This window comes from Clarias gariepinus, chromosome 23, assembly GCF_024256425.1.
Source record: "Clarias gariepinus isolate MV-2021 ecotype Netherlands chromosome 23, CGAR_prim_01v2, whole genome shotgun sequence".
In the NCBI taxonomy this organism is placed as follows: Eukaryota; Metazoa; Chordata; class Actinopteri; order Siluriformes; family Clariidae; genus Clarias; species Clarias gariepinus.
In genome coordinates this window covers 23996740-24068828 of record NC_071122.1, presented here as the reverse complement: position 1 = coordinate 24068828, position 72089 = coordinate 23996740, and the positions used below count along the sequence as shown (strand labels likewise).

Genomic DNA, 72089 nt, shown 5'->3' with positions numbered 1-72089 from the left:
CAGTTTAGTTGAAAAGTAGCTCCATGCTTCATGTTTAATTTACACTTCTGTCCAGATCGTCTCGGGTTACTTTGCTGTAACCCTGTTCCCTGAAAAAGCGGGAACGAGATGCTGCGTGAAAACACTATGGGAACATCTTTCTGTGTTGCCGTTGTGTATTTAACACGCCAAATCTTGGCATATATAACCTCAGTCAGGTGACGTCATCTAATGAAGCGCACCTGGAGGTTATAAATAGGAGTAAACCAGAACATTCCTCAGATCAATTTTGTCTGGAAGCAGTGCGGCATTGGAGCGCAGCATCTCGTTTCCACTTTTTCTGGCAACAGGGTTACAGCAAAGTAACCCGAGACGTTCCCTTTCAAAAGCTACACTCGATGCTGCGTGAAAACGCTATGGGAACGAGAATACCACGCATCAAGAATGTGACCATGTGCCTCGTAGGCTAGGGCAATAGCATCTCCCACCCGATGTGGCAGCGTTTGGCATAAAAAAGGCTGCTCTGACTTATGCCACTGGCTAGTGCGGTGTACGTAAATCTGAAGAGTGCGTACTGAAGACAGTAAGTGAAACCTTTTTGCTCCGGATCTGTAAAGGTAGAGGACAGAGGCTTTGAGGAAGACTGGGTGCATGGTCAAGAATGAAAATAGTTCGGGTAAGAATGCAGAATAGCTCTGACTAGCCTAGGGGCAAAGTCTAGGCAGGACTGGAGGCCTGCAGATCTCCAGTTCTCTTGAAAGAAGTAACTATAAAAAAAGTCATCTTAAGAAGCCAGACAGGCACTGACTCTAGCGGTTTGGAAGGGGTGTCAACCAGTCCCCATCAGTCAGAACATGAAAAGCCGAAATAGCGGCTACATACATTTTGAGGGTACTAGAGCATAAGCCCGAAGACAACTTTTCTTGCAGTTTCCTTCCAAAAGCTACACTCGATGCTCGAATCTGGCGGAGGCGCACAGTATTTTCCTTTTCTCTCGCTCTCCGCCGAATCATTAGTCTTTTACCTTCCACTTCTCCAGCGCACTTCGGCGCTTCTTGTAAAGGGGGAAGAACCCTAACCCTATGCTAGTGCTCTAGCCTATGAGGCGCGTGGCATACTTCGCCTCTAGTGATTAGGGCCGTTCGACCAGAAAGCTTGCCTCATCTATTGCTCCGGCAAGAGGGGCTTCCAAGCATGGCATGCGGCAGGCTGCCTTCCTGCAAGACATCGGTCAGGCTTCATGGTTAGATGCCAGGCTCGCTGGTCCTCGAGTCAGCATCCCAGGATTATGTCTAGGACTCCTTGGGACTACTGTGCGCACACGACACAACCCTGGGGGTCCAGACACTTGCAGTGCGGCGGAGTGGGTATTCTCGTTCCCATAGCGCTTTCGCGCAGCATTGAGTGTAGCTTTTGAAAGGGAACGGTTTGGGTTACTTGCTGTAACCCTGTTCCCTGAAAAAGCGGGAACAAGATGCTGCGCTCCAATTCCGCACTGCATGCGTGACTGGACATCCTTCAGAAAAAATTTACCTGAGGGTGTTTCCGGTTCATACCTATTTCTAACCTCCAGGTGCACCTCATCGGTTGACGTCACCTGCCTGAGGTTATACATGGCAAAATATTTGCCGTGTTTGACACACACGTGCTTCACAACCGGTCACGAGGAATCGTTTCCCATAGCGCTTTCGCGCAGCATCTCGTTCCCGCTTTTTCAGGGAACAGGGTCACAGCAAAGTAACCCGAGACAAACTCCAGCACTGAAACAATTTGGCAGTGGACTGGGTCTACATGTTTCACCATGCAAAACTTTTAAATACCCTCACCTTGAGGGCATAAGTTCCTCTAGTGCGTGAAGGTTCCAGGGCTCCCAACCACATATGCCCTGGAATGTAAATCGCCTTGAGGAACAGGAACTCTTCCTCTGCCCAAAGCAGAATCTGGTGTGCTAGCTTATTCAAGCGGCGCGAGCACAGTCCGCTTCAGCGATTAAACACGAGACTACCATAGTGTTGTCCACCCGCATTAGGACATGGTAACCTCATGGTAAACTGCTGGAGGAGGTGTTTCAGGGCCCTTGGGCTGGACAGCCATCTAAGACCGCACCCCTATGAAGGTAAAACAGTAGCAAAACCCGAGAGCTTGCAAATTCGAATGTGGGAACTTGTAAAATGAATATTTGTATTTGTAAGTTGAAATTTGTACTCACAGCTCTGATGTGAAAAGCTGCATCTATCGATTTGCACACCTGTGTTTTGAATTCGAAGTTGCAGATTAACAGGCACAATTGTGTACTACACATTTATCTTTGCGCTTTACTTCAGTTTCGCTGTACAACCACAAGTCGGCGCTCACAACCTCTCAGATCTGGCAGTACAACCTCAAATCCCGGCGCTCTGACTTTTGCTACTCATTTTGCGATATTCCTGTAGCAAAACTGACTTGTGCACTTGTAAACGCGTGGGCGGGGCTGGGGTGGAAATGAAGTCATTTTATTGGTCAATGGGTCAAAAAATCCCGCTTCCGCAACCAAATTTGATATTCGATCGCTCAATCGCATGCATTACTTACCTGCAGTAACTCCTCCATATCCGCGGAAGCGAGAGTATGTCTTTCCTATCCATTCACAAGAAGCGCCGATGCGCGCTTGAAAAGTGGATGGAAAACTTCCTGATCCGCCGAGGGCGCGAGAGAAAGGGGGATTACCATGCCAGATTACACTATTTAACCCGAGGAATGCGCCGCAACTCGGGATTCTCTTTAAGAATGCAAGCCGCACGCGAAGCACTCGAAACAAAGGTGTGGAGATCACGCTTTAAAGTGATCTATCACACGGAGGTACGGATCTAATAACTCTACCATATCGGGGAGTTAATACTTTTAAATTTGCTTGCACACATTACACACAATTACAATACGGTCCTGAAGACAAAAAGATGTGAGGAATGTTTCCGGTTCACTCCTATTTATACCGTAACCTGCAGGTGCGCTTCATCAGATGACGTCACCTGACCGAGGTTATATATGCCAAGATTTGGCGTCTTTGATACACACATGCTTCACAACCGGCAACACAGAAAGATGTTCCCATAGCGTTTTAGGTTGTTTAATGAATTAATGTTAAGATTATCAATAAAAAGAACGAGTTCTGGCCAATCTATAGACAAAACCTTGCTTATATTTGTATAAATACTTCTACAGCAGCTTTTACAGTTTTTCCCGCTGACTAGAGAATAACAGAAGACACAGGGACTTGTGAGCTTCTTTTCTTTAAATTTGTGTTTTATTTTTCACCTGTATATTGATTACCAGTTTGTGACCAAAACTTTATCCTATAAATTATTCTTATATAATGTTGTTGTTGGTCTTTCGACTGCTCCTGGCAAGGGGTCGCCACAGCGGAATACCCAGTCCGCACTACAACTTGGCACAGGTTTTTATGCCGGATGCTCTTCCTGACGCAACCCTCCCATTTTATCCGGGCTTGGGGCCGGCACTGCATCCAGTGGCTGGGGTTTGGGCACTGGCTGGAAATCGAACCCGGGCCTTTCGCATGGCAGGCAAAACACCTAACACTGAGCCATCAGCGCCCTTATTCTTATATAATGTAATGAGTGAAATTAGTATACAAAGAAATGATAAATAAATCTGAAATAAATCTTATGTTCACTTGTAATTTTCCAGCACAACATTTGAATTAATTCTTACACTGTAAAGAGATCCTACTTTAAATTTTACATGCAGTACCTGTTTTTTTTATGTGAATTTGATACTCATTCCAGCCTTTATTTTTTTCCCTTTTTCAATTTAATAAACCCAGAAAAAAACACAGCATGTCATTTTATCAAGAGGAAATCAATCCAAAATTCTCACCATGATGTTGTATAAGATTTCTAATCTGTAACCTTTGTAATCTGCCCTCTAATATCACTACTGTTTTCTCAGCCTGGGGAGTATTGATAGTGTAGTGATAGTGTTCCTGACTGTAATAGGAGCTTTGCTGATCGTCCTCTGTGAGTTCATCAATAAACATTCTTAAATTTTTTCATGGTAGTTGAACGTAAATGAGTTGTTTAGAATGACGACCTGCTCAGGGGTCCCCTCGTAGCACATGCTGTGCAAATATCATTTTTTAATCTCAGTTAAGTAATTGAAAAATAACAGCTTGAGCATACAAATAAAAAGTTAAAACAATGATTTTCTTTCTAAAAAAAATTAACTAATTTAAAAGATCCCAACAGGCTTTTGTATTATTACATTTTCAGGTTGTTGTTACAGAACTGTAAGGGGTCTGAGGCACTATCGAAAATTTATTGCTTTATATTTACAAACAATAAATGAACAGTTTGACAGCCAAACATGATAAATGCCATTTTCAAACTTTTATTCATTTGGGCAAATTATTATTCTCTAAAAAAAACTACACTCACCTAAAGGATTATTAGGAACACCTGTTCAATTTCTCATTAATGCAATTATCTAATCAACCAATCACATGGCAGTTGCTTCAATGCATTTAGGGGTGTGGTCCTGGTCAAGACAATCTCCTGAACTCCAAACTGAATGTCAGAATGGGAAAGAAAGGTGATTTAAGCAATTTTGAGCTTGGCATGGTTGTTGGTGCCAGACGGGCCGGTCTGAGTATTTCACAATCTGCTCACAACACGCCACAACACGCACAACCTTGAGGCGGATGGGCTACAACAGCAGAAGACCCCACCGGGTACCACTCATCTCCACTACAAATAGGAAAAAGAGGCTACAATTTGCACGAGCTCACCAAAATTGGACAGTTGAAGACTGGAAAAATGTTGCCTGGTACCATCAAATGGTAGAGTCAGAATTTGGCGTAAACAGAATGACAACATGGATACATCATGCCTTGTTACCACTGTGCAGGCTGATGGTGGTGGTGTATTGGTGTGCGGGATGTTTTCTTGGCACACTTTAGGCCCCTCAGTGCCAAATGGGCATCGTTTAAATGCCACGGGCTACCTGAGCATTGGAATTAAGGCAGTTTTGAAGGCGAAAGGGGGTCAAACACCGTATTAGTATAGTATTCCTAATAATCCTTTAGGTGAGTGTATATCATATTGTTTCATTTTAAAAACACTATATAACCTGAAAATCGTAAAACCACATTAAAAGCAATTACCAACACTGAGGGACCGCATTTTACAAGCAAAAGTTGATGCATCATGACCAGTAAATTGCATCACTTCTTTCTGTAATGTTCTTCCTGTAAATGTGTTTAGTGAATTTTGACGTAATGAAAAGAAAGTTAAATAGAGAGAATGTTGGATTTTGAAGAAATAGTTGAAGCCAAGAAGCGTATCAGTTACTGCCACTGCACTCCAGACAGGAAACAGACAGGAGTACTGTCACTCCAGCAGTAATAAATGACATGTACTGTACTGTATGCGTCTCTTTACGTCTGTGGATCGCGCTATGAAATTATAAATCATGTGATTAGAATGTTGTACAAACTCCATGGTATACAATTAACAGCACTATGTGGGACAGGGTAGTGTAAGAACTGTGGTGAAGTTAAGCTTATAGTGCAACCTTCTGTTTCTCTTCCCAATCAGTGTGTCTCTTTTTGCTTCCTGCTGCTGCAATAACACTAGCACTAAGTTTACTGCATTTATGCATTTATTACAATTATAGTAATATTTTAAAAAGAAAATTACCCAGATAGCAAACTGCTGAAGGGCCAACATTGAGCCAATGGCAGTGCATATGTTGGGCCAATATTGGTATTAATGGTTGGCTTAACGTCATTGGTGGGACAAAGATACAGTAGGTTGTTCCAGTGTTAGCATGATGTTGGTTTGGTAGATAATGGCAAAGTTGGAAATTAAATTAGACTCTTTTCATCATCACCAATAAAAAGAAAACACATTTAGATCCCCAGAAATGTATTTATTAATTTTATGTATAAAATTGTGATAAAATGAATACAAACTAAGAAAGTATATGTAACCATTACAATAATAAACCGCAAAATGGCTACCTAATACAACCCCTTTTTTCTCAGCAAGACGGAGAAAAATAAATGCATACAAACAAAGCACCCATTGTCTTTTATATCAGGTGGTTCTGCATCTTTCTCATTATTATTTACCTCCGTACGTTCACCATCAGCTTGGTCACTGTAGCTCCGTCATCATCATCTTCATCATTGACATTACAGCATCTAAGGCGAACTGTGACTCTAGTCTGTGTGAACACATCAATAATTTGAGCATTGTACATTAAAATGTACTTTAAATATGTTCTTCAAAATATTCATTTTCAACCAGCAAAATGAGAAGAAAACAAACATTTTCCACATTTGGAAATGAGTTCAACAGTTCCAGTATTACAGCACACATGTTTTTCTTCAGGTGAAACAAAGTATTTGAAAAAATTTAAAAGTAAATAACCTTAAATAATAGATTTTACATGCCGACTACCTAAGTATGTATATTCCACACAACCACATGAACATACAAAAATGCAAAACAACATGTACTGGATATTAGCCCTTTAACATTTCTGACGCTTACTATGGCAACGATCCCTGTGGTTCTAACCTCACTATGACTCCATACACTACTGCATTCACTGGCAACAGATCGATTAGCTTAGCATGACATATATACAGTGGAACTTCGGATAACGAGTAACCCGGTTTGCGAGTGTTCCGCCAGACGAGCAAAAATGTTAAATCGATTTTGACTTGATAACCGAGCGAGTCTTGATATATGCAAGTATTATCAAGTATCATGTATCACATATGCGCTTGTTGTTTCGATGCCAAGCGTCACATGATCACAACCGAGCCAATGGTTCTTGACTGTCGTGTGCTATGGAATTGTGGGTAATCGTCTCCACTGTCTCAATGTGGGTGCGTCACTCGTATAGTCAATGTCCGTGCACACGTGTACTGATACTGTAACACTGTGACCACGTGTGTGTGCATGTAAAGCATCTTTTATTTTGTGTTGTATTATATTACCAAATAGAGACTTACCCGCGCACTTGTGTGAGGGTGAGTCTCTTTTTGAATAAACTGGTGTGTGTGTGTGTGTGTGTGTGTGTGTGTGTGTGTGTGTGTGTGTGTGTGTGTAAACTGTTTTCCTGCAGATGGAGATGAGCAAATGATAGACAGAGGTGATGTACACATTCCTTTGAAGCTGATAGACATTAAACAGGACTCTCACACAACTCAGTTTCTAATTTTAACTAAATAAACTATCATTTGTTTAACAACACAGATTATTTCTATAAATATTTTCATTCTCATAAATGCTCTTTATTTGAAACAGAAAATCGTTAAAACAAATGTTAAAAGTGCTATACAAATTAAATTAAATTGAAAACGTACTCATATTCAGGCTGAGTGTGATGATTCCCTGTTAAAACTGCTGGGACTCTGGATGTTCTCCACGAATGACGTCAAATCAAGATGTTGGCCCAGAGCGCATGCGCTGAACAGAATGGCTCTTCTTACAGTACATATAAAAAAGGTATAGCAGGGGTCAGCAAATGAGTTTTGTCCACAAGAGGGCAGTATATGCTCTATGATTCAACAGTTTACATATAGTCTTCTTCATTCTCTAAACACAAGACCAGTTTTACCATTGACATTAACTTGGTGACCAGTTAAACCAGCATCAATACTTTAATTTACACTAATTTATTAATTCATCAATCCCAAGTCTCACTCTGTTCACTTTATAAGTTTGTTATCCAGACCACACCTAGTGAAGTGTGTGTGTGTGTGTGTGTGTGTGTGTGTGTGTGTGTGTGTCCCCACAGGACTTTTCCCATGGGAACATGGGCTTTTAGGATTTGATGCTAATTATAGAAAATAATAGTTTTCATTGTTGCTTTGTGCATACACAACATAAACACTGCTTGTTGGACATCAAACGGTCTTCCATCGTACCCATTACTCATCTACTGTATGTTTACACTGTGAGTAATGTTGCTGTGATTTTTTTCATTTTTAAATATCGCACTAATAATATTTCGTATTTAACGCTTGCGATGAACCATGTAAACACTGACATGATCACACACTGATTTGATTCTCTCAGTACGATGAGCTCTGAACATGTTGGTCTTATATCTGCTCGTAGAGAAGATGAAGCCATGTCACTTTAACCTTTTTTTTCCTCGCTACAAAAAGATGCAAGGTGGTAAGTTTTGCCCGTAGCCTGAATCTCTTTGGTTCCTTCATGTCCTCCATCAGCTCATTGCTCAGGAAGCTAAATGAAACTAAATCATGCTGTATAAGGTTTCTCTGGGTTCTTTAGGTTTCCCAACATGCTTAATTTCAAATCCGCTGTGCTAAATTACCCCATTGGTGAATATGTATGAGTACGGTTGTAGACAAGTTCCAGATCCATCGCTTTGACCAGTTACAACGTAAATCCGATTTGAAAAGCAGCATTAGCATGATGTCATGATTTTTTTTTGTGCTTAAAAAGGAACGCTTAAACGATAATGTGTCCTGTCCCTCTTTTTTTTCAGCTATAATCTCTGAAATGAAGATTAAACCTGTGTTCTATCTGCTTGCAGGATCGGTTATATAAGCTGCACAGAACGATCGAGGATAAACAAGGCGACTGATTCAACATTAATTCTGCTTCCTGGCAACTGTTTTTGTGCCATGACTAACAGAGGGAAAGAACCCTGGCTTCACGATGCGTTTCTGGATATAATATCGCTCGCATCTGATGAGCTGTGTATGAAATCTCTGTAGAGAGAACCAGCACGGGTTTTTATGTCGTCCTCGCCAACCTCTTATAATTTGAGTTGCTGCGTTAGTCATCCGCGCTCCTTCAGGGCTTTCTCTAAAATGTGACACTGCCGATTTGGCGTGATCATAAAGCCGATGAGTCAAACGTCGCTCAGAGCCGTGTGTGAGTCAGTCATGTTGTTGGAGCTTTAAATAAAGTGAGTAAAAACATCAAACACTTAGATTCATTAAACACAACAACAAGTGTCGAAAAAATCTCCATGTTTAATTATTATTATTTTTTTTTTTTGGAAGCTAAAGATCGTTTATAATCTAGTGTCTTTAGATACTTAAGGGTTCTACCTTTAGCTTCCTTAAAGGTCCCATTTTGGAAACCCTTTAAAGTGGACAAGGTTCTAAATAAAACATATGTGTGTGTCTGATGGAAAGGTTTCACCACATGCTCCACAGAACCTGAAAGCAATTAAAAACATACTGTAAAAAGTTGTAGGTTATTTCCAGATAGAACTTTTAAAGGACAAATAAAGATGCTTAAAGGTTTGTAAAACTCAACAAGAGTACAGGAGTAATCCTCTCTGTGTGGTGCTGTTACAGGAAAAACAATCAGTGACAGGATGGTGTGATGAAGTGGAGTTGCTATAACATCATGTCTTAGAGTGTACCCAGCAATTTGCCAAACATTCATTCATCTTCTGAGCCTTTTATCCTGTACAGGGTCGTAGGTGGCCTCGAGTCTGTCCCAGGAGAGGGTGCCAATCCATCGAAGGCTTGCACACACTCACATACAAAACGGGCAATTTGAGAACATCAATTAGCCGGATGTAGCTATCTGCATGTGAGAGGAAACCGGAGTGCCTCGGGGGGTAACAGTACTGTACCCACCAAGTTGCACCGGGAGAACTCCAAGCTTGCAACCTCCAGGAGGTGTGAGGCCACAGTGCCAAGATTTTTACATTTAACATGCCATATTTTTTAATCAATCTATAGTCACATACAATGCTATGCTATACTGACCCTCCCAAAAACAAATTAGTTCCAGTTGTCACTCGTTCCCTCACAAGCCTTCCTGTTATCTCTCCCTTAAAGTTAATAAGACAAAAATGCGCATCATTTCATGTTAGAGGAACTGCAAGGAGTAAACTGATTTGTCATGAAGAGCTCAAGTTACAGCTTTATCTTTTACGAAATGCTGACACTGGAGACTCCTTCTATCCATGTTACAAAAATGTGAAATTCATTTATTTATTAGTTTTCTATGGAATGGCAATCCTACCATCCTTGTAAAAATTTCACGTTACTATAGAAATAAAAAAATTATTAAAGCAACTTTCTGTTACTTAGAATATTAATTAATACCTTCTGACCAATCGGAATCCAGAACTCAACATAACCGCTGGCTGATATAGGATATAAAATCTCCAGGTTCACTCAGGTCATCCCGGTTCCACTGGACGTTCCACAAATAGACTCATCTGACCTGTATGAACTAAGCATAAACACTCAAATGAATTTGCTCTTGATTTAGCCGGGCTTTCGGAGCCTTTTGGAACATGGATGGTTTCAGTGGTTTCTCGGTTTCTCTCTAAATAAACCTTTGGTTGTTTGTTCTCGGCCTGCGTCACGTCTCTGACCTGTACGCTACATTCGGCTTGTTCAGACTCACAGGCTGAACTGTTTTTCCTCTCATGCATCCTAGAGTTTATCTAACAATCTTTTCAGAAATAAAATTACTAATAAAAAAATACAGGACACTGTAACAGGACACAATGTAAAGCTGAAAAGAGAAACGAACGTCTCAGAAAACATCGTCCTGGCTCTGTGAAGCTCTTGTTAGAGCACGCACCGAATATAATTTTCAGCTTGAAGTGTGACGTGCCAGACTGATGATGATGTGTGAAGCCCAGCAGCTTTCATTTGTCTTTTCAAAGTTGCTATTTTGGGAATTAACCTAAAAATACCTTGAGCCTTCCCGAGAACTGATGATTGCTTTGGGAAATGTTGTGCTTGTTACTTACAGAGATCTCACTGATACCAAACTAAACATTCCCATAGTGTGTGTGTGTGTGTGGGTGTGTGGGTGTGTGGGTGGGTGGGTAGGTGGGTGTTGTGTTAAAGACTGCTGTGTTAAAGACGCTGCAGTTAAGATCCAATATTAAACTTTTATTATTTCAGCTGGAAACTGATTTCCATATCAGCTTATACAATCAGACGAGGCTATGCTCATGAGATCCATCAGTTTGCCAGTTCTGATGTGTTTTATTTAAAACACTCATTTCTTTCCTCAGGCGATCAATGGAATTCCTGATATCATGTTATCTAGGATTTTTATTGGCTCACACGAGCAAAGCTTGAATTAAAGGTCAGTGTTCGCTCAGATAAAATCAACATGACTGGAAGCAAAAGTGTCAGAACCACGTGTCCTTCACTCTTCAGTCATCTCCAGCATCATTGTAGAAAGAAGTCAAAAATTATGATTCTTAAGTATAAGTTGACTTTAGAAGTTTTATTTGTCACATATAGAGAGCATCTCGAAAAATTAGAATATCAAGAAAAAGTTAATTTTCTTTCATAATTGCAATTAAAAAGTGTAACTCATATATTCTAGATTTATTACTGGTAAAATAAAATATTTCAAGCCCCCTTGTTTTAATTTTAGTGATTAGAACTTATTACTCATGAAAATAAAAAAAGTATCTAAAAAATTTAAATATAGTATAAATATAAGTATAAATATAGAATACATACCACATATCTCTTGGTCTAGATCACTACATGCATAGGGAAGAACGCGGACTTGACAGCTGTACAGATGACAATAATCGACACCGTCCACAAGGAGAGAAAGCCACTGAAGGTGCTGTATTGAAGCATGTCAATGAAAAGTTGACTGGAAGAAAAAAGTGTTAGGAAAAATTGCACAAGCCACAGGAATGTCCGCAGCCTTAGGAAGTTTGTCAAGCAAAGTTGATTTAAGAACTTGGGAGAGTTTCACAAGGAGCAGAATGAGGCTGGAGTCAGTGCATCAGGAGCCACCACGCACAGACATCTTCAAGAAATGGGCTACACCTGTTGAAATCTTCTTGTCAAGCCAACCCTGAATAAGAGACAACATCTTACCTGAGTTAAAGAGACAAAAAGACCATTGCTCAGTGGTCCAGAGTCCGCTTTTCAAAGGAAAGTAAATTTTGCACTTTATTTAAAAATAAAGTTTCCAGAGTCTAGAGGAAGAGCAGAGTGTCACAGAAGTCCAGTGTGAAGATTTCATAGTTGTTAAAGATTTGGAGTGCTGTGTCACCTGCTGAAGTTGGTCTACTGTGTTTTATCAAATCCAAATTCAACACTGACATCTACCAGGAGATTTCAGAACACGCTTCATGTTTCCATCTGCTGACAAGCTTTATGGAGATAAAGGTTATGGTTGATTTCCTTTTCCAGCAGGACTTAGCACCTGGCCACAGTGCCAAAACCAACACTAACTGCTTTGCTGACCGTGACGTTACTGTGTTTGACTGGCCAGTCAACTCACCTGACCTGAACCCCACAGAGAATCTCTGGGATATCGTCAAGAAAAAGATGAGAAACAGCTGAACCAACAATACAGATGATCTGAAGGCTGCTATCAAAGCTACCCAGTCTTCAATCATGTCTCAGCAGTGCCACAGGCTGATCGCTTCCATGCCGTGCCGTATTGATGCAATAACTCCTGCTAAGGAAGCCTAATTAAGTAGAAAGTGCATAAATGAAGATCATTTTTCTAATCTTAGGAAATATTCTTAAAATTGGGAGATTCTGGATTTTTTTATGTGAGCTGTAAGCCGTAAAAAAAAAAAAAAAAAGGTGGAAATATTGTACTTTACATGTCAGGGGTCAAGAATATGTTCATTATTGGTTCATTTATTTTTGTTATTGTTTTAACTTTTCACAGTACTGTATATTTTAGGATGCTTTGTACTTTAGATCATGGTGAACTTCTTCTCTTTGTATATCAGTGGTCAGAACACAGGGTCAGAATTGATTTTGCAGCCCTGGAGGAATGATGATTAATTGCCTTTTTCAAGGACCCAACAGTGACACCTGACGGTCCCGGGACTTAAACCCTATACCTTCTCATTATTAACGTAAAAGCCTTAACTGTACAGTATGAACCAGGGTTGCCCAAGCAAGTGATGTTTTTTTTTTATTTGTCTCTTGTGGATGTCTAGCAGACATTACCATTTACTGCCAGTGGGCGTGGCCTGTATATATGCCAGTTCCTCCAGAACTCTGTTCTTCACCACAGCTCTGAACTCTCTCAACTCTCCTCATGTCTATTCCGGGCCTTGTCAACATTCACAAGCCTCTCTAGAGCTTTTCTCTCTCTTTCCCTCTCTTTTAAACCTCACTACAGAACATCTTAAAGAATACGGGATGTTCTCGTCCACATTTATTTTGTTCACAGAGGCCCTGATGGGTCCTTTGAATTCAGGAGACATTATGCAAGTTGTTATATTCGATGTCTCCGGAGCCTCCGCGGCGGGGGTAATCCCAGACGATGGAGCACCTGGGCAGCTTGTGGAATTCCTCTCACAGGGTAGAACAATGCTCAGAGGCCCGAGGCTCAGGAAACACTGTGGAGCACCCCTGGGTGAGAGTTCGGAATTGGGCCAAAAAGTGTGCGAGTGTTCGGAAGAGAGACAGGGTAAAGAACATGTGTATATCGGCATGCGTGAGTGTGAGAGAATCAGAAAGAAATGTGTGTGTGTATGTATGTGTGTGTGTCACCCTGACACTTCCGGAGGGGTCTCTGAACCTCTCTGAACTCCTTCTGTGAAAGCTCTTTCTGGAACTGGATGTGCGGAGAAAAACAACAAACAGGAGCTTGTGTGCTATGACAGATGTCCCACGCCGATAAACCCATCAAAGATCTTCCTCACGTGCGATTATGTAATACTTACCCTGAGCGCACGTTCTCCTGCTGCTTCTACCCATTTCCCCACAGCGCTTACTCCACTCACACCACAGCTCTGTCGCGTTCTTCATTCCGATTGGTCGGATTTTCTACAGCAGCAGCTTTGACAGTAGTGCAGCTGCAGATCACAGGGCCTTGTATGGCAGACATTGCACATAATTAAACAAAAATACAAAACTGTGTATAATCTGTGATATGATCAAGTTTTTTGGAAGGAGTGTATTTAACATCATTTATGGAAGGAGTCTCCGGTGTCAGTGCTTTGTAACCAAAGTAAAGCTAGAGAAACATGGGAAAGAACATCTATTCATAGCTGCAATAACATATGTAAGAACTGGTTTTATGGATGTTCAAAAGTACTTAATAAATAAAATGTAATGGTTGGCAGGGTGTTGTGATATAAGAGGAACAAAACACATGAGGGTGTGCCGCTATTGGAAAGTAATCACTTTGGGCTATGATGCCGAATTATTCTTTATAATATGAAGCTGTTTTAAATGAAACATTCTCTTTTCTGATGAGAGAAAAATGGTGGTTTCTGAAGACCGTGCAGAGAAGCAGAGAGCACATAAATGCCCTCAATGAATAATATTTTTGTAGGAAACCGTCCATGTTTGTGCCATACAGTATTACGATCAGCTCGGTGCAGCACAATAGAGCCTCCGCAGACATTCGATCAGGCTTTCAGAAGGTTAACCGTAATCGGATTTGATCGTTAGATGCTACTACAGGAAGCAGCAGAACATGTTAAATGGAGTTAATTGTCTGTGAGGAGATGGCCTCTGTCTGCCGTTAATCATTAGTGGATCTGCGGGTAAAAAAAAATATTTTACGGAAGGAGAGACATTAGGGTCGATAATCACAGAGTGTTAAGCGGTCAAGACAGTGATTGTTTTTTTTTTTTTCATTGAAGGTCAACATTGTTTGCTAGCAGAAATATTTGTGCCTGAATTGAAGTGTTCTCAGGCTTCATAATAAAAAAAGAAAATGTAGTGAATGTGCACAGGAGTCATATTCAAATAAATTCTATCTACAGTTAGTAACATATAAAGCACAAGCTTGCGTATAGGAATCTGTGGTTTATACACTACCAGTCAAAAGTTTGAACACCCCATTTACAGTAACTCCATGGTTTTTCCTGATTTTTATTTCTTTCTACACTGTAAAACAATACTGAAGGCGTTCAAAATACACAATAGTCTCCTTTGAACAGTTATATAGGGCCAGGGGTAGCTCAGTGGTTAAGGCATTGGACTTAGGTTCTGAAGATCCCAACCCCACAACCACCAAGTTGCCACTGTTGGGCCCTTGAGCGCGGCCCTTAACCCTCAACTGCTCAGATGTGTAATGAGATAAAAATGTAAGTCGCTCTGGATAAGAGCGTCTGCCAAATGCCTAAATGTATATAGCTGACTATATTGAGCTGTATCTGCTCCTTTTTTTTTGTAAAGCCTCATAACGGCTCTAATCTGAGGTGCTGTTTAAGAGGTTAATTGGTGGTTTCTGAGGCTGGTGACTCTAAATAAACTTCTCCTCTGCAGCAGATATCAGTTTTGGTCTTGTTTTCCAGGGAAGGTCTTCATGAGAGACGGTTTCATTGTGGAGCTTGATAGGTTTTGCAAATGCACTCGACACAATACTGTTCTTGCAAGAACTGCTCCAGAACAGCTGACCTTCATGGCGGTACTATACATGCTATGGCTAATATTACTTCTGTTACAGAGACAATGCTAATAGCTAGTGTCTTTCAGTCAAATTAAATATTTTCTTTTAATCCTTTCAACATTCAAAGACAAAGCGTACAACAGAAACGAGCAATTTTGTCGTTTCTAACTATATTAGCTATCTCGCTACAGTACTTCCTCTCCATATGGACAGTAACTTATTTTCATGTCCTTTATTCCACTCTCATAAAAGTTTTCAGTGTGAAAGTTAGTAAAAAAGTCAGACCATCCCTACATGAATCTATGCTTTTTAAATAAATACTTTTTTATATTAAGCGCTGGAAACGCTGGTTTAACGGCTATCAACATTTGAAAAAAACAAGAAGAAACTGGCAGAATGAGGAGCAACAAGCTCATCCATCCAGCTGCTGTTCAGACCCCAGAGCAGCCCCGAGGTAAACTTTCCCCCAGTGACTGATGGGCGATGTGGCCTGCTGGGCTGGATGCAGCTGCAGAGAGACTCCCGTGGGCCCTCGGGCGGGAGACGGGGGCCTTCTTCTTTAAAAAACCGCAGACTCCTCATGTTTACGACGGCATGCGATATTTAAAACACGCTTTGAAGTCGGGTAGGTTGCGTGGGTCTTGTGTGTCGTGGTGCTCACACTTGCAGGAGGATGCTTTTTTATAGATTTTGTGTTTTATTAATTTTAAAAGCAAAATCTGAATCCTAGCGTGAGATGAGCAGGTGTGCTAGCGCAGGTGTTCAAACAGCAGAAATAATAAAGGAACAGAGCCGACAAAAGTTTGCTTCTAATATTTTACTTTCAACTTGCCTTATGCCTCATAGTCTTCTAGTTGGTACTGTGATTAGCAAGCTGCCCTAAACTCAAGCTTTTTTCTCAGTAAAAGTAATGCATTTCTTTGTTCTATTCTTGATTTGATGCTTTAAAACACATTTTTGTCACTGTACGTCGTGGCATGAACATAACTATGGCCTCTTTCTTTTTTTCCTCTTAAAGCAGAAGCATCATTTTGTTTTGGAAAATAACTGTAGGAAATGCAAGTGACATACTTGTGCAATGAGTTTCCATTAATAATGTCAAAGGGTTTTTATGATAATGGAACATTAATGAAAATAAATTCAACAACAATACAAGGTCTTGAACTTTGCTCTCTAAATGCTGGGACAAATATTTTCACCAAAGTCTAGTCTTTATGCTCCCTAACAAGTGGTTTTTTTATGGGGACACAACTGTTTAGTCCCAATCCTGTGGAAATGGAAATGGAAATGCTTTTCCTTTCACTATTAAACATAACTCAGGTTTCTGTCTGACATTTTTTACCATGCAACTTCACCAAGTGTTTAAGTGATCTCCATGTTTTTCAGACCACATTTCTTCCTCAGAGTTGATGGCTCAGCACTGTCCTTGCAGTTATTAATATTGTATTGGAGAGATCTTACCTCAATTCCCGTCATTTCAAATCTCCTGTGTTTCTTGTTTGCTTGATGCGGGCCAGTAATTGACCATTCTAAAAAGGAAATACCAAGACAAACATTTATTTGTGCTGGAATGCTTGTTTAGTTCGTTGGCAAGCACGGAAATTCCACTGGAAAATAATTCCTTTGTGGGGAGTCAGGTTTAACCCATAATGTGATCATTTATAGTAACTGTGGTCAAAAATCACAAATATCTGTCAATGTGAGAAGTTGTTGATTAAAATTAATATAGTTAAATAAAGTATAATAACTCGTATGGTGGCACAGTGGCGTAGTGGTTAGAACTGTCTGTAGGGTCCAGGGTCTGGGTTCGACCCTGTATTTAGGATAAAGAGGTATAGACGATGAGTGACTGAGTGAAAGCGATCACTCACATCATCGACAGGATGATGACAAATACACAGAACAGCTATGAGTAGAGTAACGAAGATGTTGAAACGTGATCCCATGTCTTGAACACGAAGTGTGTATTAAACGCACCTCAGAGTGTTAAATCAACACCTACAGTGTTTAATTCTGGAACAAACAAACCCTGGAAGATTTCGAGCCAGATATGTGTTACTGTCTGAGAGCAGAAAACACTATAACTGGTATTCATGCATCCTTGCACATACTGTACAGGATGGGAGCAGGTGAGCACCACATAAGAGAAATGACACCCTGAGGTGGTGTGACGTCACGCCTTGATTTCGTCACGAAAGGCGTCAAACGACCCAGAAACCAATGTTGCCAGATTCTTTTTTTCATTTGCTGTTCAATCTGTTCTCTCTCTCTCTTTCTCTCTCTCTGTCTTTTCTCATCGGAAGGTTGCCAGATTGGACAGTATAACATTCATAATAAAACATGTATACTGTATTAAACTATGACTATAATTTTAATATAAGGAATAAGAGAACATATATGTATGCACAATCTGGCAACAAAGACACGCGTCTAATTCAATTAAATCATAAAGCATTACTGTTGCCATTGCTTTCGACTCACTTCAAACACTATGCTTATTAATTACTGAAATGCAGGTGCAACTAATCAACGAAGTAATTTACAATGTTCATATTTATTAATACCACAGGTGATTCTGTGATTAATGCATTACTAATTTACTGAACTTTGCAACCCTGAGACAAGAGTTTTATAAACAAGCTCAAAATAAATGTCTGATAATTAACTGTTAAGCAGGCATGTTTTTTTTCTCCATCGGCGTGTGCGTCCCCGTGAGATGCACGAGCTTCACGGAGTGCCGGGTGACCGTAGCAGAGTGGGCGGAGGGAAAAAACGGGGTCTCGTTCCAGCCCAGTTTAAAACCCTCCGCCACTCTGTGATCGGACAGTCTGAGTGGGGAGGATTAGAGCGGCACGGAGCGTTTCATCACCGGCTGTGTTTATTACCCACCGACAGAGAGAGAGAGAGAGAGCGGCGCGTGAGGATCCTTCTCAGCTCGTCGGTGTAACGGATCGTGTGCTCGGTAAGAGTGAGATAAACACTTTATTCCGGTGGTGTGTTGTGTCATTGATGGCTCGGTCACATGTCTGACGTTTAGTTTGATCATCGTGGCTTCTGTGCGTGTATGTGACCGCGATTTTACTCAGCTAGATCTCCGTTATACCGAATTCCCGTTATAGAATACCTGTTTCCCGTTATACTGAATTATATAACGAATCCCGGCGCTCCCTGATCCCCCGCCGCTCTCCCTCACTCGGTGTACAGGACAGGAGGTTCAGCTTTAGATTTCCGATACATTGTTGCAAATTCTAACGACCACTTAAAAAAAATGACCAGCTCCCGTTACTCGGTATCCAGAGACCCCGGTTACAGCGCGCTGCCTCCCGGTACGGAGCACTGAGCCCTGATATAAAGTATTGGCCCCCAGTACAGTATACTGAGCCTTTCTATAAATTATTCATCCCCAGTACAGTGTACTGACCCTTGATATAAAGTATTCGCCCCCACTAAAATGTACTGACTCTTTCTGTAAAGTATTGGTCCCCGCTTACAGTGTACTCACACCTGATATAAAGTATTGGCCCCCGCTTACAGTGTACTGACCCTTTACAGTACATAAAATATTGGCCCCCGCTATAGTGTACTGACATGCATATTTAAAGTATTGGCCCCCTCCTACAGTGTACTCACCCTTGATATAAAGTATTAGCCCCCGTAACACTGTACAGACCCCTGATATAAAGTATTATATATTTATTCTATATTTATTATATATTTGCTCCGGCTTACAGTGCACTGACCCCCGATTTAAAGTATTGGCCCCCACTTACAGTGTACTGACACCTGATATAAAGCATTGGCCCATGCTACAGTGTGCTGACCCTTTACAGTATATAAAATATTGGCCCCCGCTATAGTGTACTGACATGCATATTTAAAGTATTGGCCCCCTCCTACAGTGTACTCACCCTTGATATAAAGTATTAGCCCCCGTAACACTGTACAGACCTCTCATATAAAGTATTAGCCCCCGCTACAGTGTACTGACCCCTGGTATAAAGTTTTGGCCCCCGATACAGAGTATTTACTCTTTATGTAAAGTATTGGCCCCCACTATTCAATTCAATTAAATTCAGTTATATTTTCTGTTAGGTATTCATCCCCGATACAGTGCACTGACGCTTTATATAAAGTATTGGCCCCTGCTTACAGTGTACTGACCCCCGATACAATCTATGTGCCCCCTTGTACAGTGTACTGACCGTTTATATAAAGTATTGGCCCTTGCTATACTGTACTGACCCCTGATTTAAAATATTGGCCCCCGATACAGTGTACTGACCCCTGGTATAAAGTATTGGCCCCCGTTAACCACTGTTCAAATTGTTGGCCTCCGCTACAGTATACTGACCCCTTTTACAAAGTATTGGTCCCTGCTACACTTTACCGACACCGATATAAAGTATTGGCTCTGGCCACAGTGTACTGACCGACGGTACAAAATATTGGCCCCCCCGTTACATCAAACTGGCCCATGTTACAGCACAGTGGCCCTTGTTACATTATACTGGCCCCTGTTACAGGGTACTCACATCTGTTGTACTTAACTGACCCTTGTTTTCAGTGTACTGTATATACACCTGGCACAGTGTACCGACGCTCGTTATAATGTACTGACCCCCTTACAGAATACAGACATGTGTTACATGGTATTGGACCTCTTCACAAGATAGTGACCTCCGTTATCGGGTTCTGACACTCACTTATAGTCTACTGACTCCCCGTTACAGGGTTTTAAAACCAAATATTCTGACACCCATTACAGGGTAGGCTACCGTGTTACAGTGAATAGAGTATCAACCCCTGCTACTGTCTACCCGAAATCAGTTCCAGGACTATAGGGATTATCTTCGTTTAAAACTAAAACAATACGAGATAAAAAAAAAATATTTATTATTTATATATTATATATTTCCTCTATTTAAACCCCTCAGGTCTTCAGGTTCATTAGTAAGCCTAATGCTGTCATAAGTAAACAATGTTTCTCATTAAGGATCTGTTTTATAATTCTTTTTGTAAATGTGTCCCAGCAAACAAACAAAAAGACAACAGAAATCATTATTTGTCTTGTTAGACACAAAGATCTGTACCTGTGAACTGTGGCTGTTTTTGCTCACCTGGGTCGCAGGTAAGAAACAGACACATGACCCGGTTAAACTAAATGATGATGATATAATATCATTAAAGTCATTGAGGTTTAGTTTAGCACATTCACTGACAATAACACCATCAGTTGTGTTTCATCTGTGACCATCTACTCTGTAGTTTTTATTCTTCCTGAATGATCCTGTGATACGATCATGATCTGAAATGAGTTATGAATTTCATTACAGTTCAGCCCGGGGGTGTCTCCCCCCTCTCAATCAAATTTACTGCCTTTAAACGGTTTGAGCTTCCTCGTTTCATTTTACTGAATTGAACTTCTAGACAGCATGTGAAAGTACATGTGGATTTATTGGGAGAAAGATTTCATGTATGTGTATTATATTTGTTGCATGAAAGTTATGGTTTGTATGACAATCAATGGCCTATGGCTTGTGTTTAGAATGATGGGAAGTGTGAAATAATGGTGGTGGTGTTCAGTGCAGTAGAGAAAAGTGTGTGTGGTTAGTTATTTTGGAGGAATATAATGTTGAGTGACACTGGGATTTGGGTCATCTTGGTTTTCTGATGTTTAAGATAAACAGGTATGTGTGGTGTCTTCCAGGGACATGGGATATCAGAATATCATCTTGATGGAAATTTTTATTATAAATGTGAAAATTACTGTAAAAATCACTGAACCAACCCATACATACAAGCATTTAAAAAACTCTTAACTGTCTCTCAGTTAAATATGTATTAGATAAGATTTCTAATTTAATTGTGTCAAATGTTAATTCAGACTGATGTGCATAAAAAAATGAAATGCATATCTTTTTAATCACAATATTCTGCAATTTATTATAGGTAATAAACATATAGTCAGGAAGTTATGTAGAGTTTGTCGATAATTTAAGTATTTGTTTCATTTTTTAAATATTTTGAGATGATAAATCAATATTGGCAAACATCCTCTTAATGAGATATTAAAGAGATATTAAATCCATTTAATTTGTCCAGTTATTAAAGATTAGCCTCAATAAATATGTTTAAATATAAAATGCTACACTGGTGGGTCTGCATCAAGGATCGGCTCCATCTAATCTCCATGGACTATGATGTTTGCAGATGACATTGTGCTTTATAGCGAGAGCAGGGAACAGGTGGAAGAAAATTTGGAGAGGTGGAGGTATGCTCTGGAAAACAGAGGAATGAAGGTTAGCCGCAGTAAGACGGAATACATGTGTGTGAATCAGCGAGTATCAGCGAGAATGAAAGGAAAGGTGTACAGGACAGTGGTGAGACCAGCGATGCTCTACGGCTTAGAGACAGTGGCGCTGAGGAAAAGACAGGAGGCAGAGTTGGAGGTAGCAGAGCTGAAGATGTTGAGGTTCTCTTTGGGAGTGACAAGGATGGATAGGATAAAGAATGAGTTCATTAGAGGGACAACCCACGTTAGATGTTTTGGAGATAAAGTCAGAGAGGCCAGATTGAGGTGGTTTGGACATGTTTAGAGGAGAGATGGTGAATATATCGGTAGAAGGATGCTGAGGTTGGAACTGCCAGGCAGGAGGTCTAGAGGAAGACCAAAGAGGAGATTTATGGATGCAGTGAGAGAGGACATGAAGTTAGTTGGTGTGAGAGAAGAGGATGCAGAGGATAGGGTTAGATGGAGGCAGATGATTCGCTGTGGCGACCCCTGAAAGGGAACAGCCGAAAGACAAAGAAGATAAAATGGTACACTAAGTAGGTGCATATCGCAGTTCAAATCAGAATCACAATACAGTATGTGTCAAAATACCGGTAGATTTTTTTGGTCAAATTTTAAAATTCCCATAGTCCAATTCCTGACTATGTGTATATGACCTATATGCAGCCTTTTGTGATAAAAAATGATTTTGTTTTGTTGTTTGTTTGTTTGTTTTTGTTTGTTTTTAATTGTTTTTCATGCACATCATGCTGAATTAACATTTGACACAATGCTAAGTTGGCACCAGTAGGAGAACATTGTGTTCATGCCACGAGACAGAACAGGACGTCCAGTATCCTGATATCATCACGCTTCATGTTTCATTTATCATAAGTTGTGTTAAACATTCATAGTCCAAACTCTCTGAGTGCACTGAGACCAAGTTAAAAAACAGAACTAAATAATACAGTACCAGCCAAAAGTTTGTACACCCCTTAGTCATTCCTGATTTATTCTACTCTGTAAAATAATCTCTTTGAACAGTTGATATTGAGATGTTTATCTGCTACTTCTGCTCTGTAAAGTTTTATAATGGCTCCAATCTGAGGTTCTGGTTGTTAATTGGTGATTTCTGAGGCTGGTAACTAAAAGTTTCATCATGTTGCTTAATGGGTTTTACAAACGCATGCGACATGATACTGTTTTGTAAGAACTGTTCAAGAACAGCTGACCTTAAAATGTCTTAAAATAACAACTGTCTGTTGTTGTTACTTAATTACTTAATGCTATTTGTGTTATTCCATAGTTTTGAAAAAAAAAAATCCAGTATTGTTCTAGAATGTAGAAAATAAATACAGACTACAGAAGTACAAATACAAAATACAGAAGTTCTGTGTGCAAAACTTTGACTGGTGCTGTAGATCTGAATATCATACTGTGTAATATTTGTAATAAACACTCGTAACCAAGTTATGTGTATTGGAGGTGCGGATGAGGAGATACAGATCTGCTTTTAAAAATAAAAAACAATTTGTTGAAAAATAGTAATGTCATTTGAAATTGCTGTTTTTTCTGCATGTTCAAACAAATCAATTATTTAACACATTTATAACTTACATTTAAAATCTGCTAAATTGTACATTCATTAAATCCTTTATTGTATTTCTATTTATTTTATTCATTTGTGCATTTAAAATTGGCTGAGCTTCTAAACCATTTTTCTGTACTGCATTTAAACCGTTTGTGTTTTGTTTTGTTTTAATAATTGGACACGTCATGAGTGTGTCTAAACGGTAGGTGTGTGTTCCCTCAGTCGTGTTACTCAGGGTCATGACGTGGGCAGTGTGTAATGCTTGCATGGAAGAAATGCCCACACGAGGATTTTTTGTCTTTCCGTTCACACACTACAAATAGTTCCTAGGTAGGAGTAGACAGTAAATAGATTCCTCCTATCAGTGAGGTCTACAGTTTTATTGTTTACATAAAAACCACACACGAATATAGGTCCTCCTTTAAATGCCACGGGTACACAGGGAAGCTGGAAGGAGTTTTTATTTGTATTTAAATAAATAAATAAATAAATAAATAAATACTGTAAATCGATGCTGAGATAGCAACCAATCACACGCTGTGACTGAACACGCGGAGATCTGATACTGTAAGAGCCGTATTTGTGGCCAAAGTCTGTTTTGGAATCAAGGCCATCACACTGGAAAGACCCACGAGTGGGTCACAAGTTAAGTCATTAGTGTATGCATGTGTGTGTGTGTGTGTGTGTGTGTGTGTGTTTGCATGTTCTTTTGCCTGGTGGTGGAAAATCTCATTGCGTTGCAGTCTTGTAAAAAAAGGAAGCAGGTGTGTGTGTGTGTGTGTGGGGGGGGGGGGGGGGGGGGGGTAGGTGCAGCTCACTGATTAAGATGTAAATATTTTAATTCTATTATTTGTAACCACAAATCAGGATTTGTTTGTGTTACATTAAATTAATGTACTTATTATATGAAATGCAGAGAATAGAGAAACCAAAAATTGTACTCAAGTAAGAGAAGCTGTGCTTCAAAACAATATTAATCAAGTAGAAGTAAAAAGTAGTCATCCAAAATATTACTCAAGTAAGAGTAAAAAAGTATTATAGAAACGTGAATAGGGTAGCTCAGTGGTTAAGGCATTAGACTACAGTTCGGAAGATCCCAGGTTCAAACCCCACAACCACCAAGTCGCCACTGTTGGGCCCTTGAGCGCGGCCCTTAACCCTCAACTGCTCAGATGTGTAATGAGATAAAAATGTAAGTCGCTCTGGATAAGAGCATCTGCCAAATGCTTAAATGAAAAGATACTCAAGTACTGAGTAACTGTTTCATCATAATGTCCGATTTATTTATTTTTTATTTTAGAAATGATGTAAGCAGCCAGACAAAATTATGAAATAATGAACACATTCTGGTGTCTCCAAATAATAAAATAAATTAGATAAAATAAATGAATAAAACTAAATATAAAATTCACAAAATAACAAATTAAGGAACAAGAAACACACATGTCCTAATCTCGCATTTTTCACAACATAAAGCTTTTGGATCAAATCCCTACTGTAGGTAACATGTACTCTATGTGTGAACAGTGTAAACTATTTCCAGTGTAAGATTTACTGTATATTCAGTCGCCAACGGCTCAGCAGATAGAAAATAACATTAGAACATACAGTATGTACAGTAGAAGAGTCTCACGTTACCATAAACTGTGTCCAGCAGAACAGATGTAAGAAAAATATATTGTTTAGCCTCTAGCTTATTTGCTAATTCTATATTTTAACATTGCAACATGAAATAAAACAGCTAAACTAACCGCGACATGTTTCCTTCACTTTCTACCGCGGCTGAAGATTTTTATTCCCGCTACGCAGCCAGTTTTTGTGTGGTCATGTGACTACATGTGGTCATTGTTATTGCAGCTGATTGGTCGAACACAGTCATGTGGTCTAACCACCGGCTGCATTTCTCTGGCAAAAATAAAGAATAGCAGTGGCAGTGTGTACCTCCATCCGTATCGTAACTACAGTGTGCATTAAAGAGGGATTAGTGTTCGGGATCCCTCCACCTGCTGCACTACACACTGGGCACAAAACCACGTCCTCTGTGGTTAAACATGAAGCGTTTCACTAAAGGAGGTGTGGCGTCTTGGAGTGTCAGTCTTAGAGATGTAGGTGTGGCCTATGTGCATGAAGGGGGTGTGGCGGAGGAAACCCACCAAGCACTGGGAGAACATGCAAACTCCGTTCACACAGACCCAATGCGGGAATCGAACCCAGGACCTGGAGGTGCAAGGCGACAGTGCTGTGTCAGTGTGTCAATACATTGCCATGAAAGAATTACAATACATAACTGAACTGTACGTTACTGTGAGAGCTTGAGTTCATTAGAGACACTTTAAACAGAGTTGCTCAGTTTGTTGATCAGCATTTCGAAACTCAAAGGAACTCAGAACTTCAGTTCGTCTGTCAAAGAAGAAGAGAACCTCTCTATCGCTCGTGCATTATGGTGTCTGTGAATGTTAATTGGTTAATCTCCGAGTCGCTGACTGCATCCTGGCCCGTGATTGGTTGAGCTCCGCACCATCCTGGTAACATTTCCATCTCTCTGCTGTATCGTTGCTGCCAGGATGCCCTGTGCCCTTTAGCCATGTGACATTGTATACACTCTGACAGAGGATGTGTGTGAGAGAGAGAGAGGGGTCATCTCTTTGTTCGGAACCCGTGATCGGGGTTGGACGGTCGTGGGAAGTGGCACGGGGTGGTGTCGGAGGCGTTCGTCAGGCTGGGGAGTTTACAAACTCTGCAATTGTTCTCGCCGAGCGTTCCAACATCTGTAGGCTTTTCCTCCTTCATCATCAGCACGACACCTGACCTGCCCTGCTCTCGACATCAATATCCCCCTTTATACTGGAACACAAGACACTTAAGCTCGCTAGAGTCACGACTCGGGTCTCCCCAAACACAGTGCTGATTTACACCAGCGTGTGAAGGCATGAGCATTTCCTAATGATGAAGCTGAGCATTCTGGGTGTATAAACAATCATTTATTATTGTTTGGATAAATCATTTGATTTAAGCTTGAACGTTTGTTTTTTGCTGGAAATACAGTACATAACAATGATTTTCGTATTGTAGACATTTTGGTGTGGGTGATGGTTTAGATTGTTGGGTTTAGTTGAAAACTGACCGTGGTTTCAGTCACCTCCAGCTGAACACTGCAAATTTAACATGTTGTGTTTTCATTTTCCAAAACGTCAAGTTGCTTTACTTTTACTGTATAAGTTTTGAATCCCTTCCTCACTGCAACTCCAGACTGTTTTGCACATTTCCCTTACAGGTTCATTAAAGCCTTTCTCCTTCTAATGTTAGAAATAAACAGCACTGCTGTAATCACTAGGATCCCGGGATGTCCATGTGAAGTTTATTACTGCACCACTGGGAGTTTTTGAAAGGTTTCGTTTTTGTTCTGAAACAAAAAACATCCAAAGAAAAACATGTTAAAGTCGAAGCATGCCTAAAAAAACAGTTCTCCCGAGTACACGATGCAAAATGATGTATGCAGACGTCTTCTGATCATTTCTTCATATTTTGCTTCCAGACATTGATGTAGTGTAGTCTTGAGGAACGGTTCTCCAGGCTTCCTGAAGGACTCTCAGCAGTGTTGTTTGTTTGTTACACCACACACACACTGAGATATGAATCATTCAAGCATCAAAACTATTAAACTCGAGGCATGAACAAGCGGGAAACAGGTGCAGACGATGACGCAATGGATGGATGCGGATGGGGGTCGAAGTAGCGAACGTCACACTCTGACATCAAACTCAGGAGACGCAGCGACGCGGTGCTCTCCCTCCCTGACAAACACAAAACGTCAGCTTTTAGTGACTGAAAACAGTTTTTATGTGAGAAGCCAAAAGTCAGAGAAAAACACTTTTAAAAATGCCTGTTTACATAAAAACAATGTGTTAAACTGGAGGACGTGAAGAATTTAGTGAAGTCTTGTTTACTGAAGGAGAAATCATAGGAAAGTGATGAACTTCACTGGCTACAGATGGTCATATTTGTGGGAACAGCTGGAACTCACACAGTGCACAGTTGTGGGTCATGTGACTCACAAACTAGTCAAAGTTCTATAATAATAATAATAATAATTATTATTATTACGATGATGATGATGCAGTAGAAGTTTCATTAAATTTAATCATAATATTCACTATTCTGTCGAATCATTATGACAAAGCAGTAGTGCACTTTTCCCCCCATGTCATATTTTAAAAATAGTATCTGTGCAATATGCTGACATGTACAGTATTTGTGTTTTATATGTATTGGCACCCTGAGTACTCGGCCCTGAGGATAGACCAGGTGCGTTGTTGTTGTTGTTGTTGTTGTTGTTGTTGTTAGCTGTAACTCAGAGCTTTACTGGCCATCATTCTTTTCTATTGACCTTGTGGTTTTAACCTGCAGAAGGCTGGGGATCAAAGCAGCTTGGGCTCTGTGTGTGTGTGTGTGTGTGTGTGTGAGTGTGTGTGTGCGCGTGATTCTTAATGCTGCTTCCTCTGATGCTCGGCAGAGGGTATTAGGAGCGGGATGCTATAAATAAATCCAGTAACCTGTGACTCATTGCACATCACACACTTTGTTATACGGTCGCGTGCAAAAGTATATGCACCCTTACTTCAAAATGTATGGGATGTTGCAGTACGTGATGGTGAGATGTAGCAGAACTTCTCCTACCACCTTGTAGTCGATTATCTTCCCACAGCAGTTGGTCTCGAAATGTTTTTATTTATTTTATACGACACCAGTTGCATTCTGTTTAGGAATGTGTTCAAGAGCGACACATTGTACAGCCTGATGACGTCACAGCTGGACACTAGAGACTCCTTCCGTGATGCTTACAGAAACGTCTTACCCATAACGTCATCAGCAGCCCTTTAAATATCTGATTATTGTTGGGATTCTACTAAATGGATTCTCATACGGAAGCTCGGGCATATCAGGATTTAAAGTGTAATTGTTGTTACTGTGACGTTATATCAGAATCCTGCATCCGTTCCAGGCATCAGTGCAGGTTCTCGTTTATTTTTATCTCTGCCAACCTGAAAAAGCTCTCGCCTAATCCCCAGTGTTCAGTGCTGCATTAGCGCCGCGGCTGCACCCTGCTCTGTCTTCTCTTCTGCTCTGCTTGGTTCAGCAGTTTCAGGTCGGACCGGCACACATCTGATCTCGAGATCTGTATCTGGGTTCCATCTTTTTTTCAGGTGCAGCACGAGGACAGATGGAGGCTCGCGGTGTCCTTGCAGTTTTTTTCCGGTACGTGATGTAGACTTTCGTCTCTACACGCGTCATCGTCACCTGACCGAGTCTCGTGAACCGGGGGCTATTTTTAGACGTGGGGAACGTGTTGGACATGCTGATGTGTGAATTGCTCTCTATCTCTCCTCCAAATCTCTCTTTCTCTCTCCTCTACTGTACATGTGTGTGTGTGTGTGTGTGTGTGTGTGTGTGATGGGGTAAATATGATCCCTTGGAAATGATCTCTTGGAAAGATATCGCTGCTTGTTCAGGGCTTTTTCTCAACAGAGGTCGAAAATGTTTAGTCGAATCGTCGAAATAATGTGAAACAAAGGAAAACGTGCGAAGGAGAGTTTGCACAAGAAATGTGTTTTGTAGCTTCAGTTAAAGGTTAATGAGTTAAACAAAGCGAAACAAATCTGTACCTTAAGGTATATATGATGAGCTGTTATGATTAGGACAAAAGTAATGGCGCCCTTAACGGAATGAGCTGTTAGTGTGTGTCTGAAAGCGCTGCGGTGGCTGAGCTGCGTTATTGGAGAATAAAGTGCATGCTGTGTTTATACGGTGCTCTTTCACTATTTATCCTCCATTTAGTTTTTTCTTCTTTCGCTTTGCCTTTCCTGGAGTTTTTGCATCTTCTGCTTCGTCTCGGCAAACCCACATCACCCATCATATGTTGTCGTCACACTGTTCTTCTATTCACCAACATCTTCTAAACCATTCATGGGATGTTGACCAAACCTCAGGGAGAGCTCAGTGGTTAAAGTGTTGGACTGCTGATCATAAGGTCCCAGGATTGAACCTCAGCACCACCAGAAGGCCCCCGTGGGGTTCTTGAGCAACCCCTTAACCCTCAGCTGTTCTGATGTATAATGTAAGTTGCTCTGGATAAAGTCATCTAGCAAGTTCCATAAATGCTAAGAGGAATAGTGGGCGTGCCGTACTGTGTAACAGCGTCATCATCACCTTTTATATCGTGCTGTGAGGTAATAATATATCTGCTGAAACGTTGGAGCAGCGTGAGGATCGACAGTGAGTTGACCGATGTAAAGTTCTCAGGTAATGGAAGCACATGGGCGGAGCCTTGGGTTAACCTCCAGTTTTTAAAAAATGTATTTCTTTCATCAGATACTGTACAATATACAATATTGAGATGGCACTTCCTCAAATGTGTTTATTTGCTACGATGCTGCACTCATTAGCTACCTTAGCTATCCTCCACAGTAGCGAGCGGTGCGGGGTGTGACTAGAGATTGGGGGGGGTGTTGGGGAGTGTATTGCTTTAGTTATGAACGCTTCTTTTGTGGAGTGATTCATGTTTCATTACATTTGTACATTTAGGCATTTGGCAGACGCTCTTATCCAGAGCGACTTACATTTTTATCTCATTACACATCTGAGCAGTTGAGGGTTAAGGGCCTTGCTCAAGGGCCCAACAGTGGCAACTTGGTGGTTGTGGGATTTGAACCTGGGATCTTCCGAACCATGGTCCAATGCCTTAACCACTAAGCTACCCCTCGCCGCACTGACTCCAACTTAAATTCATTCAATGGTAATTTTTTTTAATGTTTTAAATAAATCAGCCTCAGATATAAACGATTCTGTATCGAGCGCAGAAACTTTAAAAGTGGTAGAAACAGAAACAAAAACACATTGCTTTACTTTATCAAAGATTACGCGAGGTAAAAGCCTCAGATCTGTTAAACTCCGCACGCTGCACACACTTCCAAGTCCAAGTCCTGTTACGCCGGTCTCACAACACTGCGAGCGCTAATAAATAGACAATCGTGTGCATTCAAAGCTCCGTGAGCCAGCACTCACTGTCTATTTAGGTTTTAAGACTTTGGAGGTGTTTGAGGCGGTAAAACTGTTGTTTATTTATAATCCTCCAGGTGGCACACTCTGAACTATTTGGACATTTTTATCCCGTGCGGTAGGAGTGAATTATTAGCTAAAGTTGTTTGGAAATAATAATTATGGCAGAGGACAGAGATTCGCGCAGCTCAGTAACAATGTAGCTTTGTGTTTAATTTTGTTTGAAGTTGAAAGGTAAACTCTTGTATTTGAAGTTTGTAGTGTTTAAATGCTGCACTTGGCTTTTAAGTGAGAAAATTATTGTTATAAGGAAAAGGCTACATGTAATTACTTAATTTTATTTAAATTTTTAAATGTTTAAAATTGTAATAAAATCGGGGGTATCAAAAATCTTATAAAATCGTGATATTTATAGAATCGCATTGATTTGAATTCCCAGCCCTAGGTCTACACTTAATGAATAAGTAATGATTGTAGCGTTGAGAGGAACTGGCTCGTGCAGTCGATGTTTAATGCTGTAGACGTGCTCCAGTTGTTTCGTTGTGCCGCCTGAGTTTCATGAGGGACGAAAGTGCACCGGTGTCCAGTGAACGAACATCACTGTGAAAAAGCAGTGTGGCACAATCTTACTTGCGTAATCGTCTAACGCCAAACTTGTAATCGGATGATTAATCACACGGCCGTATCCAGCATCATTGTAGTCCATCGTCTGTCGGTGTCCCACTTCAACTCCTCCTAAGCCGTTTATGGGGATTTGACCAAACCTGAGCAATAGTTATTTCATTTTTAACAGTAACACATTCACTGTGCAGGCGACACATGACGTCCCTGGAAGACGTATACCATAGATCTTTCTTTTTTAATCATATTGCACACAGTTGCAAACCAATCGATACAGTCAGTGGCAGGGATAAAAATTCCCAGGGTGAGACGTGGTGCAGTGAATAGGAAGGAGTACAGGACGTCCTGCGTCTCACTGTAGCAAACTGCAGGACTGATAGTGTACAAGTGTAACAGCGGGACACTGAAGTCTCAGTTAGATTCCATTCTACCACCGTGACCTCCTTCTCCATCTGAAGGAAAACAAACCTCAGCTGATCGGACACTTATAAAAAAACTGAACTGAAATCTCTGGCGTGTGACCGTGGCTTATACATTCCATTCTTACACATAAAGACCTCAAGCTCCTAAAAGATTGGCACAAAGCAAGAACTATGATCACACACACACACACACACACACACACACTCATGCATACAAAAACAATACACTGCTTATTACACACCAGCTTCGAAATAAGTTTAATGAGCTGTACGGTTTAAATAGTCCAGGTTATTCCGGATTATTATAAATCATTATGAATATCATATATTCTCTCTTCTTAGGCAAAATATTGAATATGTTTATCTAGTTGTTGTTTTTCCTCCTCGAGCAGTAATTACTAAGACGTACTGCTTCTATAAAGTGACCTTGAAGTGACCTAACCCTGCCTGCTGTACAGAAATCTAGTTTAGTTTTTGTCTATTTAGTGTTGCTCTGCTCTTCATCCATCAGATCCGCGTCTGGTGTGTTAAAGGATAAATGAGACCGAATCAGAGCTTCAGCTTCAATACATCTGAATGAAGGTCGAATTCAATTTATTAACAAATGCTCTCAGATTTGGAGGAAATGTTGTTGTATTTTGTTATTATGTTTTCATTCTTTTGTTATTATTCATTTTTTTCTGCACTGAACAGTAATATACTGTATAATATTCAATGATTCGTTTGGAAATGTTAAATCCAATGGCTAAAACATGTGAAGAGGACAAAAGTACATTAAGGATGGGAAAAAGATGGAAATGTAATATACTGAGAAACAAAAACATCACAATAGGTGTAGTTTTGTCACTTATTATTTTATTTTTGCAGTAAAGATAACAGGACATGAGTCTTATAAATTCATAATAATAATTATATATAAATTCATTAAATTCATGTTGTTGGTTTTTCCTTAAAGTCTCTCTCTCCCTCTCTCTCAGGCTTATAACACCGTGTGACACACAAACAGCCAATCAGAGACTGCATGTTAATTCCAATTGGCAAATTGAGATGGCATCTGTGCACTGACACACACACACACACACACACACACACACATACACGAGCCTGAAGATATTCAGCCACAAATTCAGCCCAGGATAACGATATCACTACAGGATTGTGAAGTAAAGGATATTTGGTAAAAGAATGCAGGCTTCAAAAACACATCTACAGCTACAGAAAGATCCACCGTAACATGTAAACCATAAAACATAAATAATAAATGTGGTTTTAATGTTACGGTGTAGCTCTCTGTAGCTTTAGATGTGTTTTGACTAGTGAGTATAGACTTTTCACTTGGTATCTGATGTACTGTCCCAGGCTCTGAGTTACTGATCGGAAGGTCGGTGGTTCGATCCCCAGCTCCACCAGGTTGCCACTGTCGGGCCCTTGAGCGAGGCCCCTAACCCTGTCTGCTCCAGGGGCGCTGTATCATGGCTGACCCTGCGCTCTCTCAGACTCTCAGGTCATCTGTGGAAGGACTTTAATACTCAGTGTTCACACAGAGAGATTTACTGTACGTCTTCTTCCAGACACCCTGATGAGTTTGATCACTCATCTTCTAGACCGCTTTATCCTGTCTTCAGGGTCGTGGGGACCTGGAGCCTATCCCAGGAGGCTTAGGGCACTCAATCACACACTATGGGCAATTTGGGAACACCAGTTAGCCTAACCTGCATGTCTTTGGACTGTGGGAGGAAACCGGAGTACCAGGAGGAAACCCACCAAGCACGGGGAGAACATGCAAACTCCATGCACACAGAGACGGGAATCGAGCCTGGCCGGGAATCGAACCCAGGACAACAGTGCCAACCACTACACCACCATGCCGCCCCTCGATGAGTTTGATGACTTTTGAAATTCATGTAAATTCATTACAGTTCTAAACAAGTTTCAAATAGGATGCTGTGCTGCCTGGTAATGTGTGAATGGTTTAAAGTGCCCCACCTGTAGGATTTTAGAGGAACTGCAACATTTCACTAACTCAAATGCAAACATGTATACAATATAAATTAAAAAAAAAAATTTGTCCCCATCCCCACCTGGCACTTAATGCCTAATGCTTCTTACTGATGTTTTAGAGAAAATGTCAAGCGCGCCCCTTTCACCTGCCGTCCAGTGAATTGGACTGGACTATTGGACTGGACTATTGGACTGGACTATTCACGCTACACAAATGTACTGTACTGGATTTTGGTATCAAACTTCGCCTTGCGCCTCCAGCAAGATCGGTGGTTTGAATCTCGCTTCGGGTCTACTGTATGTGTGTGGAGTTTGTATGTTCTTCCTAAACGTGATGAGATTTTTTGGGGTATTCCGGTTTCCTCCAGCAGTCCAGAGACATAAGGTGAAGTCAGATTGGTTATTTCCCAATGGCATGTTGTGTGTGTTTATATATTGTGCATGCAACATCCATCTATCCATGTGGGAAGCTCTGTAGTCCAACCAGGGAGTGTGGAGGCCAGTGGTGACCAGCATATTTATTTCCCTTTTATGACTGTGGTAGGACCTCCAATCAACATTTACAAACATTGACACACTACGGGCAATTTTTACGGGCAAAAACTGTTTAGATAAGATTTTAAAAAGTTTGATGTCTGGATTGTGAAGAATCAGGAACCCACGACTCGTGGCTGAAATGTTATCTGGAGAAAGGGTGTGAAGAGCTTAAGCATGTGATGTGCCTCAGTCATGGTATCAGGACAGGCTGCACAGAGTCGTCCTCTTTTCAGGATGTGAAGACGGCCGGCTCGGGTTACATCCCCGTGAACATCCGTCCTCTTTTATAATGTCAGATGAACGGCGTCAGTCACACACACTTTAGTCTCTTTAGTTAATTACGGTTACGTGTGGCAGCGCAGGGTTGAAGAAGAGAAGAGCTTCTGAATATATGAGTGTGTCTGTGTGTGTGTGTGTGTGTGTGTGTGTGTGTGTGTGTGTGATACTAACAGCAAGGACGAAGACGAGGAACGGAAAGGGATGAGAGAGGAAAGGACACACAGCACAGTAGGAGAGACGGGAAAGAGAGGATGGATGTCTAATTAGTGCTGTGAGGACGATTTGTATGTGATTCCACCACACACACACACACACACACACACACACACACACACACACACACACACACACATAAGCATACACACAGCTGGCCTGGCTTTATCACAGCCAGAAGATAGGTTGTTGTCAAAAAAGAGCGCGCGCACACACACACACACACACACACACACACACACACACACACACACACACACACACACACATCTGCGTGATAAAAGGGCAGCGCTGTGTCTCAGTGACCTCCAGCTGCAGCTCGTTTCACGTCACTGCTATTTCTGCCTCACACACTTTCTCTTCCTCTGTGTGTGTGTGTGTGTGTGTGTGTGTGTGTGTGTGTGTGTGTGTGATACAGAGGAGTGATACACTGTATAAGAAACCATTTACTGGCCTGACGTTGATTACTTTCCTATAACCACAACATTTGTTGTCTCTTTTGTTTTAAGACGACGCCTCACTCGTTTTTCCTCCTCCTGTCCTGAAGTTATGAGGAAATATAAAGTAACAGTTTAATCTCTGACACTGGAGACTCCTTACAGAAATGTTACTGTACATACTATAAACGTCTCCTTGTTCAGTTTTGCAGTTCTGGTAAAAAACTAATCTGGATGTTTCATATCCGTGTTCATGCTCTCACCTACGCAGTAATAATCCCCGCTGTTGATTTAACACTTTCAGAGTTTATATATTCAGACGCCAACAGGACACATTTAAACACGTCTGGGTGATAATACATCGCTCTGAAATAAGTCGGGGTGGGACGACAATGTATAGCTTTGTTAATAAAAATATCAATAATGATGCGTTTAAGCCATAAACAGTACAGTGGTACTTCTGCGTATAGATCTTGGTCTTTGGTGACAAAAATTTTGCAAAAAAAATTAATCTCGGCATACGAAGCATTTTCGGCTTACGAGTATATGAGCCGAACCGAATGCTAAGTCGCGCTAACGCCCGGGAGCCGCTTCAAATCTGTTTGCGTCATTGGAAAGCCAAGCGAAGCGAGTTTACATATTTTTGTTTTTGAGTTTTTTTTGCATTTTGTGTAAGATTTAGTGAAGACAAACCACCTTGGGGTGTAGTGGTTAGCACTTTCGCCTTGCACCTCCAGGGTCCGGGTTTGATTCCCGGCCAGGTTCGAATTGTGTGCCCTGTGATGGATTGGCACCCTGTCCAGGGTGTACCCCGCCTCGTGCCCTAAGCCTCCTGGGATAGGCTCCAGGTCCCCGTGACCCTGAATACAGGATGACCACCAGGGGTCCCAAGAATGTTATCAAGGATGGTAGCAAGAAGAAAAGGGAGCCTCTGGGACGGATTACATTCGCATGCCGAGGAACCGCTGTATGTAAATCCTTAAATCTTTAAAAGTTCACCAAACTACATCCTTTTATTTCTTAAAGAATATCCAAGGCTGTAATACAAAAAAAAAAAAAACTAAGGTCACTAGACTATATTTATTGTTTTCTGGTGCGATCTAATTGATCCTCCTGCACAGTGTTAATAACTCAATATGAAGTGTTGTCATTACCCAGAATTCCCTGCCTGAGTGTATGTGTTTATAGTTCCAACGTGCCCATTTCACACCAAATCAAAAAAGCTTCCATGAAGAACGTTTCTGACGGACATCACGTGTCGAGGCCCGACGCGTCTCGTTATTACAGCCGCCGTCTCGGTGCTCCAGCCGTGACCTCATTGACTGTCTGCATCCGTTCTCGCTGCACCATGACTGAGAAACTCGTCCAGTGGGACAAGCATGAGAGTGCACGGCTGATTGATCTCTGGCACGGCGTCCGTCTCACCCCGGCGCCGTCCAAAAACGTGAAAGTGACTGCCTGATTTTTATGGCTTTAGCTGCCTTTACAATTAGGTCTGTGATGAATTACCTTTTCAGCTCTTGAAGTGCTGTATAGCTGGGGAGGCCTCGGAGCTGTAGCGATGCCTGGCACAATCAGCCCACTGTTCGGCCGGGCTGTTCCCAGGAAACCGCACAACATGCGGCATTGTGTGCATCTCGCTTTGCTGGCTGACCACGTTGCCTGGATTTAGCCGCAGCAGCACGGCGCCTAATGAGAGCCGGATCGCCCCGAGTGACCGGAGCGCTGTGTGGACCTCCTGCACGCTCACCTAGGACGGACAGGGCAAAGCTAGTGGTGGATAAATAAAGTCAGATAGTGATGAGAGAAAACAGGAAGCATAAGAGAGGGGGGGGGGTTGCTTGGAGAGGGGCACTTGTCGATGCCAGTTAATGACCCCGAGCATGGAGAGAGCACGCCTGTTATGTTAAGCTTCTTCCCAATTAAAGAAAAGAGGAAGAAAAAAAACAAACGGGTTAGAACTGGATCCGAGCTGGTCCTAGCTGGTTCTCCACAGCACGCCTCCTCTGTTTGCCCTGGTGGGAAGACGGAGCTCGGGCACTTTAGACGGGAGGTCAAGAGCAACCGGGGCTTTAGAAGAGGTTGGGGGGGGGTTATGGGGGGACAGCGGACGATGGATGAAGTTTAACGGGAAACACACGTCTCTCTCACACACGGCGGCTTTCACGGCTGCTCGGACCTCCGGAAGGTTCTTCCTTACACATCAGCAGGGGTCCGAGACTCAAAGACCAGCCTGAGAGACAAGAGGAAGAAAAACAAGCCGTCAGCCAGGCTTTCACATCCATGCCGTAGAGATTTGAGCTCCATCTCAAGGCTGATAGAGACGCTTCTTACTGTATAGATTTACTTCTCTTCAATTGTTTTTACAACAAAATGCATTTCTAAAGATTTAAATTCCTCTCTCGTCTCTGCTGAACCTTGGGAACGAAAAAAAAAAAAAAAAAAAAGAAAAATATAGATAACAGTTCAGTCCCTGACCTCGGGAAAAAATAAAATAGCTGTCCTTGTATCACTTTGCTAGACTTTATGATTAAAACCCTTAAAACCCAGGAGGCGCAGGTCCGTGCCAGCGACACAGCATCGGGCAATGACGATTAAAAACAAATATGTGCTAATATGGAGGCCTTGTTGGTGTGTGTTAACGGGGAGGTTTCAGACACCAAACTGGGTATTTGTGTGTTTGAATACGTCAGGTAGAACAAAAGTAATTATTATTTTAAATAAGGTGTAAATTTCACCACTACTGGAATATGGGAATGACGTCGCAAAAATGTAAAACTCTCACAATGAGCATATTATTATTATTATTATTATTATTATTATTATTATTACAGTATCACAGAAGCTCCTGGATGGATGGATGGATGGATGGATGGATGGATGTTGCACTAAAGAGTGTCACTATTTGTGTAAAAAAAAAAAAAGAAAACAGCAAAACAAATAAAGGCTAAAATGCTCTAAGCTTTATGGGCTACACTAAACCACTTAATGAACTAAAACAGAGACGGTTATGACATCAAGGAAGCTGTTAATGTCTGTATTTTTGTCTGGATCTCTAGTTACTGAGGCTCTGAGGGTCTAATACCACTTTGTGTGTGATTATTTCCATTCCTAATTAGGGCTTTTTCGTTTTATAAGAGCCACTTGTACAACTGTATCTTCACAGATTGTTTCTTGTGCTGCGTCACATGTTGGTGTAACACACACACTGCGCAGAAACGGCGTCTTTATGATGTCTCGATGATGATAACAATAACATCATTATACAAACGTTTTCCTTTCTTATAACGTTTCTAATCTAATAAAGTTATTTCCGAACTTCCACTCGAGCGTTGTCCTCGAGTTCCTCGGTGACGTGTGTTCCCTTTTCTCTCTTCCCTGCAGAGATCTGTGAGGAGCGGGGAATCCTCTGGGAGATCTCTGCTGAAGGCCATTTGCAGCTTCTGGAATAACTCACCATCATCATGGAGCCAGGGTCGACCGAGATGAACACGCTTCCCAACGGCAAAGGGCACGAAGGCGGATCCGAGACAACGGCCACGCCCACCTCGACCAAAACCCAATCGGACGACACGGCTCAGTGAGTGAACCCCACCGACACCGTGTTTCTATTCGCGTGCGCATGCGTGCGTGTGTGTTTGAAAGTTTTTTACTTTTTCTATGATTTTTCAAACCAATTTCTCTTTGTGTGTAAGAGATATTTAAGGAGTACAAATTATTAATTAGCCTTAACCTGCATGACTTTCTGACATCTCGCCGTCTTAATGCATAGGATTGAATGACAAAAGCCATTTCTTTAGACACAACTCGGCAAAGTGAAGACATTTTAGCATCTAAATGGACAAAGCAGGAAGTAGGAGAGTTAGCATCTGAGTTGACGTTAACGTTTTCCGTGATGACGTGTCGTTTTTCTAGAAGCGTGTGAACCGAGGCTGTGTGTTTGTGGTGTCTTACAGCCGGCCGGCAGCCGCGGCGTCTGAACGAGGTGAAACCCAACGTGCATCTTGCCGATAGTCATCAACGTCATATCGCACGTCACGGATCGCAGAAAAGCGCTCGCTTAGCACAAGTGTCATGCCTTTTGTTGATGTGTCAAAACTAGTGCATGTGACAGTTTGTGAATGTATTTGTGTGTGTGTGTGTGTGTGTGTGTGTGTGTGTGGGAAAGAGAGAGAGATGGAGAGCAAGAGCAAGTGTGTATGTATGATTGCTTCACATGTTCAAAGCAGCCGTGAGGCCTTTGTCCAAACACTGCTCCTAACCCTTGACCCCGTCCCAGCATGCACAGGTTTACACAGACTCAAGACGACCACGCACACACGCGCGCACACACACGCTGGTTTTCACGTGCTAGGAAAAAAAAGTGTTGTTTTCTTTGCTAAGGGTCTCTCTGCATGTGTGTGTGTGTGTGTGTGTGTGTGTGTGTTCTTTCCTCTCTGTGCTATCAATGGATGCCGAATCTTCCTCGCTCAATGCTCTGCCTTGTAGGGAACTCGTACCCAATAGTACAGAGACTTCCAGGTAAGGAGATTAGCTATGTTTTTATGTTCTTTTCTAGTGTAGTATTAATGAGTGACGTGTAGTGACGGGGGTCTGCAGTCTCCTCCCGATACCATATCATCACCACACCATTACAACTGCGATTCTACTGTATAAGTATCACCATTTTTTTAGTGATTAGTTAAATGTAGCGCGTTCCTTCTAACATTCATTTTCTCACTTAAAACCCAGGCGCAGCATTTAAACACTACAAACTAACCTAAAATACAAGAGTTTAACTTTTAACTTAGAATAAAATTAAAGATAATGCTACGTTATCACTGAGCAGCGCATCGTATCTCTGTAATAAATTTAGGCAATAATTGACTTCATTTAAATGTGTAAGTAGTTTAGAGTGTGCCACCTGTAGGATTATAAAGAAATGGCGACATTTTACCCCTCTAACGCCTACAAAGTTTCAAAAAACAACTCAACAGTGAGCGTGCGGATGAGCAGGACGCGAGACTTCTAACGCACATGATCTTCAACTAATCAGCCCGTGGTGTTGTGTGACTGGAGTAAGTGTGTGTAATGAGTGGGTTCAATCAAACTGAAACCCGGTCGATCGATCGGTTCATCTCTAATGTAGTTGTTAATCAATTGGTTTTGGAGCATACAAAAGAATCGCGACGCTGAATCGATCCCCCCAACTCTACTAACTTGTCTAACCGGAGGAAGTGAAAATAGCAGTAAATTTTATTGCCGCCACTGATATCAAATTTAGACTTGAGAATTGCAATAACCTGTAAGATCAATATCTGTTAGAACGCCAGTTAAACACAGCTTCTGCAATACGACCTTTAACTTGCCGTAAACGTTTCTGTACTTTAGGGTTGTGCAGAGATGTGTGCTGTACAAACAACTAGGATTTTGACACCGAGAGCCACCGTGTCTGTAATTAGAGGAGGTTTTTGGAAGATTAAACGTTTTTTACTCCAAAGTCTGCGATCAGAAATAAAGCTTGTGAAAGAAAATGCATCAGGCAGATGAAAAACATGACGTCACATGAAAAGTTTAACTGCAGTGGAACAATGAGACTCCGATCACTTTGATCTCATTCAAGAACCTTTATGTTTAGATACAATGTTTGTGAATGTAGCAATCTGTAAACCTTGTGTCGTGACGTAGCTACAGTAATTCATACACACCCACACATCACACGGGTCTCACACAGAGTGAATGTGATTAACTGTGGTGTGTGATTTCAGTCCCAGCAGAGCTACAAGAGACACCGAAGCCACCCTGGCCGAGAGCTCAGAGTTCCTCTCCAATGGCGACGAAAAGAAACCGCCGCGCTTCACAGACGCAAGTTACTTCACTCACTTTCACACTGATTAGCTCGATTGCAGTGTTCTTATTCATCTACACATCTTACTAACACCACAGTACTGCTGGACTCTGGATTCTGGACAGAAGGTGTTTAACGTCCTACAACATTAGCTGCGAAATGCTTTCTATTAAAGGTCCTGTATTTGACTATTTATTTAGCAGGTTAGCACAGGTCTCAGAGCTCCACTAAAGTGTGTGTGTTACTTCACTCCTCCCATAAATACACTATCTCAGTGTTTATGTAAATGAGCTACTTCTAAGCCACGCCCCTCCAGAGAACAGCAGAGCTGAGTAGCAGACGATGGGCGGAGCTCTTCTCATCTTTTGAGGTTATATTATGAGAAAAAGCTCCTAAAATAAATAAACAAAACAGCTCAAACACATCTAAAAAGTGAATTTTGTATAATAGGTGCACTCATACTAATGTTTTTTTTTTTAAGTCTCAGAAACTTATACAGGGGAGACTTTACACATGATGACAGTTTATTTAAATAATATTTTTACTATAGAAATCATACATTATGTACAGTGCTGTGCAAAAGTATTTTATTTATTTGTTTGGTACAAAATTTATACAGTGGTACCTATATCCGTTCCAGAGGTTATAGGAGTTTTTAAGGTAAATTTTGTATTGTGAAACACATGTTTCCATAGGAAATAATGTAAATGCAGATAATCCGTTCCAGCCACCCAAAAGTATTACCAATTTTCAACACTATAATCATTCTTTTAACATATAAAAATAATCAAAACATTTAAAAAAGACGGGAGCAAGTTCTTTCTCCTCCAAACACGACAAGTTGTGTTTTTACCCAAAAGTTTCATTTTGGTTTCACCTTCATATAACATTCTCCCAATCCTCGTCTGGATCATCCAAATGCTCTCTAGCAAACTTCAGAAGGGCCTCGACATGAACTGGCTTAAGCAGGGGGACACGTCTGGCACTGCAGGATTTGAGTCCCTGGCGGCGCAGTGTGTTACTGATGGTAGCCTGTGTTACTTTGGTCCCAGCACTCTGCAGGTCATTCACTACGTTCCCCCGTGTGGTTCTGGGATTTTTGATCACAGTTCTTGTGATCTTTTTGATCTTTTTGGTGACATCTTGCGTGGAGCTCCAGATCGAGGGAGATTATCAGTGGTCTTGTACGTCTTCCATTTTGTAATAATTGCTCCCACAGTTGATTTCTTCACGCCAAGCTGCTTACCTATTGCAGATTCAGTCTTCCCAGCCTGGTGCAGGTCTACAATTTAGTTTCTGGTGTCCTTTGACAACTCTTTGGTCTTGGCCATAGTGGAGTTTGGAGTGTGACTGTTTGAGGTTGTGGACAGGTGTCTTTTACACTGATAAGTTCAAACAGACGCCATTAATACAGGTACAGTGGAGGAGAGAGAAGCCTCTTAAAGAAGAAGTTACAGGTCTGTGAGAGCCAGAAATCTTACTTGTTTGTAGGTAACCAAATACTTATTTTGCCGAGGAATTTACCAATTAATTCATTAAAAATCCTACAATGTAATTTTCTGGATTTTTTTCTTATTTTGTCTCTCATAGTTGAGGTATACCCATGATGAAAATCACAGGCCTCTCTCATCTTTTTAAGTGGCATAACTTGCACAATTGGTGGCTGACTAAATACCTTTTTGCCCCACTGTATGTATTTATTTAAATATTTATATACTAATAAACTAAAAATATATTCCAGCAAAATTAAAATTACAGGAAAATACAGTATCCGTAGGTCAGAAAAGAAAGCAGCATATTACAGTATATAAAAGATTACGTTTCTGTCAATAAATGAAAAGTTTTGCTAGATGAAAAAGAAGCAGTTATTGTCTGCCTAAGACTTTTGCACAGTACTGTATCTTATTAACGTTAGGATATAAAAAAAAATAAAGCTGCTAAAACATAAGTGAAAAAAGGAACTCACTTGTCTTTCAGATTTTCCACAAACATGAAATGTAACTCTTATAAGAAGTATAAAAACTATGACATATTTTAATTATGACATGTTTTAATTCATACAACATTGTAATCGTTGGCAGATTTCTGTAGGATAAAAGAAATAAACTTCAAAAAAGCTTCATCTCATCACCCTATTGATGATTATTTCCTATAACTGCTTAACACACGGGGTGTGATTCCTAAATGCTCTATATTATATTTGTGTTTGTTTTTTTAACAGTTTGAAGGAAAGACTTCGTTTGGAATGTCGGTCTTCAACCTGGGAAACGCCATCATGGGGAGCGGAATCCTGGGCTTGGCGTACGCCATGGCGAACACTGGCATCGTCATGTTTCTGTGAGTCACTACTCAGTGTGTGTGTACGAACGTTTAGATGATGATGGAACAGAAACACACTTTCCACGATCTCACACGTCAGGTCTCAGTGATTTAGTGTGTGCTTCTGATGCGCTCTCGTGCACAGCTTTATTATCTTAAATCCTTCACACATGGCTTTAGACAACCATACACAGCGTTTATTATGACTGCAGAGCTTTTACACTGCACGCCTCATTGCTTTAGTTTTATACCGTATGAGACTGGATGACTGAGCGGATTGTTCAATATTAGTTCTAACAAGTGAACAGTGGAGGGCTGGTGTAAATCTTTTAATAATTCTGTCACCGTGTCGGTAAAAAACGAAGCAATTAAGTAGTGATGAAGCGGACTCGACGTCCTGCTGCAGGGCACGGAATAAAGGAGGGGGAGCGAAATAATCTGCTGTGTTATTTTAATGTCACGAGAAAATGCTTGATGCAGAGCAGAAGGATTATGATGTGGAGGTTATATAAATACACACACTCACACAGCTGGGCCTGAGACACATCGCTGCGCTACACACTTATTTAAGGGACTTAGTGACACTATCAGTGATTGTATTGGAATAGTGCATGTTTGAAAAGTGTTGTAATGTGAAATCGCTGAAGATCGAGGTGCAGGTGGCCTCATCAGGAACATTTAAACGTTAAAGCTTAACATGTAATGTGTAAACATACAGTGTGTATTAGGAGAGTCACTAATGATGTAAATCTATATAGATAAAAGAGAGGTTTAGTCTGTACATTGGGCCAGAACTTACTCACTGGAGGACCAGAAACCAGTCTCAGAAAAATATATGTCTGTCTGTCTGTCTGTATGTCTGTCCATCTAGATTTTGTCGCAGCATCACACAAATCTGTCTGTCTAAAATGTAATGAATCTCCTGCAGTCCTTAGATCTCTGCCTGAAGTTTAATCTGCACCATAAGAGAAATCTAAATGTGGAGTAAAAGTGATGTTATGAACAGTTATGTGTGGGATTTAATAATCTACTGTAAAATAATCTACTAATGCGCTACTGTCTCAATGTAAACAAACACCTGCACCAATAGATATTAATTAGAAAAGATATAGTGAATATTTTTACTGGGATTAGTTCATATTTTCACTTTGGCTGAAATAACAGCGCTGAAGTGGTATAAGTGAATTTTAACACGCTGGAGTGGTTTTAAGACAAAACTTCATCTTTATCCTTTTATCTACTTTTTCCTAACCCTTTAACCATCAACGACGTGTACTAGCACTAGTAATATATAATGATTCATGGGTTATTGAATGGATCTGTTATCTATAAAAGATTAGTCCAACCAGTTTCAAGTTAATCCTAAACAAACTTCTTCAGTTGCTTGACTTTGTCGTTGTGTAGCTCTCAGCTGTAATGCAGTAGAAATCGTTCTACAACTGGAAGGCGTAAAATGTTTACAGGTTTCAGGAGAAAATCGACTGCAGCTATCAGTTTTCAGAATAAATAATTTACCTTTAGGGTTGTCCCGACACAACCTGCTGGATCTTCTATTATCTTCACAGTTATTGGTCTTCATTGAAGTTAACAGTTTTTACAACTGAAAACTAAACAAGGTATATTTACCTTTTTGCCCGAAGGTAAATTTGAGGTTTACGTTTGTTCTGGAACTTGGTCAAGGTAGCGGCTCAAAGTTGCATGAGAATTTGACCTTGCAAAAATCCCTTCCTTTTTTTTTTTTTAGCCCCACTGTTTGTTTGCCGTGGAGGTAGCGTAGCCGCCGGGTCGGGTTCAGTTCTCCTGCCAGCGAGCAGGCCATAAGTCCCTGCTAATGCCGTTTTTATGAGGAAATTCACATGGATTGTGGGATTTGTTTTTCCAAATGACCTTCGGCTTCTACCAGACGCCATTGTCAAGCTGGGTGTCTGGGAGACTTGCATCCCTGCCAGCTCACGTATCCTAAAATCTATGGGATATACTGCCATGCTGACACTTTGGTTTGATTGTGACAGATGGCATGTTTGCATCCCTGAAAGTCATGAAAAGGCCAAGTTGCATCTACAGCATTGTTTTTTATAAAGGGTAGAAGTTTCTGTAAATGCTTCTGTAAAAGTCACAGCATGACTGTTAACAATATAATAACTTAACACATCTCACAACCGAGTGATAAAACCTCCCACCTAACAGTGAACTAAAAGAAAAGACCATGGTGATGTAGAAACATGTTCGAGGTGAGACGAAGCCAAGTAAGAGACCTTTCTGGAAATTAGGGAGAAAAAAAACAATGTACAATAAAACAAGAACCTGTATAATGAGATGAACCCTGATTGGACGATTGATCAGTCTATCTGTCTGTCTGTCTGTCTGTCTGTGTAATTGTCAGACAGCAGCTTTAGTGTGAACTGTAGATGAAGCAGGCGTTTAATTTCGTGAGCTTCATGCAGGAACACCGATTGGGTGATGACACTCACACAGATGGAAGCTTCACGCTGGGTCTCTAAGCAGTAAAAGCCAGCAGATCTTCCTTGGCATTTAAGAGTGTTGAATTATGCAGAACCAGGCTGGGGACGGTCGCGCAGACAAGACGTGAAACCACATGAACAAATCTGCTGGTATTTTAGAGTTTTAATAAGCGACCTGTGAGAGTTATTAGCGGCGTTAGTGTCGTTACAGAGAATGAGGAAGCGAGGTCGAGGTGGTGCTGTTGCTTGCCTCGTTGAGATTCTCCGCCACTCGGTCTCAGTCTGAATCACAGCAGTGCGTCCCCTAAGGGCCTGGTTATTACACAACACGACTCCTGATCCTGACGTGCAGCACTACGCAATGAAGAGAAAGAATGCTCTGATCCAGAGGCCGAGCTTTTACTTCAGCCGAGATTTAATTTACTGCTGATATCACCTAATGTTTTATCACTGTTTATTAGATGACCATGATATTGCAGGTATAAATATTCCGTGGATAGCTGAAAATGCATCTGTTTATCGTTGAGCATATTGAGAGAAAATGACTGACGGCGGAGCACCATGACATGATACACCCACGTGAGATGATGCTTCAAGTAAAATCTACAGCATCTTCCAGTCGGATTTAAGATCAAAATATAACGTCTGTTCCATCCATTAATTCATTATCTATACCGCGTATCCTGGGCCTGGAGCCCATCCTGTAGAACTTAGGGCACGAGGGCATGAGGGCACGAGCTTAGTACACCCTGGATAAGGTGCCAAAACTTTGCAAAGCACACACACACATCCAGTCAGTCTACAAACCCAAGAGGAAACTCTCCAAGCGCAGGGAGGACATGCAATCTCCATGTACAAAATGAGCTCATTTCAAATTTGATGTCTGCTACAGGTCTCAAAAAAGTTGTGACAGAGGTGTGTTAACCGTGGTTTACCATCTCCTCCTCTTTTCGAAGTTTAAAGACTTCTGGACATTGAGGTTATGAGTTTCTGGAGTTTTGTAATTTGGTCGCATTCTTGCTTGATATAGGTTTCCAGCTGCTGAAGGGTTTATGGTCATCTTTGACGTTTTTTTTGCTTAATGATGCGCCAAATGTTCTTCATATTTAAAAGATCTGAACTTCAGACGGGCCAATTTACACTGGACTCTTCTACTACGAAGCTATGCTGTTGTAATAGCTGCAGTATGTGGTTTTGCATTGTCCTGCTGAAATACACAAGGCCTTCCCTTAAATACACGTCGTCTGGAACCTTTATATACCTTTCAGAATTCATAGTGCCTTCCGAAGCATGCTAGTTGCCCATACCATATGCCCCCCATACCATCAGAGATGCCGGTTTATGAACTGAACACTGATAACACACTGGAAGGTCTCACTCCTCTTTAGCCCGGAGGACACGGCAGATGTGATTTCCAAGAAAAATATTAAATTTGGACTTAGTCTGACCATAGAACACTTTTCCACTTTGAAACATTTCATTTTATATGAGCCTCTGCACACAGGTAATGATGGCGCTTATGGTCCATGTTCACATATGGCTTTCTGCGTGATAGAGCTTTAGTTCTGCGGATTGTGTTTATCAGAAGTGGTTTCTGGAAGTATTCCTGGGCCCATTTAGTAAGGTCAATGATGAGTGACGCGGTGTCGTCTAAAGGCCCAATGACCACAGAGATTTCTCCAACGAAAGTCTTCGGCCTTGTCCCTTACGCACAGAGATTTCTCCAGTTTATCTGAATCTTTTGATGTTATGCACTGTACATGATGATGATGAGCCTTTGCAACTTAAAGTTAAGGAACGATGTTTTTGAAGTATTCACCCACTCTTTTACAGATTGGAGAGGCTCTGCCCATCTTTACTTCTGAGAGACTCCACCTCTTTAAGATGTCCTTTTTATAGCTATTATCAATTAACTTGGATGAATCTTTTTAAAATGTCTTGCTTTTTCAGCCCTTTGTTGCCCCTTCCCAACTTTTTTGACATCTGTAGCAGGCATTCAATTTGAAATGAGCACAATTTAGTGGCTAAAAGTAATTTCCCCACTTTAGTCATGTTCTCTATCTTCCACTGTGAATAAAATATGGGCTCAAGTGATTCAAAGGTCTTTCAGGTTTCATTTTATTAAAATAAAAAAAACTGTCCCAACTTTTCCAGACTTCAGCTTGTAGATCACAGACGGCTGTGATATTCAAACTGTTTTCACTGATGTATGTGTTACTACTTTTATAGTCATTGTCAAGCATCTTTAAGTTATTAAACTGTTACATGCATATAGTACAATATATTTCTCTTAATAACACTGAACAGCACAAATAATACAATTAAAATTTTGCCATTATTAAGTCTTTCCCAGAAAGCTGAGAAAGACTCGCAGGGACATACTGTAAGGTTTTTGAGATGTTGTGGCAGTTCAGACCCAATTATCTAGTGCTGGAGTTTATGTTCAGGATTTAGACTAATTGTTATAGTAGTGGCTATTAAGGAATAAAGTGACAACTCGCCTCCAGTAGCTTTTATTCCTGATTGGCCAGGCAAGAAACAGAACAGAACTGTCCCCAGAAAGCGTTCACTTGGACAGGGCCGTCCCTCCTGACTCATGCACTCTCAGACTGACAATCTAATTCGTAAAAAAGAAGAAGAAGAAAAACAGAGCAGAGTTGAAGTGGGGGTGAAGGATGTGCTTAGCAGAATGTTTGTCAACCGCGACTCCTGCCAAAGTCATCAAAGCTTTCTATAACTGTACAGTACATAAAGACCAAGAGAATAAAAGAGTGAGACAAAGAAAAAGAGATAAAGATTAAAAGAGAGAGAGAGTGTGTGTCTTGTTTGTAAGCAGGAAAAAAAGGAAGCTGTGCTTTAGCCCTCCGGCTAGAGTATCTTGTCCAGATGTGGACAGCTGGAGTCTGGAGAATGGTGTGATATTTTTAGTATACACGCTTGTCATCCTATAAACACTTTCGCTCCGTCTGGTTTTCTTTTATGGAAGCTTATTAAGCCGGGGAAAAGGCTTCCAGTTATTTTTATGTCATTAACAACCAAACATCAGTCAGATATAAGACATCTATATATATATATAAAGCAGCTAGTCTCGTGTCTTGTGGTTATATTTTTTTATGTTTTTATGACGGGTGTTCAAGTGAAAGCAGGACTTTTGACTGTACAGAATAACAGAACATGGATATGAGATATGAGATCTCCTCATACACTAACGCACCTATCCCAGTGTTTCACTAGTGCAACTTAGGCAGAAAGTTTTCTCAGTACACCAGAGCCACGATCGGACTGCCTATGTGATTCACGTCTGAAAAGCCGGCCTGCCAATAAGTGGAAATATTAGGTCAGGACTGTACGGGGGATTTGGTAATAACTTCCAGCTGAGGTTCTGTAACATCCAAGTGGTGTTGGTGAATAAGTGTGTGTACAGTTCACACAGACAGATGCGTCTCTTCGTCAAGTTTGGGATGGCAATTTTCAAGGATCAGACGTTCCACTTGCCGGATTTTTCCCGGAAATGCCTGCAGTGTGCTCTGAGCCTCCTCGATTGGGATTGTCATTAAAAACTTCTTTAAACTGATTGCACCGTTTAAATGTTTTAATGCGACTAAGAGTCTCAGTATCACCGACTACTGTGCTTGAAGTCTTCTCTAAATGTCAATCGCTTTTACGCCTTTATTCGGCTTCACAAGTCCCGGTTTGACTTGTATAATTGTATATCCAAGCCCTAATGTACAACTGATGTAGGTTTATTAATAAAGTAGTGCAGGCCGGTCCACTTAATCAGGGTTCTGTATCTTATACATGACTAAATTAACACACGTCAGCCAATTCTGCATGCAATTAATATGTAGTTCAGGATTTTTCTACTCAAAAGTGTCAAATAAAGATTAGAGTTGATGCAAATGCTTTGATTTAATGGAATTCACTTTAGGAACTATGATTGTGGGTAAATAACGCAAATACCACATAATTCAGTCTAATAACAGCTTCAAGTAGACAAAGTTTTATTAAGATTTGTCTTGTTTTGTGTCGGGAGTAACCAGGCAGCGGTCAGGATAAAGGTAGACGAGAACAAAAGGGAGCAGGAACAAAGACAAGATTAGGAAATGCGCAGCTTGGTAATGCATACAAACATGTAATACTGTGTGTGAAAACACGTGAAGCATAAATACACACACACACACACACACACACACACACACACACACATACTTTAAGCCCCTGCTTGTTGTGGGCCAACAAACAGACGATCCTCATTAAACTACCACAGCAACAGGGCGACGAGGACGCAAAACACTCAGCACCCTTTTCCCTCTGCACAGAGTGTTTAATGTTTTATATAAGGTTTAGAGAAGCCGTAACCACGCCTTGTTAGATTTGTTAGGGGAAAAACCCAGTTTGTACATGTACAGTACAAAATAATGCTGTGTCATGAATAGTAGGCCTACTTCATGATGCACAATTATTTAATTACAATACAAATTTCTTATAATGGCATGATCACAGAAGTTTTACCATATATGATATGAAAATCATTTATATAAAAAAAATATCTTTTAATCTGTTTTAAGATTTAAGATTCAGGTATAAAATGATTCATGCCACTGTGCTGCCATGATGACCAAAATTATTTAAGAAAAACCCACAAACAAGCTTTTTTTGTCTGAGAAAGCTTGGTTAGGGACGCCATGCATGTCCTCCAGAGCAGTTTGTCACCTACTGTAGATCCGTAGGATGTGACCGACAAACTCCTACACTCCTACATAACTCCGCAAAGAAGGGTTTTTACAGTATCTGTGCCTCCCTGGTGGCCATGTGAAGTGTTGGCCATGTTAATCTGCTTTGGGGATGGATGGTGGCTTCCTGTTGAAAGAAGGGGTTTACACTCAAACCATCTATTTGCAAAATTTGTAAATTGTTATCCTCAAATGTGCTCTGAACACTCTTCATTGCATTGTCCTGTATTCACTATACTGTATTACTGCTTTTCCATTTCCAGTCTTTCATTAAAGTGTTTTTTTTATTCTGGAATCGATCATCCTGTGCTGGAGACGAGCGAAACGGCCCGAGCTGTGTACTGTAGCTATTATCAGTGTGGATAATGAGATAACAACCTTTTACTATATTACTGCTCTCCATTGGGATTCTCTCTAGTTATAAGTGAGCTGTAAGTAATTAAACACAAGGTAAACTCTTATTACAATCCTCCAGATGTTAAAGTAGTGAAACGATGCCGCGATGATGCTGTGAGCTCCAGTGAGATTAAATCACTTCACTAGGAAACAAAAGCGTTCTAGCTTGTGGTCCTATGACTAGGACTTCTGTCTTATCAGGAGTTGAGCAGAAGGAAGTTGATTTACATCCAATCTTTTATGTCCTGCACACATTGCTCAACTTTAGCAGGCTGGTTTTTCTCATCTGGTTTTGCTGAAACGTATTACTACGTGTCATCAGCATAACAATGAAAACTAATAACATGCTTATAAATTATATTGTAAAAAGATAAAAGCAGTGGGCCTAAAACTGAACCTTGTGGAGCACCAAACTCCACTAAAACATGCAGAATAGTCACCATTTAGATCTATGAACTGATGACGATCAGTCAAATAGGATCTGAGCCAGGAGAGGGCTGTTCCGTTAATTCCTACTACATTTTCTAATCTGTGAAGGGGAATACTATGATCAGTGGTGTCAAAAGCTGCACTGAGGTCCAGTAACACAAGTATAGTGAGGCAACCCTGATCAGAGGCCAAAAGGAGGTCATTTACTACTTTAACGAGTGCTGTCTCTATGCTGTGATGAGGCCTAAATCCCGACTGATACAGTTCATGTATGTAATCTTAGTGAACATAGCTGCTACGCTACTATCTTTTCCAGAATCTTAGAGATAAAGGGGAGGTTTGGACAGTTTCCAGACAGGAAGAGTAAAGGCTTTTATGCAAGCCAGCCAAAGGCATTTTTTTTCTTTCTTACTGCTATTGTATATCACAGATCAGTGTAACATACTCACGATCTGTCCTGTTTTGCATATACGAGCTCACAGACGCCCACGACTGGCTGGTGTCAGTGTCAGAGGGTATGACCCTCCTACACAGAGAATAGACTTAGTTTGTTCTGATAGACTTCTGCCATGGATGGCTGTTTAGACTTGAGATGTTAGTGATTAATCATTAATTAACTCATTTTAGTTAAAAATTATTAAAAAACTTGCAAAATGGTTTTGCATAATATTTCTCAGTAGATCATATACCTTTAAATTTGGACACCACAAGAGGGCACACTTGTAGCCTACAATTTTGGACATTGTATAAGGGCAGTACCGAAAGCAATACAGAAATGGGCGTAACTTTCAGACTGTTCTCGACTTGCACCTCCTCTTTCAATCCAATGGATAAATCAAGCGGGACGCTGCAAACTTTTTGAGCACCTGATCGCTTTGGTAATGCTTCAGGGGAGCTTGCTTGATCCTGTTTATTCATCTGTCCAGATGAGATGGAGTCTATGTCGAGTAGTGCACTTGAATAGAGGATGAGTTACTGTACCGACATGTGCACTTTGAACAATCCATGTTAGAAAATAAACAGGTTATGTCTACTTTTGCATTACTTTCAGTACAGCTCTCAGTTTTTTAGCAGCCTAAATTTAGAATTCGTTCCACAGCCCCAAAAAATAAATACATCAAAATGATTAACACAAAATATAAAGTAAAAATGAAACAAATTAACCCGCACTTTCCCGATAGATTAGTGTTTTGCAGGCGCTGTGTGTGTGTGTGAATCTAAAGTAAGCTCCCCTCTCCCCCTTCTCGTCTTACAGTTACCCTTCCTCCACTCTTTTCACACACGCGCACACACAACAGAAACAGTGTTTTATTAGGAAAAATAAACAAGAAATCTCTTTAATGACACTCGATTGAGCGACACACTAACGGAATCACTGCTGTAAAGTAAAAATGAAACAAATTAACCTGCACTTTACCTTTGGAAAGAATCGTGACAGAGCAGTGTTTCTGTGTAGAGCAGGGAGAGAGAGTGTGTGCAGGACACAAAAATCAGGCTGATACAGAGAGAGAAAATGGATCTTTAACCTCTTTAATGAGACTTGTTTTTGCTTTACACGCACGCTGTGCACACACGCATACAGCCACAAAAAAAAATATGTTTTACACACACACACGTGATCACAGTGTTACAGTAAACAGTACACATGTGCATGGTTGTTGATTATACCAGTAAGAGATGCGCACTAAGACCCAGCAGGGGAGACGATTACCCACAATTTCGCAGCGCAAGAGAGAGAAAAAACGTTGGCTCAGTTGTGATCACGTGACGCTCGGCGTTAAAACAAGAAGCGTATGCGTGATACATGATACTCGGTACTCGTAAACCAAGACTGGTTCGTTTTTTAAGTCAAAATTTATTAAAAATCTTTGCTCATTTTGCGGAACTCGCAAACCATGTTACTCGCAATCCGAGGTTTCACTGTATTTCATTTTAAAGGAAAGTTCACTTAGTTTAACACTCTAATTCATAACATTACCTACATTAACAAGGTTCTTTACTGTGTGTGTGTGTGTGTGTGTCTCAGGTTCCTCCTGACGGCCGTGGCGTGTCTCTCGGCCTACTCAATCCACCTGCTGCTCAAGGCCTCGGGTGTCGTTGGTGAGTCTCACGTCTGATCCCAGACCAGTTTGTGATGTGTTGTGATGTATACAGTACATCTAGAGTAAGCAGATTCCTTCAGTATAGTTTTAGACGGCATCACACGTTCATCATTATCATTATGATTTACATGAAAGTAGTCTGAGATAAACAGGCTGAATGTGCAGGAGTGAGAAACAGAAATCCTGCTGAAATCAGAAAGTATGGTGCAGGCAGAACAGACAACACTCTCTCTTTCACACACACGTACACACACACACACACACACACACCCTCACACTCCTGAAGAATACCAGCGATGGATTCTGGATCATGAGCTAAAAATAGCGCCCATGCGTCATGGACTGTGGCTGTCCCACCTCTCGCTGACATCATCGTCTGGATTAGAGCAGGAGTGTTTATAGGAAAAATAAAAACATAAAAGGGGCACAAGTTTATGTAAGGGTTCGTTATAAGAGTGTTGATTTGTACAATGTGCATCTGTGTATGGGTCTGAATGGTCATTCAGTGTGTGTGTGTGTGTGTGTGTGTGTTTTTTGCAGGTATCCGTGCATACGAGCAGCTGGGTTTTCGAGCTTTCGGTACACCGGGCAAAATGGCTGCTGGCATTGCGATCACGCTGCAGAATATTGGAGGTGAAATTACAATGTCATAAAGTCACACACACACACACACACACACACACACACACTTTCTAAATAAGGCCCTGTTTAGACTGAACTCGAACCTCAAGTCTTTTTCTTACCCTTCCTTCCTGTCTTCTTTTCTCCTTCTCTATACAGTGCCTTGCAGAAGTATTCACACCCGCTGGACCTTTTCCACATCTTGTCACGTTACAACCACAAACGTAAAATGTATTTTATTGGGACTTTATCTGACAGACAAACACAAAGTTACATGTAATTTTGATAAATGTTTTTTATTTATTTTTTTATTTCATAAAATAAAATCTGAAAGATGTGCCGTGCATTTTTATTAACCCCAGTTTACTCTGATCCCCCTAACTAAACTCTATTAGAACCTATTGCCTTCAGAAGTTTAATCTCAATATAAATACAGCTGTTTGGTGAATCCCTCAAAGGTTTGTTGGAGAAAATTAGTGAACAAACAGCATCATGAAGCCCAAGGAACCCACCAGGCATGTCAGGGATAAAGTTGTGAAGAAGCAGGGTTAGGTTATAAGAAAAATACCCCAGGCTTTAAACATCTCACAGAGCGTTGTTCAATCCATCATTCGAAAATGAATAGAGTACAGAAAAACTGAAAACCTACCAAGACATGGACGTCCACCTAAACTGGCAGGCTGGGTGAGGAGAGCGTTAATCAGAGAAGCAGCCAAGAGGCTCATGGTAACTCTGGAGGAACTGCAGCTCAAGTGGGAGAATCTGTCCACAGGACAACTAATAGTTGAGACCTCCACAAATCTGGACTTTATAGAAGAGCCAACAAAGCCATTGAAACAAAGCCATAAGAAGTTCCATTTGCATTTTGTGACAAGCCATGTGGGGGGACACAGCAAACATGTGGAAGAAGGTTCTCTGGTTCAGATGAGACCAAAATTTAACTTTTTGGCAGCATCATGTTGTGAAGATGCTTTTCTTCAGCAGGGACGGGGAAGCTGGTCAGAGATGATGGGAAGGTGGATAGAGCCAAATACAGGACATTTAGATTTAGGACAACTTAGCAGAAAACCTTGGGACTGGGGCTGAGCTTCATCTTCCAGCAGGACAACCCCAGTACAGCCAGAGCTCCAATGGAATGGTTTAGATCAAAGCATATTCATGTGTTAGAACGGCCGACTTAGGTCTGTAAGTCCAGACCTAAATCCAGTCGAGAATCTGTGGCAGGACTTAAAAACTGCTGTTCACAGACGCTCTTCATCCAATCTGACTGAGCTTGAGATATTTTACAAAGAAGAATGGGCAAAAATTGGAACAAAAACGTAACTTACTAGGTGTGCAAAGCTGGTAGAGACACGCCCCTGACAAAGACCTGCGGCTGGAATTGCAGTGAAAGCTGGTTCTACAAAGTATCGACTTAGGGGGGGTGAATACAAACGCACGCCACACCGTTCAGATATTTATTTATTTTTAACCATTTACCATTTTCCTTCCACTTCACAATGACGTGCCTCTTTGTGTCGGTCTGTCACATAAACTCCCAATAGAATACATTTACGTTTGTGGTTGTAATGTGACAAAATGTGGAAAAGTTTAAGGGGTGTGAATACTTTTGCAAGGCAATGTACATGATAGCAGCCAAAGACAATGATCCCGAATCCACGTCCACGATTAAGTAATCGAATTATCTCGAGATTGTGTGTGTATATTTTCCACACGGACTTGACGCACACACGCCCGCTCAGAGCTCGAACACCCCATCATCCTCCTTCAATCAGTGTCTCATGTTGATGCCTTAATCGAGCAGCCGGCAGTATTTCTTATCAAAGCAACAAAAAAAAAAAGAAAAAAGATTTTCCCAGCAGCGAAACACCATCCTGTATTACTGTAACGTTAACATCTCGACTGTCTCTGTTTATGTTCACTTTTCCTACAATTGTCCTCTTTTTAGTCGAAATTTTGAAGTCCACAATGAGATAAAAAGACCCGGCGCTGTCCGGGAGCGGCTCACACACGTTTACACGGGATAAAGATAGACATCTTAGACATGATTCCCTTGATTTTAGTGACATTGACTTCCAGCATAATAATCGCAACGTCCTGTGGTAGGGGTGTGTGTGTGTTTGTCTCTCATGACTGTCCTCTCTCTCTCTGTCTCTCTCTCAGCCATGTCCAGCTACTTGTACATAGTGAAGTATGAATTTCCTTTGGTGATTCAAGCCTTTCTCAAGGTGGACGCACTGTCTGGGTAAGTGTGTGTGTGTGTGTGTGTGTGTGTGTGTGTAGGTGTGTGTGTGTTTGCTATGTGTGTGTGTGTGTGTAAGACAATGAAACTTAGTGTACACCCAAATTTCCAGACAGTACCTTGCTGACTCTAGACAGCCTCGTAGCCATAACATGATTTTCTGTTTATAATCTGTATAAATAAAGTAAAAGGTTTTGTCTGTGCATTAAGTAAGAATTCACCCTTTTAATGATATGTTTGACATTTCAGCCACTGGAGGACCAGAGACCAGTCTCAGAAAAAAATCGTCCATCTAGATTTTGTCACATCACACAAAACTGTCTGTACAGAATTTACTGAATCTCCTGCAGTCCTTAGATGTCTGCCTGAAGTTTAATCTGCACCATCAGTGAATCTAAATGTTTAAATGTGGAGTAAAAGTGATGTTATGAACAGTTCTGTCTGGGATTTAATAATCTACTTTAAAATAATCTACTAATGCGCTACTGTCTCAATGTAAACAAACACCTGCACCAATAGATATTAATTAGAAAAGATAAAGTGAATATTTTTACTGGGATTAGTTCATATTTTCACTTTGGCTGAAATAACAGCGCTGAAGTGGTATAAGTGAATTTTAACACGCTGGAGTGGTTTTAAGACAAAACTTCATCTTTATCCTTTTATCTACTTTTTCCACTTCTCATCTGTGATTCACTCTCCGATTACCGAACAGGGAGTGTATTTGTCTGAGCACCAAAGAAGGACAACTTAGTGTAAACAAGGCGTAAGATACTCAACCTTACAGAATGGGATTTCTTTGTATTAATAAGTTAGACAGAGAGTTCTGCTGTACAGAGAGACACACAGACATGTACGTGGGCTTCAACCTCAAATAATAATAATAATAATAATAATAATAATAATAATAATAATAATATCACTGATTACATGAAAGATCAGCAGATTATTTTTAGCTTTAACCTTTTAACTATTTCCACAAACTCTTTAACCCTTAACAATCGCTACTTATGCTAATAAAAGTAATAATTATATATAATTTAGGTGCTTCTTAAACTCATCTGTGGGTAAAACATTTAATCACAGCTCAGGTGGCGTAATCATCCCCAGGGTCTGTCCGGCTGACGTACACACCACATGATGGGAAACGTCTGTGTATGTGTGTGTGTGTGTGTGTGTGTGTGTGTGACGTCTGTTTATTCTGACGTGTGGGATTGAATTGAGAATCCTGGAGCTGTGACGCTCAACCATTCAGCCTAATTAGCCAGTATGGATCATTCCCTCAGTCTACCTTTACTTACTGATTCCCTGTGTGTGTGTGTGTGTGTGTGTGTGTGTGTGTGTGTGTGTGTGTGTGTGTGTGTGTGTGCTTTCTCCCAGCTTCCCTGAGGCTTTGTGAGTCAGTCACAGCAGGCAAAAAGAAACGCTGTCTCACCGGTGTGTGTGTGTGTGTACGTGATGCAATTGTGTGCGTGTGGTTATCTGTTGAAGGTAAGATAATGTGTAGGCACAGTTTGGTGTGTGTGTGTGTGTGTGTGTGTGAGAGAGAGAGAGAGTGAGACAGCAGATGTCCTAAGACACTCGGAAAGGCGTCTGAAATGAAACGTCATGGACACGACCCGTGAGCGTCTGTACATATTCACTTCTCCTGGACCACTGAGGAGGCTCACGGGAGACGAGAGCGTTATCAAGGATGCAGGCGGTTTCCATAGCGATAGCTTACTCTTTACTCCTCTATCAACATGAGCACAAAAATAAATGAATAAATAAGGTGATGCTTCGGTCAGACTCGGCAGTCAAATAAAAACCGATGATGTCTGAGCGAGTGTGTGAGATCTCAGGACGGTTGACTTGTGCAGTGTTTGGTGTTTAGGTTGTGTGACATGAAATGGTGCAAATGCAGGAATATCGACTCCACGGATGAAGAAAACGCCGCGAAATGTCCCTCTGATAGAGAGATCAATAGATTTCTTTTATAGCTAATTAATAGAATCAGTTGAATTGTGTGTGTGTGTGTGTGTGTGTGTGTGTGTGTGTGTGTGTGTGTGTGTTTGTTGGCATGTGTCTCACCATCTGACTCATCCCTCTGCACACTTGAGGCTGGAAGAACCGCAGAACATAACACTTTCCCTCACACACACACACACACACACACACACACACACACACACACACACACACACACACACAGATATCTGCGGCTTGGTCTCACCACTTAATTACAAAGCCTCATTTTCACTTTTTTTTTTACTCCAAACCCAAGTTCTCCCCCTACTCCTCACCACACACACACACACACACACACACACACACACACACACTCCTCACAATGATGAAGTTTGCTTTCAGAGCATCTCAGCCTGACACTCGCTTCCTGTTCCAGGTCAGGATGTGGCAGGTCACTGTGTTTCTTTTGGCCTGCTGAGATGGGAGAGCTGAGTGGGGCTGAACCCGGGGCAAATAATCAGCTTAAGGGCTTTAGAGAGAGAGAAAGAGAGAGAGAGAGAGGGAGAGAGTGGGGGCGGTGAGATCCTGTTTTTAAAAGAAGACTGTGTGGAACCCACTTCACTTCCTCATCAAGCGCTCCAGCCAAGCAAACTGTGACTGACGGAGAGGCCACGCCTCCTTTACTCTGACTGACATAAACAGAGATTGGCCAGCCACACCTCCTTAATTGTGACTGACAGATAGAGACCATCCCTCTTTTACTCTGACTGACAGATTCAGAGGCCACACCTCCTTCACTCTGACTGACAGATACAGAGGCCACACCTCCTTCACTCTGACTGACAGATTCAGAGGCCACACCTCCTTCACTGTGACTGACTGATACCGAGGCCACACCTCCTTCACTGTGACTGACTGTTACCGAGGCCACACCTCTTTCACGCTGAATGACAGATACAAAGGCCACGGCTTCTTCACTGTGACAGACAGCTATGGAAACCACGCCTCCTTCACAGTGACTGACAGATAAAGTAGACACACCTCCTTCACGCTGACTGACAGATAGAGGCCACGCCTCTTTTTACTCTGACTGACAGATACAGAGGCCACGCCTCCTTTTACTCTGACTGACAGATACCGAGGCCACGCCTTCTTCATGCTGACTGACAGGTCCACTCAGTCAGCGACTTTTGCCCAACACACACACACACACACACACACACACACACTGTCCTTACATTCACTGTGTTTGCAGTATTTTGAGGAACTAAACAGTAAACAGAATGATGAAGCAGAACTGCTCGGTTTCTGTTTGAGGTGTCGCAGGACGCAGGCTGTGTGCAGGAGGAGACGCGATGCAGAACTGATCAGATATTTCAGCGTGTAACAAACTAACAGAGACACAGGAGAGACACAGGAGAGACACAGCAGAGACAGCAGTCATAATTAAAGCTGATTGTGAAAACTTGCTTTGTTGCACAGATACAGAACAATTTCAGTTATTTTTTCTGTTCACGGCGTTTCTGAACTAAACGTTATCCACTCATCATTTATACCACTTTATCCTGTATACAGTCGCGGGAGGCCTTGAGGCTTTGGGCGTGTACACTCTGCATAGGTTGCTAATCCATCACATGCTAACTCATGCAAACTCCACCCACGCAGACCCCAAGGTGGGAATTGAACCCAGACCCCCGAGTTTCAAGGCGACAGTGCTAACCGCTACACCATCGTGTCGCTAAAACTGTATGTTATGAAAAGTAATATATACAGTGGTACCTCTGCAAACAAACGCGGGTGAGTTTTTGCCTTAAGAGCTAACATTTTGCAAGAAATTTGTCTCGGCAAACAAATTTCATCATATGGGCGAACAAACCGAGTCAAACCGAACAAAGGCTATGTTGCGCGTACGTCTGGTAGTCCTTGTTTGTGATTTGCAAGATTTAGTGAAGCCATAGCTCCATGGGTAGAAAGAAAAAAAGGGTTTCAGTTTGTTTTTTTTTAAAGCTGCCGGTGCCAAGAGGAATCATAAGTTCAGGTTAAGTGAGGTTTAATTTCTATTTATTTCATATTTTACTTCTTTTATGTCTTTTCTAAATGTTTTGATTGTTTTTATATGCAAAAATATGATTATAGTGTTGGAAATTGGTAATTTTTGTAATATTTTTGCATGGCTGGAACGGATTATCTGCATTTACATTATTTCCTATGGGACAATATGTTTCACAATAAAAACTTTCACCTTAAAAACTCGGATTGAATTAAACCCACATGTTCATCTGATCAGCTGGTACACACAGGCCTGCTCCAGTTCCTCCAAAGCTCCTACAGAAGGTTCCTGTCTAACGTCTAGGCTGTGATAATGTCCTTCTTCTCACTCTCACTGTGATGTATTTATCCTCTCTCTCTCTCTCTCTCCCCCCCCCCTCCCCCCCTCCCCCTCTCAGTGAGTGGTACCTGAACGGTAACTACCTGGTGGTCATCGTCTCCATCTGTATCATTCTACCTCTGGCTCTGATGAAGCAGCTGGGTGAGTCTATGATCAGTACATAATAACACGCAGAAGAAGAATGATGTTGTGTTTCTCATTTTAACTCTGTGTGTGTGTGTGTGTGTGTGTGTGTGTGTGTGTGTGTGTGTGTGTGTGTGTTTTAGGCTATCTGGGCTACACCAGTGGGTTCTCTCTCAGCTGCATGGTCTTCTTCCTTATCGCAGTACGTTCTTCACCCCCACTCTCTCTTTCTCACACACACATACACACACATTTAACTGCAGCCCGAGGCTTCCCACGTGTGTGTGTGTGTGCGATTCAGAATGAAATGCTTTTCCCTGAGCCAGTGTGCTGACAGTGTGAGAGTTAAACATCTGATTCACTCAGCTGCCAATTAAATAAATTCATCACCTCCTTCTATGTGTGTGTGTGTGTGTGTCTGTGTGTCTGTGTGTGTGTGTTAGCATGACTCATTTGATGTGCTCACTTATATGTGTGCATGTGGCAGGTTTGCTATTGTCTTGTGTGTGTGTGTGTGTGTGTGTGTGTGTGTGTGTGTGGTTTCCAGTATGTCTTATTTACTTTCCCCATGTTTTTTTCTTTTTCTCATATCATGCAATTTATTCTCTTCTTTTTACTACTTGATTTTTTCCCCAGATTTTTTCTTCTTTCCTTTTCTCATGTTCGTCTTCTTTTCTTGTCTCTCTTCTTGTCTCACACCATCATGTTTCTTCTCTCTTTGTTGTGTTTATTTCTTCTTTCGCTATCTCTTTCCTTTTCACATCATCTTTTCTTCTCTTTTTATCTTTTGCTCTTCTCTCCTGTTTCTGATATCATTTTCTTCTCTTTTCTTTTCATATTATCTAATCTCTCTCTTTTATATTTGTCTCTCCTCTCTCCTCCTCTCTCCTTCTCTCCCCATATCTACTCTTTTATTTCTCTTTTTCTCTTCTTACTAGAGAAAAACGAACCTGCACGCTCATTATAGGTGTACATTAAGGAGAGTTAATCTGTTATTAATCGTTTATAAATGAAGCTCTTCAGTAAAAGTGTTTATGTACAGTAAACCTTGTGAGTATTAAACCTGGGAGACTCAGAGCTGTTCTGTCTCTTCTGTTCGTCTCCTCGTGCTGGGAGACAGACCTCTGAGACGACTTTGAGTACCAGAGTGATTAGTAGCCGGTTGAAACATCTGATGAATGAAAGCCCTGCTGTCCCTCTGTCCTCTGTCCTCTCAGGTGATCTATAAGAAGTTCCAGGTGCCGTGTCCCTTCACCGACTTCTCGTCCTTGAACCGGACGGTGCCGTTAAACAACAGCAGCGTGGTGGCGGTGGCACACAGCGGGGTGACCATGACGCCCGAGGACGACCCGTCCTGCAGCCCTCGCATGTTCAACCTCAACATTCAGGTCTCTCAGTCTCTCTTAACACCTCGCTTTCAACCTGTTCTTCTCTTCCCGTTTTATCCTGTGACCCTTCGAGTGAGAAACACACAGAGGACAGAGGACAGAGCACAGATTAAAAAAATAAAGACAGGTCTTGTCAGAGCGCGAGTTTGTTAGAAAGCATTTGGTTGGCAAAATGTAAATGTGGCGAGAGAACGTGCGGCGTACAGACACCTGTCTCCAAATGAGCGTCCTCACTGCCGGAGGTCCACCGAACCCTGGGAGATCTCAGTAAACCATGCCGTCCTGAGAGCGAGCTCGGCTAGTTATTTAGCCGCAGGGAGGTAGCGCTGGTGGAGGCGTTGTCATGGTTACAGCCTGTGTTTTTTTTCTAACATTTTACAGTATATTAGCACGAAGTCTCTGGCCCGGCTATTAATCTATTTAAAAAGGTGCTTATTAAAGGTTAACTGTACTTCACCGGAAAGTACCACTAAAGTACCGCTGAAGTACCAGTGAAGTACCACTGAAGTACCGGCACTTTAGTGTCTAACAAAGCAGCGTTTTTGGGAATCCTTCTGCTTTAAAGTTAATCAGAGAGAAGTGAAATTATACAGAGACGATGCAGACGTGACATTTACGTCCCTCTCCTCTTCGTTCATTTCTTCCTCTTTTAGAAACAACACACCAAAAAAACTCTCTCTCTCTCTCTCTCTCTCTCTCTTTCTCTTTTTCTCTCCCTTTCTTTTTCTCCCTCTCAGTTCAGTTCAGTTCAGTTTACAAGAGCTTTATTGGCATGAATGTTAACAAAAGTATTACATTGTTGCCAAAGCCAGTAGAAAACATTAATTACATTAATCTGAATTCATAAACCTACACAATATATAAACGTATTAGATATGATAGAATATCATATAATACATACATACCCTCTCCATCCCCCCCTCTCTCTCCCTTTCTCTCTCCTTCTCCCTCTCTCTCTCTCTCTCTCCGTCTCTCAGAGAGTTCAGACACTAAATTATTAAACCTGGTTTCTCCTTTAGTCCTGTACTGAGCGTCATGCAGCTCTGCACCGGCTTCACACATGCCTAATCTTCTACTGTACTACTGCTGAGTGTGTGTGTGTGTGTGTGTGTGTGTGTGTGTGTGTGTGTGTGTGTGTGTGTGTGTGTTGTTCCACATGCCAGTATTAGCATCCCAATGGGATGTTCTGTGAGAATCCGTAGCCGGGGCCGCGGGACTGGCATCCCAAATCGTCCCACAATTAGTCTCCTGAACAATCGTCCCTGTGTGAAGAGCCTCGTCTGTGACGCTCTGTAAAGTGCCGGGCTGTTAGTTAAGCAGTTTGGAGTGGAAGTCTCGGTAACCATGGTGACGTGTCCCTTTTTTTTTTTTTGCATGTGTGTGTGTTTTCCAGACAGCCTACACTATTCCCATCCTGGCGTTTGCGTTCGTGTGCCACCCGGAGGTGCTGCCAATTTACACCGAGCTGCGCAAGTAAGTAGGCGCCCCGGTCCGCACATTTCTGGACGTGACGTGCATGACGGCGTGCTGACCCGAGCTCGGGTCTGTGTGGATAACCGTGAGAATGTGATGATGATGATGATGATGATGAGGAGGAGGAGGAGGAGGAGGATGGTGTGAATGCCTGTGTATCGTGTGCCAGTCGACCTCGTTTCAGTGAGCATACGTCATGCAGGGAGCGTGTCCCGACTCGCCTGAAAGACACCTCAGCATAAAAAGAACATAAACAAGAAAACAAGGCTGTGGGAACATTTTCGAAATAATACCCGTCATTATTGCTGTCTTTATAAACTGTTCCGTTAGCTCTGAACACCAAAACATTCAGCGTGTCACTATGGAGGGAAAGTCCAGCACGAGACGTACAACAACTCCATGATGTGCAGTTGGGGGGAAATAATCAACCTTTAGCGCAGTAACTCTGATTAGTTACTACGGCTGTCAATGTTAATGCGTTAAGGCGTGTAATTTTAACATTTTAACATGTTTGTGCAAATTAATCATATGACATATGAGTTTGACCCTAATGGCTTCCCATAATTGCAGTGCAGTAATAGAGAAAAATCAACACTTTCCAATTTACATTTAGGCATTTGGCAGACGCTCTTATCCAGAGCGACTTACATTTTTATCTCATTACACATCTGAGCAGTTGAGGGTTAAGGGTCTTGCTCAAGGGCCCAACAGTGGCAACTTGGTGGTTGTGGGGTTTGAACCTGGGACCTTCCGAACCGTAGTCCAATGCCTTAACCACTGAACTACCCCTGACCCCTTTTCTCGTGTGACAATAGAGAAGCTGTGTTTTATTTAACGCTGAAGACCAGCCAGTGTAGATCAGGGCCTAACGCGTCTGACGTAATAAATTAATAAGAGAGAAAGACTGACTGTTTGTGTGTGTGTGTGTGTAAGTGTGTGACATCTCGTTATTTTCTGGTTTCAGCCCCACCAAGAAAAAGATGCAGCACGTGTCCAACATCTCCATCACCGTCATGTACGTCATGTACTTCCTCGCTGCGCTGTTCGGATATCTGACCTTCTATGGTGAGGAGCACACACACACACACACACACACATTTTTTGGGTCACTTTCTTCTTTAAATAATTACACACCATGAGAGACAGTTCAGAACATAAAACAAACAAATAAACAAAAAATACAATATTAATAATAATAATTTAAAAATGAATCCTACTTTCTTTTTTATAATCAATTCATTGAAGAGGAGACGTTAGCTTCTTTCTGGATAATCACATTTATTTGTATAATGTTCTCTCTATATATATTAGTGATGCGCGGGTCGTCTGGTAACCCACTGGTCGGGTCTATTTTCATATTTTATTAAGTTCTTAATGATAAGGTTGATAAGGTTACGTCACGTGACAAGTCGGCAAGCAGCTACCGCTGCCAGTCACAACAAAAACAAAGAAATAAAAGTGAAGATGGAAGACGAGGTGTGAGAGAAATAGAGGTCAGGAATTTACATCATTAAAAGAAAAATAAGGTCAGGCTGCTAAATCTAATGTTTTAGCATTCTTTTTGCACAGCGAACGTAAAAACGCTAAATAAACATTTCCGTGTGATAAATGTCAGTGGTTATTTAGCGTAGGCTGTAAACTGTAGGCCTGCCCTATACAAATCTAAAATAAAACGTTGTTTAGCCTAGATTACAAATGCTGCTTTGTAAATGTTTGAAATGTGTATCATTATCTTGTTATTAATATGACCTGATTTATTGTTCATATTCATAATCATATGTTGTTGCCAGTTTACAGGGCGACGTTTCCAAGGACTGTCAGGCTGAAATAAAGGCTGTTTTTATTTGAATTACAATGCCTAGTATGTCTATTTAATGGTCGCGGGTGCGGGGTGGGTTGTAAAAATAGATACAGTGGTGCGGGGCGGGCTGGGGCGGGCCGAATAATTTCATAAAAGCGGGACCCGCGGGTTGGAAAAATACCTACAGGGAGACAGGAAGGACGGCTGATCATCCTCGCAGTGGAAGACCACGTGTAACAACACATCCGAATATCACACCTGAGTGACAGGTACAGGACGGCCACAACAACTGCCCGAGTCACACCAGGAACACACAATCCCTCCATCAGTGCTCAGACTGTCCGCAATAGGCAGTCCATGAGGAGGAGATGCACTGCAGTACTTCAAGCAGCTGGTGGCCACCAGATACTGACTGGTACTTTTGATTTTGAGCCTCCCTTCATTCAGGGACACATTGGGAAACATTTTTTAGTTTATGTCTTATGGTGTTGACTCTTTTAGTGTTCATACAAATATTTACACATTAAGTTTACTGAAAGTAAAAACAGTTGAAAGTCAGAGGACGTTTCTTTTTTTGCTGAGTGTATATATATATATACACCGTGACACCGACTGGTCACCATTTCACAAGGGTTAAATTATTGGGCTTCATCAAGCAAAGAAATCAACTAAGGAGATTTGAAATGACTGGAACTGGATCAACACTGGATTATCTAAATCTGGAGGGATCGTGCAGAACCGTCACCTCTGTGGACGAAATGTGATCTGAAAAAAAGTCATGAATCTCTATGAGTTTACCTAAACACTTGATGAAGTTATATGGAAAAAAAAAATCAATGTTGGAAATTAGAGCTGTGTTTAATAGTAAAGGTTAGAGCATTTACACACACACACACACACACAAACACAATGTGATGAGAACTCACAGGATTGGGTCTATACAGCTGTGTGTCCATAAGAAAACCACTTGTTAGTGAGACTCATCAGAAAAAAAGGCTTCAGTTTGCTGGAGAACATAAGGACTGGACTTTGGAGCGATGGAAAAGGTCATGTGACCTAGTTGAACCTATTCCAGAGTGATGGGCGTGTCAGGGGTAAGAAGTGAAGGACATAAAGTGATGCTCCCATCATGCATAGTGTCCCCTGTACAAGCCTCTGGAGACAGTGTTATGATCTGGGGTTGATCAGTCGCTCAGGTCTAGACTCAGTAACGTTATGGGGCAATAAAATGAAGTCAGCTGACGACCTGAATGTACTGAATCACCAGGTTATCACATCTATGGAGCACGACTCAGAGTGTGAGAGATTGTTTCAATGCAGTGGCGCGGTGGTAAAGTGCTCACCCTATCATCCGGAGATCGCTGGTTCGAACCCCAGGTGATGCTGTTTCCCTCTCACAGCCGGAGGTCTAGAGAAAGCTGATTGGCCGAGCTCTCTCAGAGGGGAGGCGGCTAGCGCTTTCCTCTGAGTGTGTTCCTCCGCCCCTAACGCTGCGTGAGCGAGCAGTTCGAAAAGATGCGGTCGCTGGCGTCACGCGGTTCGGAGGAAACACGTGATAGTCTTCGCCCTCCCGACTGAATGGTGGTAGTAGCCTTAATGTGGAAGCCCCCTAGTGACGGGGAGGAATTGGACACGACTAAATTAGGGAGAAAATCTGGAAAAATTCCAAAAAATAATTATAAAAAAAAATTTTATTTAAAAAACCAGTACAGATGATTATTTTGGGATATTTAAGCAAATATTCTGTTTTTTAACCTATTAAACCACCAGCACCACCTCTCTCAACACACAACTGAAAGGCATTGTGGGTAATGCAGGCTAAGTAAAGTAAAGTGAACATCAGGCAATTATGACATCTGTTGATAAAAAAAAGTTTTGCATTTAAAATTAACAATGGATGCTGTTATAGATTATGATTAATATAAGGATTAGTGTAATTGATTTTCTTTTTTTTTGTATGTTGGATTTTTCTGATGTAATGATGTTTAAAATGGAAAAAGTGGTATCACTGCTCCATCTAGTGGTCAGAATGGAACATCACACCATGTGTAATTAGAGCTCTGATTAATGTAAGGCACTACAGATGTGTACCAGTTAGGGATTATTTACTGCTCATCCTGTAATATATATGTATATGTATATGTGTGTGTGTGTGTGTGTGTAGATAAGGTGGAGGCAGAGCTGTTGCACACCTACAGCAAGATCGACCCGTACGACACCCTGATCCTGTGTGTGCGTGTGGCTGTACTGACCGCCGTCACACTCACTGTACCCATTGTACTGTTCCCTGTGAGTCAGCAATTGCGCATACACACACACACACACACAGAGACACACATCCTGAATCATGCATCCTAAAGCACCGAATCAATTGCTATGAATGTCTTTTATTTAAGATGTCATGATGAAATTTATGTTTTTTTTTTCTGGAGAAATTCCTTCCTGTGTTGTAACTCTCATTAGACCTCATTAGACCTCGTGTCACATCCTCTCACCCGTGCGTTTCCCACCGATACCCTTGCAGGTGCGGCGAGCCATCCAGCAGCTCTTCTTCCCCAATAAGACCTTCTGGTGGCCGAGACACATCGTCATCGCCGTCCTCCTCCTCACCACCATCAACCTGCTCGTCATCTTCGCCCCCAACATCCTCGGCATCTTCGGGGTCATAGGTCAGACCGGCCGCTTACAAAGAGACACAGCGTTTTCACACCACAGTATGAAAGTGTGTTCACATGCGTGCATGTGTGTGTGTGTGTGTGTGTGTGTGTGTTTGCTCCGTACAGGCGCTACATCCGCCCCGTGTCTCATCTTCATCTTCCCGGCCGTATTCTACATCCGCATCGTACCCAAAGAGGACGAGCCCCCGCGCTCAGCGCCTAAAATCCTGGTGAGGTTTCACTCAGACTGTCGATGTGAAAAAAAAGGGAAAAAAAGTTTATAATCTCCTGCCACTCTTTGTCTCTCTGTCTCCCTCTGTCTCTGTCTCCCTCAGGCTGCCTGTTTCGCTGGTCTGGGTGTCCTGTTTATGATCATGAGCCTGAGCTTCATCATCATCGACTGGACGTCAGGCAGCAGCAAAGCCAACAGCGGTCACTAGGCCACAGTGTTTTTAAACAGCTCTTCAGTGTAGTGTAGTGTGTGTGTGTGTGTGTGTGTGTGTGTGTGTGTTTGTGAAATCTCTCTCAGTGGAACTTTGTCATCAGTACAGTGTGGATCACTGATCCAGATTTCCGTGTGTGTGTGTGTGTGTGTGTGTGTGTAAGTGTCATTCTGTCAGGCATAATAACCCCAGATGATGATGATGGTGATGATGATGGTGATGATGATGAAGACTCAGCAGTGAGACTGTACGCGGACCCTGAAACTTCCTGCTAAATAACATTCGATATTCACCCAAACTGACCCTTAGCACAAATTTAAACAGTCCAGATCGCTACACCGGCCCGAGGGTGACCTCTGACCTCGGCAGGATCCCTGTACAGGATAACGTGGACAGGAGGGGCTGATTGTTTTCAGATTGTGTAGGTGTCTGTCCTTCTCTCTCTCTCTCTCTCTCTCTCTCTCTCTTTCGATGTGGCAATAATCATCTGGAACACTCGCTGTGGTTCTGTAGCGTATGTACAGTATATACACACCGTAGAGCACATTAACCCTGTGGCACAATATGCAAAACTGTACATAACTTTGTCAGCCGTATTTTTATACGTGTGTGGATTTCTATCACAGAGTATATGGATGGATAAATATAGAGCTACGTGTGATTGTGATGCCTTTGATATCTGCCCATGAGCACTTCATCACGGGGAGTTCATCTCATCTGGATTATGGGGGAATAAAAAAAATGTAAAAAGACACACATGAAAAAAAAAGAGTGTGTATGGTGTAGAGCGGGTTTAACATGCTGACGCGACAGAGATCTCTCCGGACAAGTGTGGGAGGTGTAGGAAAGAAAGAAAGAGAGGGAGAGGGAGAAAGAGAAAGAGAGGGAGAGAGTGAGAGAGAGTGAGAGAGAGAGTGAGAGAGAGAGAGAGAGAGAGAGTAGGTTATACAGTAAAAAGACGCTGCTATGACGGTTACTCAACAGGCTCACGCTCGTGCTCACAGAGTAATACAGCTCCTGAAACACACACCTCGACTAAATGTACCACGCCTCACACCACAGTGCTGCTGGATTCTGGGTTCTGATTGGCCAGAAGGTTCCATCCATATACAGATCACAGGATTGTTTGTAATGAATATTTCCGATAAGATGTCGTTTCTATAGCAACAGCTCGTTCACAGGGACTCGTACAGCGGAGGCTACGGTTAAAGTCATTAATGTGGTGATGGTGAAGTTTTGCGCAGATGTAATCGGTATGGGAGGAGTCCTCAGCATCAGCGCTTTGTAGGTAAAGCTGCGATTAAGATTTTAAGACACGACGTCTCACAAAGTAAAAATATCTTGATCATGTAATTATGGGTAAATTTGCGGGGATTCACAGTAAACCTCCCCCCCCCACCCCCTCCGTTGGGTCGACAGCGTTAGTGGTTAACGCTGTCGACCCAATCATCCCCCCTCCACCACCCTCCAGGGTCAGGGTTCGATTCCTGCCGTGTTTTCCTGATTGCTGTTGGTGATATACAGTAGAACGGAATGGTGGTGTCACGTCCATGAAATTAGAGGCGGAGCTTGTGTAGGATGGAAGGGTGCGTAATTCTTTATTCCAAGAATCAACAGGAACTATGGGTTTTAGGGACGATCATGTGAAGTTGGGACCCCCGGGTCAGGGGTAGCTCGTGGTTAAAGCCATTGTGGTCCCCTGAATGGATCTTCCCAGGTTTAAACCCCATCACCCCTGACTTGCCCCTGATGGGCCCTTGAGCAAGGCCTCAACTGTTTAGATGTTTCAAAAGATAAAATGTAAGTTGCTCTGGATAATTGTGTGCATGTTCTCCACGGGCTTGGTGGGTTTCCTCCTGAGGTTTTGGGTTACTAATCAGGAAGTTGCTGGTTCAAGGCCTAGCTCCACCAAGCTGCCATTGTGGTCCCCTGACCAAGGCAGTATTGTGGCTGATCCTAGGCTCTAAGCATTTACAGGTTGGTGTGTACGATAATTTGGTGGTGTAGGTCAGTGTGTCTGCACTTGTGTTGATTAGTCAGTCCAGTGTGAAGTGTGTGTGAGAGGGGTGTGTCCGATCAGCCACAATGCTGGTGGCTTTGCGGATGCAGCGTGTGGTGTAGATGTCTTCAATAGAGGGGAGAGAGACCCCGATGATCTTCTCCGCTGTCCTTACTATCCGCTGTAGGGTCTTGCGGTCCGATATGGCACAATTCCCAAACCAGACAGTGATGCAGCCGCTCAGGATGCTCTCGATAGTCCCTCTATAGAAGGTGGTCAGGATCGGTGGTGGAAGCTGGGCCTTCCTCAGTCTTCTCAGAAAGAAGAGACGCTGTTGGGCTTTCTTGTGCAGGGAGCTGGTTGTTGAGAGACCAGTTGAGGTCCTTCTCTAGGTGGACACCCAGGAATTTGGTGTTTTCGACAATCTCCACAGAGGAGCCGTTGATGCTCAGCGGAGAATGGTCGCCTCGTGTCCTTTAACTTCACGTAAAACCCTTTTTACTTAATTCGTATTTAACTTCTGTTTTTCGGCTCTCGGTTTAAGTCGCAAGAACGCGAACCAGCAGAGGGCGTGGTGTTTAAAAACAAGGGAAAGTGTTTGGCTCAAGTAATTCGTTCCAACCCCGAACAAGTGGATTTCAGAAGTTGTTTATTCGTGAGCACGAGCGACGGATAACGACGAGTTTGAGCGAGTTCGCTTTAGCACTTTCTCTTTTCTTCAGAAGCACAATTTAGAAGAACCGTTAAACACTTAACCTCTTGTAGAGAACAGCTATACGCTTACAGATCTACTATATATTTTATAGTCAGAGTTCGACAGCCTTTATACTCCTAAACATTCGTAAGAAAAGTTGTGTGTGTGTGTGTGTGTGTGTGTGTGTGTGTGTGTGTGTGTGTGAGTTTAACATCATGGATATATATAATCCACATGCTTTATAAAGTGCTGAAGGTGTGTCGTGACCCTTAATAAGAGACGTGTGTGTGTGTGTGTGTGTGTGTGTGTGAGTATTTACCCCTGTGGTACTTTAGCTCTAGTCTCAGTAGTCGTGTTTGGTGATTAGGCAGTTCATTAGATGGATGCAAGTCTGTGCATCTCTTCGTCGTGTCCCGTGTCAGTGGTTTAATATATCCGAGCTGCTGGTATGTGTGTGTGTGTGTGTGTGTGTATATGTGTGTGTCTCAGCAAGTGGAAATATCTTGAATATGGACAAATTTATGTATTTTTTTTCTAATTTCAAGCTTCACATTTTCTTATTCTGTAGACAGATTTTAATGATTTTTTTCATTTTATTATTAAAACTCTCGAAATGAAAAATATATCCATACATAATACACCATTTAAAGTCAGGAATAAAAAAACGTCTGAAAAAAACGTGCAGAAATACTTACGAAACTTCTACATAATAAGAAATACTTCATAAATCTGACTGTATTCAAGCTATTTTTCATCTTATTTCACATATTGTGTATTAATCTTAATCTTAATAATAATTCCAGCATTAAATCCTGCGTGGTGTGTTTAGTTATTACGATAGCACAATTATTAATCCCAATGTAAAGTGTTATATCGAAGAAGCACAAATAAATAAATAAATTAATGACATATAAAATAAAGTACAAAAGTGCATTTGTTTATCATGTATTATTGGATTTATTCTAACCCACCTGTATTCAGGGCTGGAGGCAGACGTCACCCCAGACAGCGTCTGTATCTGTTTATGAGTGTGTTTGTAACGACTGGATGCTCGATGTGCCTGTATATTTTCGTATCATGACGGTTGTGTTTTGGTCCCTTTGTCTCCGAGTGTGACGGGATCTCATATAACCCTCAGTCCAGGAGAGTGACGCTGTTCGGTGACGCTGAGTCGATGTTTTATCACGACGTTTCTGTACAGGTTTCAGGTTTTGGGTCACATGTCTGACTTAAAGCTTTTCATTTTTCTAGCAGTGCATCTGTGTGTAGTCGGTG

At 41.6% G+C, this 72089-nt stretch overlaps 1 protein-coding gene across 3 annotated transcripts; it reads left to right on the top strand.

Moving 5' to 3' along the window:
- The first annotated feature begins 18104 nt into the window (after positions 1 to 18104).
- slc38a3a (solute carrier family 38 member 3a) lies at positions 18105 to 68994 on the top strand. Of its 3 annotated transcripts, XM_053483976.1 has the most exons (18): positions 18105 to 18303; positions 20416 to 20469; positions 38154 to 38349; positions 39258 to 39290; positions 40517 to 40613; positions 42818 to 42933; positions 52962 to 53035; positions 53578 to 53670; positions 55822 to 55903; positions 60295 to 60377; positions 60503 to 60561; positions 61577 to 61747; positions 63141 to 63220; positions 64185 to 64285; positions 67186 to 67310; positions 67546 to 67690; positions 67805 to 67908; positions 68014 to 68994. In XM_053483976.1, exons 3-18 carry the CDS (start codon positions 38234 to 38236, stop codon positions 68116 to 68118), a joined length of 1584 nt encoding a protein of 527 aa, XP_053339951.1. In that variant the 5' UTR covers positions 18105 to 18303; positions 20416 to 20469; positions 38154 to 38233; the 3' UTR covers positions 68119 to 68994. The 3 variants fall into 3 exon arrangements, with proteins under 3 accessions (XP_053339951.1, XP_053339950.1, XP_053339952.1); XM_053483975.1 differs by lacking the exon at positions 20416 to 20469 and having other exon boundaries at positions 18106 to 18303; XM_053483977.1 differs by lacking the exons at positions 20416 to 20469; positions 39258 to 39290 and having other exon boundaries at positions 18108 to 18303; positions 68014 to 68992.
- The last annotated feature ends 3095 nt before the right edge of the window (positions 68995 to 72089 follow it).

Excerpts from the sequence above, each read along its gene's own strand:
- slc38a3a (XM_053483976.1), top strand. The coding sequence starts at position 38,234 with ATGGAGCCAGGGTCGACCGAGATGAACACGCTTCCCAACGGCAAAGGG. Across the intron at positions 38,350-39,257 it reads CAATCGGACGACACGGCTCA|GGAACTCGTACCCAATAGTA; the intron begins GTGAGTGAACCC and ends TCTGCCTTGTAG. Across the intron at positions 53,671-55,821 it reads CACGCTGCAGAATATTGGAG|CCATGTCCAGCTACTTGTAC; the intron begins GTGAAATTACAA and ends TCTCTCTCTCAG.